The sequence below is a fragment of the Psittacula echo genome (assembly GCF_963264785.1).
Source record: "Psittacula echo genome assembly, chromosome: 14".
NCBI classification, from domain to species: Eukaryota; Metazoa; Chordata; class Aves; order Psittaciformes; family Psittacidae; genus Psittacula; species Psittacula echo.
Genome location: NC_137750.1, coordinates 10,360,839 through 10,424,671, shown reverse-complemented (window position 1 = coordinate 10,424,671; position 63,833 = coordinate 10,360,839). Strand labels below are relative to the sequence as shown.

At 59.1% G+C, this 63,833-nt stretch overlaps 3 protein-coding genes across 3 annotated transcripts; 1 reads left to right on the top strand and 2 right to left on the bottom strand.

Moving 5' to 3' along the window:
* Nucleotides 1–7,086: 7,086 nt before the first annotated feature.
* On the top strand, nucleotides 7,087–9,148 carry AANAT (aralkylamine N-acetyltransferase; the record flags this gene model as incomplete). The annotated part of the gene is made up of 3 exons (XM_080629103.1): nucleotides 7,087–7,243; nucleotides 8,018–8,172; nucleotides 8,843–9,148. The coding sequence occupies 3 exons, from the start codon at nucleotides 7,087–7,089 to the stop codon at nucleotides 9,146–9,148; spliced, it is 618 nt and encodes a 205-aa protein (XP_080485229.1).
* A 1,046-nt stretch (nucleotides 9,149–10,194) lies between these two features.
* RHBDF2 (rhomboid 5 homolog 2) lies at nucleotides 10,195–31,669 on the bottom strand. Its single transcript, XM_080629688.1, has 19 exons — nucleotides 31,579–31,669; nucleotides 21,906–22,041; nucleotides 20,376–20,525; nucleotides 20,144–20,268; nucleotides 19,103–19,295; nucleotides 18,818–19,030; nucleotides 18,233–18,358; nucleotides 17,742–17,875; nucleotides 16,875–17,081; nucleotides 16,434–16,545; nucleotides 15,899–15,973; nucleotides 15,328–15,489; nucleotides 15,085–15,185; nucleotides 14,586–14,649; nucleotides 14,357–14,451; nucleotides 14,099–14,174; nucleotides 13,522–13,622; nucleotides 12,824–12,977; nucleotides 10,195–11,921 (listed from the first exon to the last, which is right to left on the bottom strand). Exons 3-19 carry the CDS (start codon nucleotides 20,499–20,501, stop codon nucleotides 11,502–11,504), a joined length of 2,484 nt encoding a protein of 827 aa, XP_080485814.1. The 5' UTR covers nucleotides 20,502–20,525; nucleotides 21,906–22,041; nucleotides 31,579–31,669; the 3' UTR covers nucleotides 10,195–11,501.
* Nucleotides 31,670–44,567: 12,898 nt separating this feature from the next.
* CYGB (cytoglobin) lies at nucleotides 44,568–55,433 on the bottom strand (the record flags this gene model as incomplete). The annotated part of the gene is made up of 3 exons (XM_080629534.1): nucleotides 44,568–44,732; nucleotides 45,266–45,497; nucleotides 55,291–55,433. 3 exons carry the CDS (start codon nucleotides 55,431–55,433, stop codon nucleotides 44,568–44,570), a joined length of 540 nt encoding a protein of 179 aa, XP_080485660.1.
* Between the last annotated feature and the right edge of the window lie 8,400 nt (nucleotides 55,434–63,833).

Genomic DNA, 63,833 nt, shown 5'->3' with positions numbered 1-63,833 from the left:
CTGTGATCCCAGCTGGGGTTCTGCCTGCTTCCATAGGGAAGTAGCACTGCTCTGCAAAACACTATGGCAGACCCAAGAAGCATTTTGCAGCCATGTTTTTTTGGCAAATGAGATTGATTTAGCAGGAGGTCTGAACACACAGGAAGCGTGTGCAAGGGACACATGTCAACCAGCCCCCCACTGCCTCGTTTAGGGACAATTCCTGCTGTTAGGCTGATTGGGAAGTGATGGCTTTTGCTTTGCAGGAGAACATCCTCCCTGCAAGCAAGCTGCCCCTGAGATCCAGCCTCTTTATGGTTGTTGGATCACCAGCATCTCCCTGTCGAGGCACTGGTGAAAGGCAATCCCCTTCCCTCCTCCCTGGGACCTGGCTTGCTCTTGATGCATCTCTCATGGGATCACAAAGGCCTTGCATGGGTTAAAGGGCAGGTGCTGGGATGCCCACCGGGTGCTGGGATGTTCAGAGGGCACCAGGATGCCTGCAGGGTGCCAGGGATGTCCAGAGGGTGCTGGGTACCCACAAGATACTGGTAATGCCCACAAGGTGCCACTGATGCTCACAAGGTACCGGGATGCCCAGTGATGCTGGTGATGCCTGCAGGGTGCCGGTGATGCCTGGTGATGCCTGTGGGGTACTGGGATGCCCAGTGATGCCCAAGGGTGCGAGTGAAGCCCGGTGGTGCAGCTGATGTCTGCAGGTGTTGGGATGTCTAGTGATGCTGGGGTGCTTGGAAGACTCCAGTGCCTGGTGATTTCCGGTGATGCCCGGAGGGTCCCGGTGCCCGGTAGTGCTGGTGATGCTCGATGACCCCCGGAGGGTCCTGATGCCCGCGCTGCTGCGGGGCTCTGGTGCCACCTCGCGGGCTGCCGCCGCCCTCCGCCGCGCAGGGTCTGGCCCGTTCGCTCCCGGTGTGACGGGCGGGCGAGGACAGCACGGGTTCGAAGGGGCAGAGGAGCGGGAGCTTTGCTCGGGACCCCTGCCTGGTGCTGCTGGTGGAGCTCAGAGACGGGAGAGCGCCGTGAAACTGCCCCCGGACTGCTCGTGCTTTTTCCTCCAAGGCCCGTGTAGGGGAGGGGCAAGATTCACCAGCCCTGCGAAGGCACGTGTTGATGTGGTGCAGGACAAAGCCAGCGCTCAAAGCCTGACCAGCGCTGCGATCCCAGACATGATGTGAAGTAACATCCCTTCATCCCTGCATCCCTTCATCCCTTCCCCAGCTCCCTGTGCATGCTGCGGAGGGTATCAGCCCTGCACCCTTGCAGAAGGGCATCAGCTGCGCTATTGGGCCAAAAGGAATATGCCAGAGGAAAGCCACATACATGTATATTTGCATGGTTTATATCTCTATTATATATGTATATTAACATTTCAGAGCCCAGAGCAGAACCAGCCCCTCTAGGGTCTGTTTAGAGCCTGGGGCCTCTGGCCACCGTCCATGGGAGCCCTGAACCTCTATTCCAGCAGAACCCCAGCTCCCAGGCTCTTAACCTGCACTGAATGTCCCTCTCCAGCACAGAGACCTGGACGTGCTGATGAGTTTGACCTGCTCTTGGCAGCTCAGCACGGGAGCACTGAGGAATAAAGCAAAGGAGCCAGCCTGGCAAGTGCTGAAGATACTGAGTATGCCCAAAGAGCCACATCCTGCTGTGAAGGTACAGCAACAATGAGCACTCCATGCTGCTGGTCAGTGGCAGATGATGAAAAGGCAGGAGGCAGCAGAGAATGGAATCAGAGCCCGTGGCTGACCTTGCAGTGATGTCCCGCCGCCACCCCTCTTATGCCACTGCTAGGAGAAAAGTGTCACCCTCTTGGGTTCCCATGGCTCAGCCAGGGGAAGGTGTGAAACAGGGATGTAAGCAAAACATCCAGCTTGGAAATTACATGAGTAAATACATGAGTTTGGCAGGGAAACCTCCCCGATGGTGGCACTCAGGGGAGGACCCTGATGCCACCATTGTCCCTTGTGAGGGCAGAACCTGGGCTGTGCGTGTGTGTCGCTTCAACCCCAAGCCGTGGCAGAGCAGGGGATGAGTTGTGGTCGATCTGCGCTCTATGTGCCACCCCTCTCTGCACATCCTACCCAGAGACAATTGCCACCTTCCTGAGCAGGACCCCAGGGGAGGGACCAGCCTGGCTTCAGCAGCAGCTCAAGGCTCTTTGAAGATGCTAAATGTGTAAATCCCAGCACACTGCTGTGGCTCTCATTTAATGGAGCACTTGACCCTCTGCAGCTGTGTAGGAGCAGGAAGAGATGGACCCAGATGGAACCACCTAATGCAGCATCCCTGCTTAACTATTCCAGCCATGGACCAGGCTCTGCTCTGCTGGGCTCAGTCTGAATGGTGGGGAGTGGCTCTGAAATGGCAATTCTGAGGAGCAGAAAGCTGCTGGGTTGTATTTCTGTTTCAATTCCATGAGAAGAAACTTAAAAGAGGGAGATAAGGGAATCTCTCTCTCAAGGGGTCACCTTACCCATGGCTGGAAACGGAAGCAGGTCCTGAGCTCCCCTGGACATGTCTCCAGTGGAACAAAGCCAGCTCTGCCTCCTGCTCCGGGCTCCTTTCAGGGCTGCATCTGGTTCATGATGATAATGATGATTCCAACATCACGCTCATGCCTGGGATAATCCCCCTTTTATTACATACATCCTGACAAGGACAAATCTCGCTGGCTTTGCCTATCCAGTCTCTTATGCAATAGGAGGCTGTGCAAGGGAGATGCTTGGTCTTTGGAGTAAGCTCCTTGGGGCAGAAAGCTCAGGTCTGGCCTCTCATCCCACAAGGAACCAGCTGATTTCCCACCCCAGCTGCTCAAACTGAAGCAATGCTTATGCCTGGCATGATGAGCAGGCATGATCGTGACCTTCCTTGGGGTGAAGGGCATCCTAAGGAAGCTCATCCACTCTTGGCAGAGCTGTCGTCAGCATCTCCCGATGCCATCAGGGAGGCCTGGATCAGGCACACATTGCTTTCCCATCCTAGCTAAGTCCTGCGCTCTCCCTGCCGCAGGGACTCAGGGCAGAGCAATCAGCTAAATGCTTTATCCCCCTGTGGGCAGTCATGGGGGGGGGGGGGAATAGAAACCCGATGGGATCCTTTTGCTGGCCTGTCACGTTAAAGCCTCTCACCTCACCCTGTCTGTCACTGGAGACATAAACTCCTTAGAGGATGGCATCACGTGCTCCATAAATAACAAATATATAAGCTGGGGCAGTGGAGGGTGCAGCGGGCAGAGGAGGGGAGGCAGAACCCCGGCTCCTCCTCCGCTGTGGGACAGCGCCAGGGGAGCCAGGTGGACAGAGGATCGGCGCGGGGGCCCCATCCGGTAAGAACCCTGCGTCCCGGTGCCGCACCAGCCTTGGGGACACCGATGGTCCAGCCAGCCCAGTGACCTGCCAGCCCCAGGATCCCAGGCAGGGGGGGAATTGCTCTGGAGGGGAGGGAGGTTGGTGCACGGAGCTTAGCTTGTCTGAGAAGTGGCTTTGGTGGAGGTAAGAGCATGACTGAACCTCAGCCCATGTCCCATCCCTGCACTTCCAGCTCTATCAAAACCTGGGTGTAAGGACCCTTCCCACTGAAACCCTCCCTGTTCAGGGTGTTGGAAGATCTCAAGCTCTTTTGCAAAGAATATTCAGCTTCAGAACTGGGTGAATAACTCCTTGATATCAACTCGTTTAAACAGGCAAGCTCCAAAGCCAGGCAGATGCATCACATAATATCAGCAAGATGCTGTTATGGGGATAGTGCAGACCTGCCTCTTTATTTACATGTGAGGTCTTTGGACCACGCAGATGCTTTGATCTCTAGTGACAAACATGAGTGTATGGGGGGGGGGGAAATTTACAGAGAAAGCTTTTGGTAGCTGCTGTGTACACAGGGATGTATGGGGCTCATCTCAGGCAGGGCTGGAAGGAGTTACAGCACAAAACGTAGCCTAGGGTGTAAGTGACTTGAACAAGATACAGGAGGCTGTGCTGGAGCATTGCAAGACAGATGTCTCAAGCAAGGGATTGGGGATGCTCCTCCTCACTCTGGTTCTCACTCACTCTGTGAGCTGGGGTGAGGTTCCTTCACCTCTGCAGGTCGGATGCTCCCTGGGTGTAACAGCAGTGGTGGTACCCCCATGGCAGGGCTTGGGTCAGCTCCAGGGATGGGCTGGGATGATGGATGGCTCCTCTGTGCTCGCTCTGGGTCCCCAGCCCACCCCAGAACTTTGCATCTGCAGAGAGCAGAGAAGCAAAGCAAGGAGCTCATTTCCAGAGCACAGACACAAATAGAACAGCCCTGCAGCGGTGTAACCTGGGCTGCCAGGAATAAACTGCCAGAGGAGGGGGGAAATACAGGGAAAAGAAGCCAAGGAGCAGCCTTTCCCCGTCAGTGGTTTCGGCTCTGGGCTGTTGTTGTTTGGGGTCTCAGGAAGTTTCTAGAAGTAGCTGGAGGGATCTGAGCCCCCTTTCCCAGGTGTCTGTAATGGGAACGGAGCAGCCACTTGCGCAAGAGGTCTTGAATGTGCAGCTCTGGATGTCTTGGTAGAGACTTTCCACTATTCAGTTCCTTCCAGGCTTTATGTGATCTGGGATGAAGACTTGCTCTTGGGTACTGAACTGTTCAACAGTGGCTATCAGTGAGCAGACATCCCTGAGGAGCCTGGTCTAGTGGAAGGTGTCCCTGCTCATGATGGGGGGGGTAGGACCAGGTGACTTTTAATGATCCCTTCCAGCCCAAACTATCCTGCTCCAGAATCCCCACAGCAGCTGCAACATGAGTCCTGCCTGAGGCCGTACTGAGCTGGCTCTGCCCTGCCATCCTCAGGCACTCAGCACCACCCAGGGTCAAACCACCGCTGCATTTTCTAGGTGCCAGGGCCTGCCCTCCTGCCTCCTCTAGGATTTATCCAGGTGGATGAGCCCCTAATCCAGTTAGCAGGATGAGGAGTTCTAGAACAGTTGATATAAGCTCTGCAAACACTGCACCCCCAGCACCCTGCTGTCCCCTCTACCTCAGCCACCCCTTTACCTGCTTCCTACATGCTTCCCAGAGCATGAAGCACCCACTCCCAGCATCAAGTCAGTCCTTGGTGACCAGAAAAAGCATTGGGGTTGCCCAGTAATTGCCCCACCAAATAAACCCATTCTCCCTGATGGGTACGATCCCTTAGCTTACACATCCACTGCCAACCCAGCAATTCACTGAAGATCCATCACAGCACCCCGCTTTCATCTTGGGCTGGATAAACCAGGCATTCCAAGCACCCGGCCCTGGGCATTTTAGGGTGGAAAATTCCCAGCTTGCTCTGCCCAGTGCAATGTGTGTGCTGGTAATGCTTATGCTTCCATAAATCCTATTAGATAGAGGCAAGCCTATAATTAGCAGGAGAAAGCTGGCACCTCTCAAACAATCATCAAAAGTGACCTGGCTTCACAGTGGTTTGCTGCAGGGGGCTGGAATACTGGGCTGAGCAGGGATAGCTGCCTTCAGGAGCAATTCCTACTGTTTCTGCCTATGGAATGCGTGTGTTTAGTAAAGTTTTCCGCTCAGTTTATGGTTCTCTTTGGATTTATTAACCTGGACTGTTCAGACATGAAACCAGAGGCAGATTGAAGCTCCAGGCTTTGGTCCAGGTTGAGGGATTGGGCCCGGCTGTGCAGGATCGTGCTGATGGATGAGCACAGGCACTGGTGACCCTCCCGGGGAACTGAGGGATATGGGGTTCTGCCTCACAGGCAGCGTGCCCTAGGATGGGCTGTGTCTGGTGGGATCATGCTGCCCAAAGCTCCCTGGGCAGTGGCAGAGCCTGGGGCATCTCACTCAAGGAGGACACCAGTCCTTGCAGCTGCAGGCACCCACTCATCCTGCCATGAACCCATCTCAGCTCTATCTGTGAGCATGGATGTGACCCAAGAGCCCACCCGGCGCTGAGCTGTCACTTTACCTGCTGAGTGAGCTGGAGAAGGGAGTAAATCCTGGCAGCTGGGGCTGTCTCTGGGTGCCTGGTGCGTGTCCATGCTGGGACAGCTCAGTGCACGCATGCTGGCCCAGCACTGACCTCTCGCTCGCACACAGCCGTGCTGCACCGTGAAAGCAAGAGCATCACAAGGAGCTTTCACCTGGAAATGCTCACTTTGCATCCTCTTGGCATCCCGCAGGTGCAGCCCACCCTGCCTGTCCCAGGGCTCTGCTCCCTCTCCCCCTGCCTGGCTTTGCCATGGGCTGGGAGATGTTGGGCAGGATGCTCAGCCCCACGCCTGCTCCTCCTGCTCCAGCCGTCACCCCAGCCCTGCCCGTGCTCTGTCCCAGTGCCCAGACCTCCTAACTGGTTGCAGGGCTTTTGTCAGCCTGGTCCCTGGGTTTGCTACAGCCCATGGCTGGTGCCAGTCCCCTGGTCCCCCCAGGCACTGGCCCCAGCTCACAGTGATGGCAATGGGGGCACTGTGGGTGGGTGTTTGGTTGCATATAGCATAGAACCAGGGAATGGTTTGTATTGGAAGGGACCTTAAAGCTCATCCAGCTCCAACCCCTGCCACAGGCAGGGACACCTTCCACTGGAGCAGCTTGCTCCAAGCCCCTGTGTCCAACCTGGCCTTGAACACTGCCAGGGATGGGGCAGCCACAGCTTCTCTGGGCACCCTGTGCCAGCGCCTCAGCACCCTCACAGGGAAGAGCTTCTGCCTTACATCTAACCTGAGCTTCCCCTGTTCCAGTTTGAACCCATCACCCCTTGTCCTGTCGCTACAGTCCCTGATGAAGAGTTCACCTCCAGCATCCTATGTGTATCTATGATTCTATATATATATATATATCACTTCACATGTATAGGAGAAAGGTGCCAAGCAGCCTATCCCTGTGTGTTATCAACAGGTATTTCCAGCAGCTAAGAGCACTGGAGAAGTTTGGCTGAAAAAAGGACCAGTGGAGTTGCACCTGCGGAGAGCCGAGAAACAAAGCAGGGAGTCCATTTGCTCAAGGCTGCCCGAGCAGTGGAGCAGTGGGAAACCAGGCAGGAGCCGGAGCAGGAGCCGGAGCCGAAGCCGGAGCCGGAGCAGGAGCAGTAGCAGGAGCAGTAGCAGGAGCAGGAGCAGGAGCAGGATGTCGGTGCTCAGCGCGGTGCCTTTCCTGAAGCCGGTCCATGTGAGGCCCCGCCGTAGCTCTCCCGGCGGCCAGCGCCGTCACACGCTGCCTGCCAGTGAGTTCCGCTGCCTCAGCCCCGAGGATGCTGTCAGCGTGTTCGAGATCGAGAGGGAAGGTGAGGGGCTGCCGGGGGGGTCCTGCCCTTCCCTTCCTTCCCTTTCCTTCACCTTGTGTTCTCTGAGGGCACGTCCTGGTGGCAAAACCCTCCCTGTGTGCCCTCGTGAGTGACAAGAGAGGGATTCAGCGACTGTGTCTTGTGGCCAGGCCACCATGGGCTCCCTAATGAGGTGTGGAGGGCCTGTGGTTAACAAGGTGCAGAGCCATGGCCCTCAAGCTCACCTATCCCCTATAGGGTGGGGATGGTGGGAGGTGATGCCCTGTGCTGAGCAGCCTGCGGTGATCCTGGACCAGACCTCCCAGAACATCCCTGGGAGCCGGTGGGCAGCAGGAGAGGGGGAAGTGGGAGGAAGGACACCACGCTCAGCCTCCGGTCACACTGGGAGATGCACCCCAGCAACCTTCCCCCTCTCCTCCATCCCATGCACCCCCAGCTCCCCTCTCCCAGACTCACCCAGCCCATTTCTCCGTCCTCTCCAAAGGGAGATGCCGGGAGGGAGGGTTCATCTCAGCACCCACTGCGATAGCCTTGGCATCAGCAGCAGGAGCCTGAAGTCAGTCCCTGGGCCGTGGGTGGATGCTTTTGGGTGAGCAGAGCTGCTCCCTGGAGCCACTGGGGCCCCTCAGAGCTCCTTTAGACCAAGTAGGAAGCAGGACACAGGACTTCTCCCCGTCACATCCCGCTTCCATCACCTACATCGGTGCTGGGGGGTGTCCCAAAGGGTCTGGGTGCCCCTGGTGCCCCCCTCCACTCACTGCCATCCCCCTCCAGCCTTCATCTCCGTCTCCGGGGACTGTCCCCTCCACCTGGATGAGATCCGGCACTTCCTGAACCTGTGCCCGGAGCTGTCCCTTGGCTGGTTTGAGGAGGGGCGGCTCGTGGCGTTCGTCATCGGCTCCCTCTGGGACCAGGAGAGGCTCAGCCAGGTAAGAACCAGACCCTGTTACCCCAGCTCGTACCCTGGGGACCCGAAGCTCCCCGGGGCTACCCAGGAAGTGTTCTCCCAAGGCTGTGCTGGGGGAAATTAACTTCCTCAGTAATTAATTTTACTGATGCTGTTAAAAATACGCCAATTAATTCCCCTCAGCATTCATTTTATGATTAAAAAGCCTCCAAGGATGATGGGGGAGCTGAAGGAGGATGGCACTGGGGACCCTTGTCCTTATGGGGAGGATGTGGACCTTGAATCTGGGGTTGTTCAGTCTGGAGAAGGCTCGGGGGGGACCTGATGGCTCCCTACAAGTGCCTGAGAGGAGGATGGAGCCAGGAGGGGCTGGGCTCTGCTCCCAAGGAACAAGGGATGGGACAAGAGGAACCGGCCTCAAGCTGCACCAGGGCAGGTTTAGATGGAGCTGAGGAACAATTCCTGCCCCAGAGGGTGCTCAGGCATTGGAACAGGCTGCCCAGGGCAGGGCTGCAGGCACCGTCCCTGCAAGGGTTCACACACCGTGGAGACGAGGCCTCAGTGCCATGGGTTAGTGGTGGCTGGGTTGGACCAGATGAGCTTGAAGGGCTTTCCCAACCCCATTCCCGATCCCCCGGGGCTGGGAGCCAGGACCCGAGCAGGACCGGCCCTGACCCGCGCTCCTCCTGCAGGCAGCGCTGACCCTGCACCGGCCGCAGGGCTCGGCCGTGCACATCCACGTGCTGGCCGTGCACCGGGGCTGCCGGCAGCAGGGCAAGGGCTCCATCCTCATGTGGCGGTACCTGCAGTACCTGCGGGGCCTGCCCGCCGCCCGCCGCGCCCTGCTCATGTGCCAGCGCTTCCTCGTGCCCTTCTACCAGAAGTGCGGGTTCCGGGCGCTGGGGCCCTGCGCGGTGACGGTCGGGGACTTGGCCTTTGTGGAGATGGAGCACGCGGTGCGGGGGCACGCCTTCATGCGCAGGAACAGCGGCTGCTGAGCGCCCGCGGCTCCAGCGCTGCGCATGGGGACGGGGGCTGTGGCCCCTCTGCATCCTCCACCGCAGCTCCGCGTCCGCCCCGGACACAGCCACCCCTCTGCCTTCCAGCCACGGACGGCCTGGTCCCATCCCAGCGCTGACCCCATGGGCTCTGCTGTAGCCGTGGCTGTGCGGACAAGCCGGGGTGGGCTGCGGGGTTAAGGGCCCCCCGGGCATGGAAAGGTTGGGGGTCTCTGCTGATTTAAGGGTGCTCAGAGCCACGGTTTGCAGAGACACCCAGTAAAGCCTGTACATAACACGTGCCCCAGCCCTGCACCCTCTCCAGCCCCACCATGGCCAAGCCCACCCTTGAGCAGCCCCCAGACCAAGCAGGGGCCCTTGCAGATGCTCCCCTGCCTGCAAACATCCACCCAGAGCCCTTGGAGCACATCCCCAGCCCCACATTGTGGAGCCTCCCTTGGGGGCCACGCCAAACCAGTGCCCCCCAGACCCACGTCTGGCCCAGGGCAAGCCTTCTGCAAACACCTCAAGCTGTTGTCAAGCAGCAAATAAAGGCATGGTGATGGTTTTCTACACAGCCTGTGTGTGTTTGTGTCCTGCTCTGACACTCACCCGGTCACAACAGCCACAGCCAACAGCCCTCGGGGCATCTTGGCTTTGAGGGAGATGAGGCAGATCCAGCCCTGGGTCATTCAATGAAGGGGACACAGAGAGGGGGCTCTGTCCTTGGGCAAGGTGAAGGGGATCCATGGGTCTTTTTACTGCAGGTAATTGGCTTCCCCTTCTTGAGACCCTCAAAATCCTGTCCCCTGAGAGGAGGGGGGGAGAGCCCAGCCCTGCACTCCAGGGCATCAGCCCCAGGCTCATCCTCCCTCCCTGCCACACCAACCACCACCAAAGCCATCGCAACAGCCAAAAGCGCCGCATCCCCGTGCCCGAGAACAGAGAAGAGGCCTTTGTGTCTCATTAAATACAGGTAGAAATTTATTAAGGAAGGGAAAAACCCCACAGCTTTTAAAAAAGTATCAAAAAGAGACAAACGGGGTGAAGTGTCCGTCTTTGGCTGGAGCAGCAACGGGAGGGGTGGGGGTGAAAACTGGCCCATGGAGGGGGGAAGGATGCAGGGAAGGATGCAGGGAGGGATGGAGGTGCCACGTTGCTCCCAGGCTCACCCCGGGAGCAGCTGTGGACAGAGGGAGCTGAGCTCCCAGCCCTTGAATACTCATCCCAGGACACCCCAGCTGGGGGTTCCCACCTTCCCCCATTTAACAGTGCTGAGACCCACCAGCACCAAAGCAACATACACCAGGGAGAGACAGCCCGGGTCCAAAGCAGCCCAGAGGGGTCAGTGGCCCCAGGAAGGACCTGCCTTCACACTGCGGCCGGCGGCAGGGACGAGGGGATGCTGGGGAGCAGCAGCCAGGGCTGGGGCAGGCAGGGGAGGAGGACAGTGACTGTCCCATCCTGCACTTCTGTCTGCACCGTTCGAGGTGCGAGGGCTCCTGGGTCTCTGTGCTCTGAAGGAGGAAAGGGGTAACGATAGGGACTGGAGGCAGCAGCAGAAGGGGGGAGCACAGACAGGTTCCCGAGGGGTCTCTGGGCTTCAGGAGCAGCCATACAAGCACCCAGGGTGTTTTCCTCCATGCCTCCCTCCTGGCATGGCCCTATGACCACAGCACGTGCAGCCCCTCTGCTCCCAAAAGGGGAATTTCACTGAAGTGAGGGGAAAAGAAACGCCCCTGCTCCAAGTCCTGCCTCCCCATCCAGCCCCACGAGGAAGCACACATCTCCTTCCATTGCCTCAGGGGAACAGCAGATGTGAGAGCGGGACTGACAAACACCTTCAAAGCCCAGCTCTGAACACCTCAGAGCCGCAGCACAGACCCTGGGGAGCCCAAAGTGGGGAATCCCTGGGCACAAACAGCTGCAGGTAAATACCAGTGCCCCTGCAAAAAGGGGGTCGTGTTCACAGTATGAGCTGCAGCACCGGGGGCACCGAGGTGGGACGGGACCGGGACAGGCAGGGGCACCAGCAGGGCACCCCAGCAACATCCCCCCTCAAGGCTGGGAGGCCTGGATGCACTGAAATCCCACTTCCCTTGAGCCTTTCCCCACACAGGCAGCAGTCAGGGTCGGTCCCCAAACCAGTTATGGGCTTTTCAGCCCCAAAGGGGTGCAGGGCAGGTTCCAGCCCCACTTCCCACTGCACCCCCAGTGTTTAACAGGGGTGAGCCCAAGGATGAGCCATGCTCAGGGTCTGCCCCATCCTGGAGCATCTCCAGCAGGCTGGGGAGGAGCCCTCCATGGGCAGCATCACCAGTGGTGCCTCTCCCAGCGCCATCCCCAGCAGCGGTCAGTGCAGGACCTGCTCCAGCTCGTACTTCTCGCAGAACTTGCTGGTGAAGGGCAGGCAGGTCAGGTATTCCACCCAGCGCCAGTTCACCGGGTACACATAGAGCCACACCACCAGCGAGGCGAAGAGCCCCACGAACACCAGCAAGGAGACGATGATCATGGCTCGCTTGCGGTACTTGTCCACCGTGCCGAAGGTGATGTAAGGCAGGAAGGCAAAGGAGAGGAGGAGGCCGCTGAGGAAGCCGAAGAGATGGGCGATGTTATCGATCCAGGGCAAGAGGCCGCAGACAAAGAGGAAGAGGACGATGCCGAAGAGGTTGAGGAAGGCTTTCCAGGGTTTTTCCAGCACTTGCCAGCTCTGGAAGAGCTCCACAAAGAGGCAGGCCAGCAAGCCAAACTGGGAGCCAGCAGGGCCCACCTGCAGGGATGGGGAAGTCAGGACTGGCCCTGCCACATCACCCCAGACACATCCCTGTGTCCACAGGGACCATGGCATACCAGACTGGTTTGGGTTGGAGGGACAGCTCCAACCCCTGCCACAGGCAGGGACCCCTTCCACTGGAGCAGCTTGCTCCAAGCCCCTGTGTCCAACCTGGCCTTGAACACTGCCAGGGATGGGGCAGCCACAGCTTCTCTGGGCACCCTGGGCCAGCGCCTCAGCACCCTCACAGAGAAGAGCTTCTGCCTTAGATCTAACCTGAACTTCCCCTGTTCCAGTTTGAACCCATCACCCCTTGTCCTGTTGCTACAGTCCCTGATGAAAAGCCCTCTCTAGCATCCCTGTAGCCCCCTTCGGATGCTGGAAGGGTCATCTCTTTCCCTTGCAAAACACATTTGGCTCCTGCATCCCTTCTGGGGCTGCATTTACACCAGTGCAGGGCTCAGGGGAGGGAGCAGGGGAGGAATAGGAGGGAAGACGCTGGTGCTTTCCATGACTCAGCAGCCAGCAGCGTCACCCCCTCCCCGGGCATGGTTCCCCCCCAGCCCTGTCCCGATGCACCCCGGGGGATTAGGGTGCTTGGTGTGATCTCATTTAAAGCTGGCAGGGTTTGGTGCCAGCAGATTAGCCATCTGCCCGCCCGGGGACCCCGCACACACACCGACACGTGGCAACGTGTGACCCACACGTGCGAGCCACGCATGTGGGGCAGAGACCCCCCCCCTCCCCTTGCCATGGGGACAGCAAAACCTGTCAGGGCATGAGAGCTCGGTGTTGCAGCCCCCTCCACAACCCCCTGCCAGGACAGTCTGGGGATGGGTGCCCTGGGGAGCTGGCTGGTTTGGGGTGATGAGGGGCAAGCACCCCATCCCCAGCCTCACCTCCGCCCTGTATGGCAGGAAGATGGCACTGGCCAGGTTGCCCGTGATGCCGCTGAGGATGAAGATGATGGAGATGCGGTGCCAGCCTGCCAGCTTCTCCAGGTCCCTCAGCACCGTCATCTGGAAAGTCACCGACACCAGGCAGTGGATGATGCTGGGGGAGAGACCCTAAGTTAGAAACCTCCTGTCCTGCCATTGCCCCTGCCCAGCCCTCCCATCCATTGCCCCCGGCCATGAGAGCTGACAAAGCACCCTCCAACAGCACGTGTTGTAGTCTGGGCTGTTCTCTCCTCTTCTCTCCCAAGCCATTGGGGATCACAGACATAGAATCCCAGGCTGGTTTGGGTTGGAAGGGACCTTAAAGCTCATCCAGCTCCAACCCCTGCCACGGGCAGGGACACCTTCCACTGGAGCAGCTTGCTCCAAGCCCCTGTGTCCAACCTGGCCTTGAACACTGCCAGGGATGGGGCAGCCACAGCTTCTCTGGGCACCCTGGGCCAGCGCCTCAGCACCCTCACAGGGAAGAGCTTCTGCCTAAGAGCTCATCTCAGTCTCCCCTGTTCTCGCAGGTTCAAGCCATTCCCCTTGGCCTGTCCCTACAGGCCCTTGTCCCAAGCCCCTCTCCAGGTTTCCTGCAGCCCTTCTAGGTTTTCTGCCAATGGATACCCCGGTCCCCAGGACACAGGGGCTGCACTCACCCAGCGTGCAGGAACAGGGACAGCCACAGGCGGTAGAACTGATCGGGGACCTCGGGGTTGAGGAAGGGCAGGAGGCCGCAGACCTCATCCAGGCAGTGCACCTGCAGAGGCAGGACGGGTCAGGGGGTGATGGGGGCCCAGCCCCAGTGCAGCGCCGCAGGGAGCACTGGATGGGTCACAGGGAAGCCATGTGTCAGTTGTGGGGGGGACCCTGGCTGCTGTGGGGCACCCACACTGCTCAGGTGCTGGGAAGGGAGCAACCGAGCATCCCTGGTACTGCAGGAGATCCTGAAGGGACATTTTCCTGCCCGGAATGTGCCCTTCCCAAGGGCACCGGTGCTGCCCGGGTGAGGCTGGCTCAGGCACGCTGTTCCCTCCTACCCATACCCCAAAGTCAGGCACGCAGTGACCAGAGTCCAGCTTACAGCTGGGAAAGTCCCTGCACTTTGCATCCCACCCGCTCAAGCGCATTCTGCCCACATCCCATTCCATAGGATACTCTAAATCCCTTTGGCGTCAGCATGGCAATGTGTGACCCGCCTGCTCCCAGGTCCCACCGTGCCTCCCTGCCCCTCACCTGCGAGCAGAGCGTTGCCTCCTCATGGAAGTAGCCGTGCATGAACTCACAGTATTCCCGCGTCGTAATCTCACAGCTGGGCAGAGGCAGGAGCGGGATCACTTGGAGCTGGAATCGCTCCCATTCCCATAGCATCCCCCTCCGTTCCCAGCAGCCACCGCACTTCCCACCCCAGCGAGGATCCATAACCTCCCTCTTCCCCTGTCTCCAATGGGACAAGAGGCAGCAATGGTGGATGTCCCCATCGCTGTGACCCACCTGCCCTTGGTGCCGATGCAGCAGGGCCGGCCCTTGATCTGGCAGTCCATGTGGGTGAAGCCGCTGTGGTTGGTTTTGGTCTCATAGGTGCAGATCTGGAAGCAGGAGCCATGGATGGGGTCCAGCCCCAGGCTCTCCCCACAGCCCATGGCCAGCCCACGGCCAGCCGAGCCTCCCATGGAGGTGCCACCACGGTGCCACCCAGCTCATGGTGCCACCAGGCTCTTACCGGCCACTTGGTGATGTCATCTGGCCACACGTGGGGTGGGTTGGATGCTGGCTCCTCGCATGTCCTGGTGGGAAGAGAGAGGTGGGGGTCAGGATGGATCCCCCAGCACATCCCTCCCTACAGACTGGTACCCCCCCAGGCACAGACAGCCCTGGGTTGGGGGGGATCCTGCACATCGGTGTCCTACAACACCCCACAGCAGCACCTTCCATGGGTGAACCCCCCAGCCCCATCGATGCCCCCTCGCAGCATCACCCATCCCAGCAAGCAAGGACTAGCGCAAGACAACGGCATCTCCCACTGCTCCCTGCATTTAGGACAGGCCTCACCTCACTTTCCCCACTGATTCCCTCCTTATCATTGTCATGGTGTGTCAGACCTCCCAGCCCCTCGCACAAGAGCATTCAAGGTACCCAAGCTGCAAACACAGCACCTCCATGGTGCCCCACACAGAGCTGGGTGACCGTGCCACCTCTCCCTAGCCATTTGTCACCCCTACCTGGGGTCCTGGTGACACACAGCCCCTGACGTCCTCTTCTCCCCTGAGCCCAAGGCTGGTGCATTGGTACCCGGCCACTTGATGAACGTTGCCAGAGTCTCCTGTGGGGAGGATGGATGGAGAGACTGAGGATGCGGCAGTGAACGCCCCGCTCTGACCCCACAATCATCCTGCCCTGGTGCTGTGCAGGGCAGAGAGGGCTTCCCCCTTTGCTGCAGGGATCCCCGGTGTCCGAGCACGCACCGAGCAGTCCTGCGGCAGGGTTTGGATGCAGCCTGAGTTGTCATTCTGGACGCAGCATCCTGAGCCACGCTCCCGGTCCCGCTCGCGCTGGATGAGCCGCTCCACCTGCTGATCCTTCCGGATGCAGGGGGAGAACTTGGCTCCCAGGTGGATCAGGTCGATCTGGGAGGGAGATGCCAGTGCAGGGGATGCTCTGTGGCTCCCCCTGTACCCTCCCTTCACCCTCCAGCTGCCCCAGGGAGAGCCCAGGAGGGGCAGGGGTCCCCACAGGCCATATCCCTTGAGTTGCCGTTGCCCTGGTGCGGGGGGAAGGCAGGTGGGAAGGGGATTGGGTCCCTTCTGAGCATCCCACCATGATGCTGCAGCTCTGGGAAGCGCTGCTGAGCCTCCAGTTCAGGCTGGGAACAGGCAGCAGGTCCAGAGGGATGGGGGTACCAAGGGCTGGGATGAGGGATTGAGCTTCTTCCTGGGGCGAGGAGCATCCCAGGGCTCAGGGCAGGGGGAGCAGTGGCTGGCGGGGGGCAGAGCCTCGGGTGGGGGGCAAGGGGCAGTGGTCCAGCACAGCCCTTACCGAGCTGGGCCCGATCCAGAAGTTTTCCTGTTGGATGTACTTGACGCTCTCATAGACACCCTTGTTCCTCAGCACCTGCAGAGCCAGGCCAGGGTCAGCTCTCACTCCCTCTGCTTGTAGGGGGCTGAGCAGCCCCTTTGTCCCAGGGGAAGGGCTGCTGGGTCCCACAGCAAGGTGGGAAGGAGAGCAGCTCTGCTGGAGCACGTGTGCACCCCTGCCCTGGCTGTTTAACGGAGCCTCTCAAACAGCAGGAGCCAGCAGCAGCCCAAGATGCTCCCAGCCCCAGCAGGACAGCGTGGGGACACTGGTGGGCATGGTCCCCCCCCGGGAAGAGGGATCCCTGCTCTGCTCTCCAGCGGGGGTACCGGGGGAGCCCTGCAGCCAGCTGATGATGAACCCCAGCGGGAGGATGGCCTCTTTAACACCCACTGGGGTGTTAAAGGCACCCTTGGGCACTGGCCTTGCTTTCCTCAGCAGCCACACATCACCGCAGAGCTGGGAGGCGACCACCCCGGCCAGTAGCTCTTAAACTTACTAACTCTGTCTTCACGTGCTGGGTGAAGCCGATGGGAGCGATGCCGTAGGTGCCGATGACCAGCAAGGTGATGAGGATGTGGACAAAGGTGATCCAGTAGGTGAAATACGGCCTGTGGAGGAAAGAACCCAAAATTGGAGCCCAGCTCAAGGAAGGTTGGATCTAAGGCAGAAGCTCTTCCCTGTGAGGGTGCTGAGGCGCTGGCACAGGGTGCCCAGAGAAGCTGTGGCTGCCCCATCCCTGGCAGTGTTCAAGGCCAGGTTGGACACAGGGGCTTGGAGCAAGCTGCTCCAGTGGAAGGTGTCCCTGCCCGTGGCAGGGGTTGGAGCTGGATGAGCTTTAAGGTCCCTTCCAACCCAAACCAGGCTGGGATTCTATGGTGGGCAAAGGGATGTTGCAGTGCCCCAAGCCCTGATCCCCACCCCATGGGTGCCCCCTCACCGGTGGCTGTCGGTGATCTCCAGCTGTGACTGCACGATGCTGCTCAGGCTCCGCCGGTACGTCCGGTTGAGCCACTTGCCCACCACCCCCAGCCCGTAGTAGCGCTTCTTGCGGTCGAAGGCAAAGTGCTTCACCTTGGAAGCGATGCGCCGGCCTCGCCGCGGAGCTGGACCAGCACCGGCCGATGGGAGCCGGGCACCCTCCCGCCTGCAGAGAGAGGAGAGACCAGCACAGGCTGGAGCCAACGGGATGAGGGTCAAGAGGCAAAGTGCGGGTCCTGCACCTGGGCCACAACAACCCCTGCAACGCTCCCGGCTTGGGAAGAGCGGCTGGAAACTGCTCATGGGAAAGGACCCGGTGGTGCCGATTGATGGAGCTGAACAGGAGCAGCTCGTGCCCAGGCAGCCCCCAGCATCCTGGCCTGGATCAGCACCAGGGCGGCAGCAGGGCCAGGGCAGGGATTGTGCCCCTGTGCTGGGCACTGGGGAGGCTGCACCTGGAATCCTGTGCTCAGCTCTGGGCCCCTCACTGCAAGAGAGACATTGAGGGGCTGGAGCAGGGCCAGAGAAGGGAATGGAGCTGGTGCAGGGCCTGGAGCACAGTGTGATGGGAACGGCTGAGGGACCTGGGGGGTTCAGTCCGGAGAAGAGAAAGCTCAGGGGGGACCTGATGGCTCCCTACAAGTGCCTGAGAGGAGGATGGAGCCAGGAGGGGCTGGGCTCTGCTCCCAAGGAACAAGGGATGGGACAAGAGGAACCGGCCTCAAGCTGCACCAGGGCAGGTTTAGATGGAGCTGAGGAACAATTCCTGCCCCAGAGGGTGCTCAGGCACTGCACCATGGCAGGGAACTTGGGAGCTGGTACTCACAGGGGGGGCTGCTCCACCTCAGGGGACACCCTGGCATCTTCCCCCACTGGGTGCATCCGCAAATAGGTGGCTGATAGAGGCGGCGACTCAAAGACATCATCAGGCATGGAGTACGTCTCATCGTGCATGTCCATCTGGAAGCAGGATGCAGATGTGTTCTTGTATGTGTGAGAAACCTCTCCCTGACCAAGCATGCCCATCACCAGGCCAGGCTGGCTCCAGAGCCTGGGGAGGGGGTGATCTCCATTGACATCCCACTAACTGCACAACACAAGGCATGAAAAGTGCCCACGATGGTGGCATCATTCCCTGCCTCCCCCAGGGAGCATCGCCAAGACCTGGGCTCTGCAGTGCCAGGCATAGAAGCCACCAAGGCCCCTGTTCCCAGGGCTGGATGAAGCACATGGGGTGCCCATTAGAGCCCCACTCCACACCCAGCCCCTGTGCAGGGCACCAGGACCCTCCCTGCTGCAGCAGGGAACAGCACTCGCCTTACTGAAGAAGGATGAGTCCAGGGTATCAGCAGCATCCACCATGTCCTCATCCATGAAGCTGGGGTACATGAAGCTCCTCTTGTTCCTCTGCTTGGGAGCCAGTGGCTCCAGGACAGAGCGTCCCTTTGGCAGAGGAAGCAAACAGGGGTAAGCAACCAGAAGCGCCGCAGCTTTTGCAGCACTGAGGGCTTCTTGTATAGCTCCCCTTCCCAAAACCGAGAGGCAAGGATTAAACCCCAACAGGCCTCCATATCCCCCAGTGTGGAAGGGGCAGGCAGCAGGAGCTGCCTTTAGCTCCCCAAAGCCAGCGCCGGACCATGACCATGTCAGTCAACATGACAAGAGAACTCTGAATCCCACCTGGTCCCAGTGCCACAGACCTGCTCCAAGGGCTGCCCAGGGGCTAGAGAGCTGCAGGAGAAGCTTCCTGGCTCCTCAGTAGTGAAACCCAGAAGCCGCTTTCTCCAGGGATGCCCAGTTTCCACCAGAGCTTCCCTTTCTGAGCAGAGCCCAGGTTAAACCCCACCAATGGGATGGAGCTGAAACCCGGGTCAGGAAACGATGATACCCCCCGAGACTCACGCGGAGGAGGGCTGCGGCCGCCTTGAAGCTCATGTGGGCCACGGACTCTCTCTTCCTGCGCGGGAGGCGGCTGTAGCCCGAGCGGATGCTGTTGAAGGAGGCCAAGGAGACGACCCCGGGGGTAAGCGGGGGCAGGACGTGGTGGGGCGTGTGGGGCCGGTCGGTGTCATCGGGGTGGCGGAAGGGACGGCCCCTGGCCAGCGGGTCCACGATCTGGAGGAGGGCAGAGGCGTCAGCGGTGGGACAGGGAGGCCGGGAGCCGGACCCCGCGCCACGAGCATCTACCTTGGGCATCTTGGCGGGCTTGGGTGACTCGGTGGCTTGGAAGGAGGGCACCTCCTGGCTGGGCAGCTCCATGTCGCGGTAGGCAGGCTTCAGCTTGCCGTACCTCATGCTGCAGTGCTGCAAGCTCTTGCGTTGCCACTGCTGCCGCTTCCCCTCCCAGTCGCCGCTGACACCAAACCACTGTGCCGTGCCCCTGCGCACACCATGGGCACACTGCTCACATCGGTCCCCCCACCACGGGTACCACCATCCCACCCGGTCATCCTTCCTTGGGGCGGGTGATGTGTGTTGGGGTGACTCCGAAGGGTGGTTTTGACCCGGCTGTGGGTCTCAGTGAAGGGATGCTGCAGAGGTGTCACTGGCGCTTGGGTCTCTCTGGAGAGGTAACTCCATCGAGACTTGCACCCTGCACAGGACAGGATGGGCAGGGTAATGGGTTTTTATGGATTGGCAGGAAATGGGCTCAAACTTGAACAAGGCAGATTCAGGTTAGATCTAAGGCAGAAGCTCTTCCCTGTGAGGGTGCTGAGGCGCTGGCACAGGGTGCCCAGAGAAGCTGTGGCTGCCCCATCCCTGGCAGTGTTCAAGGCCAGGTTGGACACAGGGGCTTGGAGCAAGCTGCTCCAGTGGAAGGTGTCCCTGCCCGTGGCAGGGGTTGGAGTTGGATGAGCTTTAAGGTCCCTTCCAACCCAAACCAGTCTAGGATGCTATGATTCTATGGTGTCCAGAACGCATCAGCTCTGGTCGGCAGCAGACATCCAGCTCGAGGTGCTTGTGAGGGTTCTACACAAACAGGGCTCAGAAATGTCCCCAGTGTACAGACGAACAGTGTGCATGAACACTAAACAACTGCTGCAGGATTATGCCCAGGCAGACACCAGTGAGTCAAAGCAGAGCTGCACAAAACCCTCAGACACGTTCCCTTTGGAGACACAACTCTCATCCCATCCCAAGCTGGTACCCACAGTCACAGCACCCCAACAGGGACTGAGGGACCCCTCCGGTGACCCAGCTGCTGCCAGAACCCTTCCCAGCCCTCACTTTCGGATGCTCTGGGATAGGGAAGTCTGCCGGCGGAAGCCGGGCCGGCGCTCCAAGCCATCGGATCCCTTCGAGCGAGGCTCCTGCAGGCTCTTGCTCTTTCTGTAGATGGGGACCTTGGAGGGCTGGAAGGCAGAGCAGGGCGTTAGGGACAAGATGGCATAAGGGGGTCCCTTAGGGACAGCAGCTCCCCAAGCCCAGCGTGGGACAGATGCAGGTCCCCATCTCTCACCTCTTTGCGAGCACCATCCTCCTCCACCTCCCGGGGGGGGATGATGATGGAGAGGTTGGGGGGCTTCTTGCTCTGCAGGCGGCTGCTGCTGGAGCGGCTGCCCCCGTTCTTGTCCCCCGCTGACATCTCGGGCCGGCAGCAGTCAGCAGGCTGGGGATGCACAGAGTCAATGAGAGGGGAAGAAGCATCTCCACTGCATCCCAGCAGGAGGGGGGCCCTCACCAGTGAGATCCCACCAGCCTCAGCCCCTGTGCTGCTGAGACCTCGCCGTCATCAGCCCAGCTGCTGTGTCCCCAAGCCCCACATCCCCCTCCCTGGGTCTGGGTGGGCAGGAGGGCTTCCATCAGCACCACCAGCAGCACCCGTTCACCTGCCAGGAGCAGAGTGAGGGATGGCAGGAGTGATGGGTCAGAGCACCCCAGCACGTGCCTGTGGGACACCTGGGTTTGACATCCCGTCAGGATGCGCCTGATGGGATGCACATGGTCGCTGCAGGCCCATGGCACACGGCTGCAGCTCTCACACACAGGGACACCGGCCCCCCTGGTTTCACATGGCAAGGGAGTAAATGCAAAAGCCTGACAACTCCCAATTCACACCCCAGCCTGTCCCACAGCCCCATGTCTTGGATGGCTCCTGCTGCAGCGAGGGGCTGGGGCAGCCCGGGCCACCTGCAGCCATGGAGCCAGGACCTGCCATGTGCTGGGTGACCCACGGGAGAGGAGATGCAGGACATTCCCTCTGCACGTGCACACAGACGCCAGGCTGGGAGACTGAATCCTGCCCGGCACCACATGCCAAGAGGAAGAAGCTTAATGGCCAAGAGGTGGTTAATTCCTCAAGCAATCCCATCCCAAGGGTCCCTGCTGCCCAGCTCAACCTGGCAGGACCTCACAGGAAAGGTAATTCCATGTGAGCACGAGGAGGGAGCTCCAGATCCTATTAGGTGCTATTAGGAAGCATGACCACTCTGGCCTCCTCCTGTCCCCCCGGCCACGTGCCAGCACCCAGGGGACTTGCACAAGTCTTAGGAGCATCCCCTGTCCCCCTCCAGGCACAGCCATGGCACAGGGATGGTGCCACAAGCACCAGCATCCCCATGGGATCTGCTCCTAAGAGGAGACAGGAGATGGCCCCCTCCATCCAAGGGGGACAGCCCTGGGGGGCACAGGCATCCTGCTGGGGCTCCTCTGCTGCAGCCCAGCACCACTGAGCTGGGCTCAGAGCCCAGCAGTGCCACCGGCTGGAGCCAGGCTGAGAGAGCTGGGCTGGGGCAGCCTGGAGGAGAGAAGGCTCCTGAAGGGGAGACCTGAGAGCAGCTCCAGTGCCTAAAGGGGCTGCAGGGAGAGGGACTTCCCTGCCTCCCCTCCTCCCCAGAGGCACCAAAGCAGCACCCTTGGGTGCTGCCGGCACCTCAGCTGCTGCCTCACCCCTCGCTGCCACCGAGCACCAAAGCTGGGAGCACCCAGCTCCCCCCTTCCCCCTGGGGGCTCAGAGCCAGCGCTGGTCCCCACACCAGGGTCTCGCTACCTCATAAGAGTGGTGGGGATCCCACGGAGCGCGTCTCGATGGCAAACATCCGCGGCAGCCTTCCTCCTCCTCCTCCTCCTCCTCTGTCCTTCACGCACGGGAGCCCCGGAGCAGGGCCAAGCTCCTCCTGCTTCACCTGGTAGGGAGAGAGGCTGCAATGAGAACCCACGCATGGGAACACGGGAGAGGGCTGCAGGAGCAGTGGGGTGGGGGGAGAGCCGAGCTCGGCGCTCCCTGGGCTCTAGGGATGGAGCTGCCGGCAGCCAGACACCAGGAACATGGACCAGCCCCTGGCACAGGGCAGCAGGAGGAGGGGGAGCCACCGCTTGCAGTGATGCACTTTGCTCTGTGACAGGGGAGCTTCATGGGGCTGGGGGGGAGCTTTCACCCACCGCTGCCTCCCAGGCCCGGCTCTTGGGAAGCGGGACAGCCGGCAGGGAATGCCAGTGCCTGGCCGAGGTGTTCCATAGCTCTGAGCTGGGAGAACGCCAGCCCCACAAGCAAAACTTTCCATGCCACTGGTGAGCTGGAGACGCTGTTTGTTTGCCTCCCAGGGAACGAGCTCAAAGCGCCAGCTGCTCCGGAGAGCTGGGAATGGGAACACGCTGGGCTCAGAGCGAGCCCTGGGACACCCTCACCCGTGCTGGGGAATGGCTCTCAGGGGGTGAGCCAGCAGCACAGAAACTGGAGCCAAACTGTGCTGCTCAGAGGTGTGCAAGGACGTGATGCTCTCACATCCCTATCCCAAAATCCCATCCCCACCCACTCCCATCACACCCCAGGCAGCCCTTGGCTTTCTGGCCAAAGCAGGTTTAAACCCCGGGTTCATCCCCACCGGTGCCGGGAGCAGCGCGGGGCCTCCTTCGAGGTGACGCAGTTCCCGAGGGATCTGGCACATCCCGTCGGCACCTGCCATGCCGGTCACGTGGCAGAGCCGGAGCTGCTTCCATGGCTCTGTGCATTAACACAGGATTTGGCACTGGGAGAAAGCAGGGAGGAGGGGAGCAGCCCCCAGGGGCTGAAGTCCCCTTGGCCACATGGGTTGGGGACAGCAGCCGGCCCCAAGCACGGGTCCTGACCCATGGGAGGTTTTACCCCATGCCAGACAGGGAAATCCCTTGGGAATGGTGCTGGGAAGGTGTTTTCCCAGCTCCCATGTGTTTGGTGCTGGCACTCAGCCCCTCCAGAGCTGGCATCACTCTCACCCAGCATAAGAACAGGCAGCCAGTGCTTCCATCCACATCAACCCTGCCACCAGCTCAGCACCCCCTTGTCCCCATCACTCCCAGCCTCAGGATGGGGAGCATCCCATCAGGAGCACTGCTCTGCCCCACTGTCACTGGTGGCTGCTGGTCCCCAAGGAGCTCAGGGTGGCTCTGCCCTGGGGACAGGGAAGAGAGCTGAGAGGTGATGTGCAGAGCTGGCTGTGTGAACACCCTGCTGTGGGGACAAGGTGGGTGACAGCAGCAGGGGGGTGGTGGACATGGGACTCAGCACCCAAAAGCATGTCCTGAGCTTTTGGAGCTGTGCTTTGAGCTGGAAGAAGGGTTCACAATGTCACTTCAGGGAGGAAAAGATCTTCAGGGAGAGGGAAATGCAGTGGGAATGCTGCCATCACCCATGGGGGGTTAATAAATGGGCAGGGGATGGAGGGGGGTAACCTGGGCTGGTCCATAAGAGCTCCCCCACCATCATCACCTTCCCTCTCACAGCTCTCTTGTCCACTGCAGCCCGCCAGAGCCTGACATCCAGTGGCGAGGGATACAGCAGCAGGGAGTGAAGCCCCCATCCCCTCCCGAAAGAGCCTGGTGAGCAACTGGGACAAGGTTTTGGTCCTCAGCCAGGCAAAGCACACGGAGGGTGACCAGGGCTGGCTCCCAGCCCCGGGGTGAATGACGACAGACGCTGACCCAAGGAAACACACCCAAGGAAGAAAGCGATGGAAAAAGTGATGCAGCTCGCACATGGCGTCAGCACGGGACACACCGGGATGCTCCAAGCAACACAAAGGGACCATCAGCAAGGCCAAGGGGTGACCTGGGGACAACCAAGCACAGCCACTGTATGAGACACTGGAGACAAGCCTGCAGAGCAGCACTGGTGGGATGCGCAGGCACTTGAAGGAAGATCAGGATCCCTCTCCCTGAGCATTGGCATGGGGGGAGGCAGCATTAATGGCACTGGAACACCAGTGCATCAGGCTGGTGCAATTAAGCTGAGAGGGAAAAGTGGCTCTGAGCCACCCAAGGGTGCAGGGCCTGGAGCACCCATCACACCCATCACCCTTAATGGAGGCATCACAAGCCCCTGCTCTTCCCTCTTCATCTCCATAGGGGAGCAAGAAAGGGGTCAGCAATGCCATGGAGCCTCCAAAACACCCCCAGAGCCACCACAGCCACTCACACCCAAGAGACCATTAGAGCCTAATGGCTGTCCATGAATAATTCATGTGAAAGACCTCTCTCAAAGCTGAAGCATCCTTAAAAGCTGCTCCCGGTTATTAAGAGCCCTGGATAGGAAAGTTAATTGGCCCAATGGCTCTGAGCATCAAGCCCCTGTGGGCTCACACCATGGCCACGGGGATGCCATCAGCTATGGGCAGCCCTGCCATGAGCACCAGCATCCCCATGGGATCTGCTCCTAAGGGGAGACAGGGGCTGGCCCTCTCCATCAGCAGTGTGCCCTGGGGGACAGGCATCCTGCTGGGGCTCCTCTGCTGCAGCCCAGCACCACTGAGTGGAGCTCAGAGCCCAGCAGTGCCACCGGCTGGAGCCAGGCTGAGAGAGCTGGGCTGAGGCAGCCTGGAGAAGAGAAGGCTCCTGAAGGGGAGACCTGAGAGCAGCTCCAGTGCCTAAAGGGGCTGCAGGAAACCTGGAGAGGGGCTTGGGACAAGGGCCTGTAGGGACAGGCCAAGGGGAATGGCTTGAACCTGCCAGAGGGGAGACTGAGATGAGCTCTTAGGCAGAAGCTCTTCCCTGTGAGGGTGCTGAGGCGCTGGCACAGGGTGCCCAGAGAAGCTGTGGCTGCCCCATCCCTGGCAGTGTTCAAGGCCAGGTTGGACACAGGGGCTTGGAGCAAGCTGCTCCAGTGGAAGGGGTCCCTGCCCGTGGCAGGGGCTGGAGCTGGATGAGCTTTAAGGTCCCTTCCAATATAAACCAGTCTGGGATTCTGTGCTGTTTCAGGCTCTCCACTCCTGTCTCCCACATCCCTGAGCCACGCGGTTGGCACAGACACCCAAAGCAGGATCTTTAACCCCATCTCCAGCAGGGCTGGGGTAGCAAGATGGGGTACGTATGCCCAGTGGGTGGCAAGACCCCAGGGGCGTGCAGGCAGCAGCGCACACCTCACCCACGCTGCCATTAGGAAATCCTCTCCCATTTTCTACGCTGGGCAGGACATTGGGCAACCAGAGCGGGTTTGTTCAGCCTGGGCGAGCTCAGAGCACGCCCGGGAAGGAAGCGGAGTGAGTGGGGAGATAGAGCGGCTGGGGGAGCTATGCCGGGCGCTGTTGATAACGGGGCAGCGCAGACCCCTCACACCACTGCACAGCACAGCCCCGTGGGGGGTGTGATTCCCTGTGTGACCCTGCGGTATCCAGCATTCCTGGGTGACCCCGCTGGCAGCAGCGTGGAGAGGGAAGGATTTGCCTGCGACATCTGGGAATGGGTTGAGGGAGCCCCGCGGAGCACTTCCCGCATCCCAGGCACAGCCTGCTTCCCATCCCCATTAACATTTACCAGCACAGCAACGCCATCCCCAGCACAGCGAGTGCCAGCTCCCAAATGCTTCCTGACCTGCTGTGGTGGGCAGGGAGCACCAGGGAGCTGGGTCCCTCTGCGCGCTGCCCACCCACCCCACAGCTCCCCACTCGCCCTCCCCGTGGGGCTCCGGGTACCCTCACAGCAGCATCACCCCAAACAGGCAGCACTGCACGGCCCTGCTCTGCTTCCCGCAGTGGAGATGCACTGCTCAGGGTGATGGATGCTGCTGGAAGGGCCCTGGTTGTGCAAGGGGACCCCCGGCCCAAGAGCAGCCTAGGGAAAGCTCTTGGCTTTCTGGAGCCGGAGCCCAGGCCAAGCGGGGAACGTGCACGTGGAGGCTTTGAGTCACCCCAACGGCTTCGGGAAGAGCAAAGGGCAAAAGTCTCCAGCGGCAAACAGGCAGCACAGGCAGGGCTGCAGCACTCTCCAGGCCCAAGGAAAGCTCTTCTGCAGGCACCACACGGATTCCCCAGGCTACCAGGGTTGATTAAACTTGGTTTTATGGAAGAACCGAGTAAGTGCTTGGAGCTACTCCAATTCCTCATCAGCTTGGCTTAAACACAGGGTGCATGGGCACGATGGTGGGAGCGCTTCTGAGCTGGCTGTGACTTCTGGAAGGGCCTGAGGGGTCCCAGCTTGTTATTTACCCAAGGCAAGGGAGGGCAGCCCGCCTGCAATCCCCACACCAGAGGTCATTGCTGAGTTCATTCTCACTTCCCTCTTCCAAGCACAGTTCTTGGTGCGAGGAGACGATGGGGATGGAGGGGACGTTTCTTCCTCTAGCTCTGAAAAGCACCCATTTCGAGAGCTGGTCCTGGTGTGAGGGCTCAGGCCAGACTTCCCCAATGCCCCACTGCCTGTTTCAGAGAGCACGGAGCCACCCGGAGAGCACTGGGATGGGAGGAACACCCCGTATTGGCAGAGGGTCCCCTCGCTGTGAGCCATGAGCATCCACGTGGGATGCAGCAGTGGGGGGTTGTGCTCAGCCCCATGCATGAATTCAGCTCATCCCAGGCACAAGACAACCCCCGGACGAGCCCCCTCAGAACAAGCTCCCTATCTCTGGGAACAGGCTCCTTATCTCGGCTCAGCCAATTCAAGGCTGCACAATTCTGCTGCTTGCCTGTGCAGAGCGAGAGGCCCATGCAAAGGGATGCCAACAGCTTCCCTGATGTCCCTCTGGGGCCAGCAGCTCCCTGAGGAGAGGGCACAAGGACCTTGCTGCATCCCTTTGTGCTCTGGGTGAAGGTGGCACCTGGGGGCTGCCCTTCGGTCGCCCCATCAAGCCACAGTGTTCCCCTGGCCCCACAGTTCATCCCAGGGAAGCTGCTCCCTGCCCACCCCTCTCCTCCCAAGCAGCAGATGAACATGGGCCATGTCTGACCCTCATTGCCACAAGGGCAGATGCTCCCAGATCTACACCCTGCAGAGGAAAACCCAACCAGGAATGGCTCATCCCCATCCAACACAGCACAAACCCGGCACGGGGGAGCCTCCACTCACCAGTGCCTATGGAAACCGTGTGATGCTCTGCCCTCATCACAGCATCACCGTGGACCTGTGCCAGCAACACACTTTGCAGCCTCTCCGCTGCCGAGAGCTGCTGATGGCGTCTCCCCCACACCATTCTCATCTTCTTGCCTCCATTCCCTGTGCCCATAGGGAAGCCACAGAGCCCACCGCAGGGGCTGGAGATGCTGATTTTTAAGGACCCTCTCCACGTCTTCCCTAGGAGCACTTGGACTGGGTTAAGCCACCACGTGCATGAGCTGGTTATGGCATCACCCATGGAAAAGCCTTACGCCAACAGCGTGGTGCCGGTCCCGGCAAGACTTCCCTGCTCACACCACAGAGGAGCCAAGGAAAGGGCAGGACGTGCCAAGGATTCACCCCGCGAGCTCGGCGTGCAGCCTTTGGGCTTCCACGTCATGGGAGGTCACTCCCAGCCCTGCCCGGCGTTCCTACAGGATGGCCAATTACAGGGATAACCATGGCACATCCCCGGCGCAAGCTGCTGCACAATGGACAGGGAGCGGAGGCAGCGTGGAAAGGATGGAACCAGCCCCATGGGTCTGTCAGACCAGGGGCATACAGCTGGAATTGTGATTTTTAAGCAAAAGGCCATTAGAAGAAGACAACACAGACTGCGAGGAGCTCCCATTGCCCTGGGAGCTGCAGCAGCCCAGAAAGGAGTCTGTGGGTGGGATGTGGATGGGATGGTTGGGCATGTGGCAGCTCCCAGAATGGGAGTGGAGGGCAAGAGCATCACACCAGGGTGCTCACCTCAGGGCTGGACATCCAGCTCAGACCATGTGCCCCCTGCACTGGGAATTTCTCCCTCCCATCCAACAGCAGCAGGCTGGGAAAAGGCTGAGGAGCATCACTGGGTACCACACTGCTTCCTGACACAGCACCAGCGGCTTGCACCCACACTCCCTGCTCTCGGGGTACGGCTGCAGCAGCAGGTCCTGCACCCGTGGCTGCTGAGCGTGACCTCGAGAGGAGCTTGAGCAGGTTTCACAGGAGACCTTCACACTGACTCATTGGTGGCATTTCATAATGGGAAACTGAGCACTGCAATACAAGAGGACTCCCTGCTTTCTGCTTTCCCAGCCCTGGCTGCTCCAGCTGGGAGCAGCTTCCAAGGACTTTAGCAATGTCCATACAACTCCCCCAGATTTAAGTTTCTGAAGGAGCGAGGAGGGGGAAGTCTCCTATGGAAAACCTCTTAAATCCTTGATTTCCACAGGGCCGCAGGCTGCTCCCAAACCACATATTTGGGGGCTGCTCTAATATGACCAGCACCCTGCGAAGCTGGCCCTTGGGGTGCAGGTCCCTAAGGACAAGGGGGACACAGGAGTCCTGCCAAGCAGAGGGTAGGGTTGGTTCCGGGGCCACCCAAGGCATCCTCCCTGGGTCCATTCCCCACCCGTAATACCTCATGAAGAGCAGAACCACCACCAACTGCTTTTGGTTTTGGTATTTAAAGACATGGGGATTAAGTGAAAGAAGGGCACCACTGCCAAAGGTTCCATCCATGCTTGCAAGGACACGCACAGCTTGGAGGCTGGGAAACAGCCACAACCCAAAGCACCACATGCTCCCAAATGACAGCTCCTGGTTCCTTGTAATTAAAAGGGACCATGCCCATCTTCGCTAGGGGCTCATCATGGCACCAGATATCTCCCGGCCCAGCAGGACAGCAGGGACCAGTGATCATTAGATAAAGAGCTCTTCAAGAGGACAGAGTTTGTGATCCCATCACTTATGGGCTCATAGGGATTCAAGTTATCAGTCTGCAGCCCTTACCAATTGACTCCTTTGGTGCAAAGCCCCGGCCAGCACCAAGCCCAAGCTCACTCCTCTGCACTCAGATCCCTACGGGGCTCATGGTAAACATGGGAATCTCTCAGGAGCCCTGTACTGGCCTGGGCAGCTCCCAGCAGGGCTGCCACACAGGGAGAGTGAGAGAAGGACAAGCCCTCCTTGCAGAGACCAGGGCTCCCATCACCATCACTCCATTACAATCCCCCACTGGCCTGTTCTCCATCACCCACCCCACACTTTCTTTGGTGACAAGCGCTGCTTTGCCTCCAAGCTCATCCTGAGGGCTGTTGTCAGATTAAGACTTACAACCAGTTGGAAGAAGCTCTTCCCTGTGAGGGTGCTGAGGCGCTGGCCCAGGGTGCCCAGAGAAGCTGTGGCTGCTCCATTCCTGGCAGTGCTCAAGGCCAGGCTGGATGGTGCTTGCAGCAACCTGCTCTAGTGGAAGGTGTCTCTGGAACTGGATGAACTTAAGGTCCCTTCCAACACAAACCAGTCTATGATTCTAACCAAAGGGATGAAATAAGGATTTATTTGGGGGATCTCTCAGCTTCACTGTAAGAGTTAAACAGGAGCAGCACCAAATGACAGAACACAGACCCAGAATACACCATGTGCTCGACTTCCAGCCCAGTGCAGCCGAACACTGCCTGAATCTCAAAGGCATCCCGAAGAGCGCAGCCCCCAGCCAGACCCAGCCCAGCCAGCCTGCACCCCAGCCTCCGAGCTGCTCTCCCAGCACCCGCTGCTCCTGATGCACACATCCACGCTGCGGCAATGCCACCCTCACACATTGAGGGCTCACACGTGCACCGAGAGCACCACCAGGCTTGCAGAACTGGTACCGGGGCGCCTGTTTCAGCTTCAACCCCCGCTCCCCACGCTGTGGTTTGCCCTTTCTCACCCAGGCCTCACAGGCTGCAATGCAGCTGCATTAGTGCCAGAGGAACCCCTCGCCGGGGGAAGTGGGAAAGACATAGGGGCTTGCTTCAGGCACCTGCTTTCCAGCAAACAGGAGCAGAGCAGGCAGAAGCTGCCCTCCAAATGAGCAAGTGGCATTAAGTATTGATTGCCCCCTTCACTGCAAAGGGGTTTGGAAAAGCAAACCCAGGCGCAGCAGCTGGGGAGCCCGGGAAGCCACTTGTGAAGCCAGCAGTGCCTGGGGTTAGAGCAGGCAGAGGCGGCTCTGGTTTGTCCCAGGCACGGCCATGGTTGAACCCTCCAGATTGTTTCAGAGGTGGGATATTTCCAAGCTGGCTGTTTCCCACTTGGGAAACAGGCAGGAGCCAATGGATGCTGCTCCAAAGGACACAATGGAGTGAGCTGAGCCGGGTGGCATTTCCCCACTCAGGACATCCATGGGACTGTGGCTCCTGAACACTCCAGGCCAGGAAAGTCCGGGACGGCGTCAATAATGATGAGCTCACGCTGGAAATCCCCGGGAGCCACCGTCCCGCACTCGGGCACACAGAGGCAGGAAAGTGTCCCAGCTCCCCACGGCCTCATGGCGGGAAGGATGACGCCGCGCTGGGGAAGAGGGCAGGTACTTCCTCTTGTGCAGGGACCCAGCGGCGACAGCACAGCCTCCCGGGTCCCCTTCCCCCTGCACAGCACGGGCACGGGAGCCACAGCTGTGGGGTCTCAGATGCTGTGGGCACCACAACCCAGCTGCGGGCAAGAGGGACAGCCTCTGCCTGGTCCTGCTGTCCTGGCGGCAGGCCAGGACCGAGTAAAGCCCAGCCTCACTCCTCAGTCCCAAAGCCACTGAGACCCAACAACAACAAACCAACGGGCTAAAACATCCGTACGCAGCATCCCTCTGCTCCCTGCGGGATGCACTTACGGATGCAGGATGACCGGAGGAGCTGATCCCAGAGGGGCTGGTTTGTTTTGCAGAGGGCTGGCAGCAGCGCTCACCACTTCAGCAGCACGTGTGAGCGCGCCACAGCCTTTAAACCCAACCTCAAACCAGCACCGACAACAAAGACCCGGCTTCGGTGGATGGGAGGAGGGGCCGGCGCTCTGGGGCAGAGCGGGAGCGGGCAGGGACCCGGGCACCTGCCTGTGGCTGCAGGGCTGCTGCCGCTTCCCGAGGGCACTGAACACCCGCAGACCAGAAACAAACCCCCTGCAACACCCGCTTGTTCACCGGGCCCGGGAAGTGGGTTGGGGCTTCCCCCCCAGCCTGGGCAGGGGAGCGGGCAGAGACCCCCCCGCTGCTTCCCCACCGCCCGGGGCACACGGCCGGGCCACGCACCCGCTTCCCCCGCGATGAAAAGGAGGGAGAGGAGGGTCCCCCCGCTCCGCCCCGGCTGCCCGCCCCGGAGGGACACAGCGGCGGCAGAGGCACGGGGATCGGCGCCGCCCCCCGCCCGACCCCGCACAGGATCTCCGGGGGGACCGGGACAGGCGCTCACCCTCGGTGCCGCGGGGAGGGCCGGGCCGGGCGGCCGCAGGGCGGGAGGAGCGGGCGGAGGAGGAAGCTGGCGGGACGCGGCCGGGCACAAAGCAGCAACGAAACCGGACGGGCACAAAGCGAAGCGGCGGCACCGGGACCCCGCCCAGCTCCCACCCCCAGCCCCGCTCACCCCGGTGCGGTCCCGGTCCCCTCGCCCCGGTCCTGGTCCCGGTCCCGGCCGCACCGGCCGCCGCTCGCCACCGCCTCCACCTGGGCCGGGCGGGGCCACAGGGGGGCGGGAGAGCCAGAGGGGCGGGACCTAGGGCATAGGCCCCGCCCACCGCGTCACACGTGGGTGCTCCCGCGGGCCCCGCTCCGGGCATCGGGCACCGGGCACCGCGCTGGGAGCTGGGCACCGGCACCGGACCAGTTACCGGTAGGACTGGGCACTATCAGGACCGGGCAGTAGCAGGAATGTTCCCCATTCGGACTGGTCACCATTAGAACCAGCTCCTATTAGGAGCAGTCACTATGAGGACCAGACAGTATTAGGGCTGGTCACTTTCAGGACTTGTCATTATTAGGACCAGGCTCTGTTAGGACTGGTCACTATTGGGACCAGCTAAAACTAGCACCAGTCACTATTAGGACCGAGCACTTTTAGGACTGACCACTATTAGAACTGGCCCCCATTAGGACTGGTGGCTATTGGGATTGACCGCTATTAGAACTGGTCACCTCTAGCACCAGCAACTACTAGCACCGGTCACTATTAGCACCAGCCACTATTAGGACCGAATTGCTATAATAAACGGTCACTATAAGGACCATTCACTGTTAGGACTGGTCACTATCAGGTCTGGGCACTATTAGAACCAGCTGCTACTAGCACTGGTCACTATTAGGACTGACCACCACTAGGACCAGTCACTATTAGGACCCCAGGGCATGGCCCTGACTTTACTCCCAAGCAGCGGGCACCCCAGGGTGCTGGCAGTGTGCTGGGCATGATGTGGGCTGTCACATTCCAAGTGCACCACAGGTCCAGGCACATCCCGCCGGCCGGGTGAGGTGACAGGATGTCACAGGGCTGGGATGCTGGCGCAGGCCACCACGGCACTCCAGTGCCGTTCTGCTGCTGCTGGCTCGTCCAGGGCCTTGCAGAGCTGAGCCCTGGGGAGCTGCCCCTGCTCCAGCGCCCTCAGCACAGCACTACTCTTCTTCCCAACAGCCTCACACTCAGCTTCCTCCCATCCCTGCGGAGAAGAGTAGGTGCCGGCAGGATGTAGGGGGCTGAGAAGAAACCTTTCGAGGTTGGGTTTGGCATGGCTGAGGCTCTTACACAGGAAAATATGCACTGGGTTTTGCTATAAAATAAATCCTTGCTTCACGACTCACTGCAGGTCTCAGGCTGAATTTACAACTGGGACCAGGCAGGACCAGGAATCATCTTTGCTTTGCCATTCAAAACTGTATTTTCACTTTATTTTTACCTTACCAGCGCATGGGTGCTTCAAAAAAGCCCGCTGCACTAAGACTGTCCCTGGGGATGCTGCAGTGCAGGTCCAGCTTGGATTTGTTGATGTCTAGTAGGGTGTTGAGCTCGCAGTGGCCTCCACTTTCCACTTCCATGGGTTCTTGCTCAGCAAATCTGCTCCCAGTTCCTGGTAGATAAAAAAAAAGGGTGGAGAAAGCTTTTGTTTCCTCCCAGCTCCTTTGAAGTTGTGCTTTGAAGCGGGCGGAGAAGGGGAGAGCCCAGTGGGTGCTGGGGACGGACACCCCAACGCAAGGTGGGTGCTCCCTGTGACTCAGAGGTGATGGACGAGTGAGGTGAGGGTGTTCCCAGTGACAAGCTGGGGCAGGCAGCAAGCAGGGACCTGTGCTAAGATGCCAGGCACTGACTTCTCTGGGAGAGGACAGATCAAGCCTGTCTTTGGGACAAACAAGGGCTGACAGAAAACATCGCTACTGTGATCCTGCCTGCATCCCACTCCAAGGCTGGTGCCTGCAGGATGTGTCCATCTGCAAGGGAGCCAGGCAGAGCCCTGTGCCAGCCCACAGAGGGAAAGAGAGGACGGTGACTGCCACCTGTGCAAACCCCGTGGAGAGTTGGGCAATGAGGAAGTAAAAGAACTGACCAAAACCACCCCCAAGGCAGCAATGTCAGGGCATTGCATCAGCGCCGGGAGACGCTCTGCAGAGCACTTCCCACTGTGGTGCAAACCACTCCGCAGCCCAGCCCGGCCAGAAATGTCCCCAAAGGCAGGCAGGGAGGGGACAGAGCGCTGGAGTGCACAGTGCTGTGGGATACCCGTCCTGAGCAGGGCGCACCCTGCAGCAGGATGACCTGCCGGCAGCCCCCAGTGTGATGTGCCAAGCCTGGGACTGGGGTATCTCATCAGGAGCCATCCCTTCCTGTTCTGCCAGTTTATGCTCTAGGGTGGGATCAGTCTCAGCAGCCTGGGGCCTTGAAAGGTCCTGCTGCTCGCTGCCACCAAGGGCTGGGAGGTGGCGGCTGCCAGGGCAGGTCCCATCCATGGACACGGATGTGTTGTAAATCCCCCCCCCAGTCCCATCCTGGGGCTGCAGTCTGAGGTTTCTGTGTCTTTCTAACGCATCAACCACTTCCTAAAACCTCTGAGGCCACGTTCTCCAGCAGTTTTTTTGCCCATTGTTGCCTTTCCCTGAGCTCCCAATCTGGGCATGAGATCCCCCACGGTGCCTTGATTTGCTCCCGCACGCACGCAGATAGGTTTGTGTCCTTTTGGGAGCCTGCCAACTCCATCCCCTCATCCCCCTGTCTCCAGGGACACAATCCAGGGGAAAAGCCCTGCATGGAGGGGGCCCATCTTGCCCCAGCCCTGGCCACCGGTTGGACACCTCCATGTCCTGCTCTCCCTCCGGCTCGTCTCATTCAGGGTTGTCCCCGCTGCTACCATCACCTCTGTGCCCCGCAGAGCCAGCGGGGAGCTCCCGGCGCCGGAGCCTGCAGCGCTGCCGTTCCCGGGGCGAACGGCAGGGGCCAGCCCGCGCCCGCGCTCGGCGCCGCTGATGGAAGCCGTCCCCAGCAGCAGCAGAGGATGCTCAGCCTCTGCCATCGCCCAGCGCGCCCGTTCCTGTCCCCTCCAGCCAACACCGCCTCAAGGCACACGGGCCCCGCTGGGGCCGGCCGTCTGCGCGGCACATGGAGCTTGTCACCGCGTCCTCACCTGCACCTCCCCACTGCTCCCCATCTCCCATCGCAAGGCTGGGAGATGGGGAGCAGCACCCATGGCCCACCCGTGCTGTGCTGTGCGGCTGCCCCGTGCTCCATCACCTTTGGCAAACATGGGGACACTCCTGCTCACATCCACATCCTGGGCAGCTGGGGGACCCCAGCTCCCATCCTCAGAGGCACCGTCACCCCAGATCCTGGCAGAGCCACGCTAGACCCTTCCATATGGATATTAGTGGGCAGTTTGTCTTTTACCCCTTTCAAATGCTGTTTCCTCCCTCCTTGGCCAGCCCGTGGTGGGAAAGCATTAAGGAATAACCCAATGTCAAATGCAACCAAAGGCAGGCTGGTGGGAGTTTTTCTTTTGGGGTTTCCTTCTCTTTTATTGTTTTCCCAAAGAATTAACATTTGGGAGGGCTCTGGGGTTGATTCAGTGGAACAGGAAAGGGCAGGAGACAAAGGGCAGGGGGACGCCTGTTCCCTTCGGCAAATCCCATAGGATGATGGTCCAGCCTTGGGGATTTTCCTTCCAGTAGCAGTGGCTGCCCAGTCAGACAATAAGGCTGGGAATAGCCTGGCTTGATGGGCAGACTGCTTCACCCCCTGGCACTGGGGTCAGTGGGAGCAGAGGATGCTGATGTGGAGGATGGGACTGAAGTGGGTGAACTCACAGTGGTGCAGAGGAAGCGGTGACCTTTGGGAAGCAATCTCCTCACCCACTGCTATTTATCCAGCTTCCCCAGGGATTCCTTCTACTGAGCCCGACCCTGGATGCATGCACAGGACAGGCTGGGAGATGCTGGGCTGTGGCTGTCTCCTGCCCAGGGTGGCTCTGATTTGTGGAGCTGGACACCTTTACTGCTGGAACAACAGCTCTGCAAAAGACTGAACCCTCCCGTCTGCTGGGTGACCCCTGGGAACTGAGCTGAGAGGAGAAGCCATCCATTCCATTGAATCATGGAGTCCCAGACGGGTCTGGGTCGGAAGCGACCTTAAAGCTCATCCAGCTCCAACCCCTGCCACGGGCAGGGACCCCTTCCACTGGAGCAGCTTGCTCCAAGCCCCTGTGTCCAACCTGGCCTTGAACACTGCCAGGGATGGGGCAGCCACAGCTTCTCTGGGCACCCTGGGCCAGCGCCTCAGCACCCTCACAGGGAAGAGCTTCTGCCTAAGAGCTCATCTCAGTCTCCCCTCTGGCAGGTTCAAGCCATTCCCCTTGGCCTGTCCCTACAGGCCCTTGTCCCAAGCCCCTCTCCAGGTTTCTCGTAGCTCCTTTTTGGGCACTGGAGCTGCTCTAGGGTCTCCCCAGACCTTGGTTTGTCCCTCAGCATCCCTATTGCCCTGTGTGCCTCACAGCTGCCACTGCTTGGAGTGCAGGATGTGCTGTTCCTGGGCTCATGGATCCATGCATGGCTGAGCAGAGGCTGCAGTTACCTGCACAGCCGTCTGCAGTCACCTGCAGAAAGGTTACCCCAAGCCAAGCTGCACCCTCTTACTGACCATGCACCACAGCCCTCCTTCAGCCCCAGGGAAGGGCTGGGGCCAGGGAGGATTCAGCATCCCTCCATGCAGGAGCCCAGGGAAGAGGGGTGCTCAGTAGAGGGCAAGGCTGGACCACCAGCATCCCAGGTGCATCCTTGCTGGCACTCTGTTCCCCATAGGCACCCCAGTGTCTGTAGGCACTACATCTCTGTAGACACCCCAACCCTATAGGTGCCCCTCTCCGTCATCACCCCAACCTCTCTGCCAGCCTCTGGTCCAGCCTCTGGCAGGCAGGTGGAACTAGATGAGCTTTAAGGTCCCTTCCACCCCAAACCATTCTGTAATTCTATGATATCTCCTGAGGAGCACCAAGACCTCAATATACATCTTATGGGGCTACATTATATGTAGGCATATATAAAATATATGTTTAAATTGCCAGTATAATCATTTGCTGGTAGAAGAACCCTGAGTGATGCACAGCTCTTGGCAGACAGATGAGACATGGGCTTTCCTAAGTTTAAAGGAAATCAGTTTACTGAAGGGCTTTTTGTTCAGCCAATTTTGACTGTACCAAGAAAAGTCAGTATCTAAAGAAATCACACCATTGCCAGAGAAGTATCCTCCAAACTACTCACGCTGCTATACCAATATAAACCCACACTGCAGCAGAGCCCGATGGCTATTTTATTTCAGGAGCCATTTGGAACATCAGCCTCTGAACTGATCCCACATATAAACAGCAGCACTCGCAGGGTGGCTTTCGAAAGCCTTCCCTTAAAGCAGACACACCGGTCCATAAACAGGGCTTGTATTGAAGAGCAGTGAATGTCCCAGCTGCGTGGGGCTGGGAATCCTCCCTGCAGCAAAGCTGTTTGGTTCGGGGTCCAATGCACTGAGCAATGGGGATGCCTTTGTGCTGGTTTGCCCACAGAGAGTGGAGCTGGATGGAGCTGCCCCCAGGCTGGGAGCAAGGAGCAGAGGAGGCTCCCCTCTCTAGGGCACGCTGCTGGTTCAGGTGGCAGGGAGCACCTTGGTGCCTTCAGCGCTGCTTCCTCCACCGGCTCCCGGCGCATCCTGCAAAACCAGAGGGTGATCGGGACGGGTCCCCACCACCGCGGGTCCATGGCAGGGGGGCAAAGCGCTCTTAGGCACCATGGGGCCAGCTCCTGCACGTGGGGCAAGTGTGGTTTCCCCATCATCCCCACTCCCTTGGTCCCAGCGTGGCCCTTGGGGCTATCCTCCTCCTCCTGGTCCTCTCCTCATCCTCCCTCTGCCCTCTCTTTGCTCTTTGCCTGGCTGTAAGGTATCCAGGAGGATCTTCAGCCTGAGCTCCGCGCTTCCCCCAGCCCAGCGCTGTTATTGCGTCTCTTGGCTGCCAAAGTCCCAGGAATTCCTCCCGGCCGGCGCTGACAGCGTTTACATTCAGCGCCGCTCAGATAAACCAGGCCGGCTGCAGAGGAGCCGGGTGCGGAAGGAAGGGCCGGCTCCTGCTCAGTGTCAGCCCCACCACGCGGGGATGACTTTTTCCTGCCGTTTTTTATCCCTCCAGGAGCTTTGTTCTGAGCAAGGAGCCACCAAACCCCCCGTGCTGGTGAGGGTGGCCACAGGGAGGTTTGTACAACAAAGCCTGGAGCTCCTGGCTCTTATCTTGGTGCAGATAATGAAGAAGAAGAGACGTCCTTCAAGCTGGTGGGAGCCTGCAAGCTTCATCTCCAGAGGCTTCTTGCCCTGCGCCATCCAGCACAACACGGGAGGACTTCTCCTCACCACCACATCCCACAGACTGGGTTTCAGTGGGTTTTGTGCAGCACAGTTACTTCACATTCTCTTTTTTAATCTCCCCCTTGCAGATGTATTTCTGTCTGTGACTTCCCGGCTCTCCCTTTGGCTGTCACTGGCACTGGTGGGTTATGGACACAGGCTGGAGATGTGCCACCTCTGAGCCAGCATCTGCACCGGGGCCATGGAGCCGTAACTCACAAAATCACAGAGGGGCTTGCGTTGGAAGGGACCTTAAAGCTCATCCAGCTCCAACCCCTGCCACGGGCAGGGACCCCTTCCACTGGAGCAGCTTGCTCCAAGCCCCTGTGTCCAACCTGGCCTTGAACACTGCCAGGGATGGGGCAGCCACAGCTTCTCTGGGCAGCCAAGGTGGTTTCTGGAAGCTGGGTCTCCGCCATCTCCCTTAGATGAGGGCTGCTTCCTGGAAAGCAGCATCCCCAGGATGGGACACTTGGGAACCGAGTGGTTTTAGCCCACCACAGGCACAGGGCAGCCAGAGAGTTTGGTCACAGCCAGCCCAAAGTGATGGAAGTGGGGGTAAATACCAGTACTAAGTGAAGGGCTATGTCCATATTTTCTCCCTGCAAGGTAATGCTGAAATTCCCAGCTCCTTTTCAAAAGCCATTGGCAAACCAGCTCGTCAGCTCCTCCAGCCACTGCTGGTTCTGGGTATTCTCAGCCCAGTGTGTAAAGGTCTGAGAGCTCCAGGCCACCACTGCAACCTCCCCACTCCTGAAATGGCCACTCCTATTGCTCCTGATTTCCCAGGCAGTGTTTTCCATGGGGAGCACAGCAACGTGCAGGATTTGCTGGCTGCTTGCTTCCACCTGGAAGAGTGCACAGGATGTGAAGAGACTCCGAGAACTTGGTGCTTTAATAGCACCAAGTAGGTCCCCCCCAAAAAAAGACATCAGGAGAGAACAGATGGAAGCAGGCAGATATTCCCCCTCCCCTTCTCCATGGCCACGGCAGGTTGGGTTTGGCTAAACTGTAGGGGAAGAAATAGGCTCCCCTATAGCTTGGGGGCTCCAGACTAGTCCAAGTACCTGCCCATGCAAGAGCTATTCCATCACATGCAGGACTGGAGAACACAGTCGTTGCCTTCAGCCCAACAGGAGACAAGCCAGCATCAGGCTCCTCAAGACCATGGGCAGCCCCCAACGCACCAATCTCTGCCCTTCTCCCTCTCAGACCCCACTGAGCCCTCCCCAGCCTCAGACCGGGGTCCTAAACTGGGATTGTTCCACTTCAGATCGCTCGTGGCCAGATGCTGGTGGTTTCCCCCACCCTGGTGGGATGAGCTTCCCCTTCCCTTGCGCTGATGTAACTTGGCATCAGTGGAGAAAAGCACAATAAAAAGGCTTGCTTGGGTTTCTTTTCCAAGCCTTGCATCCCACAGAAATGGGGCTTACGGGACCACAACATGCGCCTGCCAGTCTGTCCGTCCATAAGTCCTCTGCCAACAACTTTGGAAAGGTTGGCCAGCGTCAAGCAAATCTGACAGAGGTCTCAAGTACATCATGGGCCCGTTTTACAAAGGAGGGAGCTGGAAAGATCCATGGAAGGAAACCACAACATGACCCAACTGTGCTGGGACCCATCCCACTGCAACGTGACCCAGCCGCAGCGAGAGGAACAGGGGGAGCCGCGTGGGACAGATCCATGGAAAACTTGGCTCCCGCTGCTCAGGGAGCTGCCTGCTATTTTTAAAGACTGGGAACTGTCTCACGTCCTTGGTGGTCGCAGTTGCTGCATCCTGAGGCCATCACCACTGCAGGTTTCATGTCCAGAGGAGCTTTCATCTTGGTGCCTGCTTGGATTCACGTGCCATGGAGGCTGCAAACCAGCCTTAGGACATCAGTGAGGGAGAGCTGCTGGCCAGTCCCATGTAGTTCATTCTCTGTACCTGCATTTGGGGCTGGGCTGGCAAAGGCACGGGAACAGCTCCCGATCCAGGGAGAGCCCTCAGAGGTTTGCACAGCCTACCTGGAAGCCAAGCAAAGACTTTCCTCTTCTCACTTAAGCCCATCAGTAAGATGCCTCCGGGCACCTCTACCACCACCCTTGGTGCAGAAGAGAGGTGAGGAGCACATCAGGGCACATCTCCTCCCTTTGCTGCTGCTTTCCAGCCACAAAGCCCCCTCCCCAGCATCCCCCAGTGCGACCCACAGACCCACACAGCCGTGTGGCAGCCCCCACATCTCCCCCAGCATCCCCCCCCGACCCCGCCAGAAAGAAGCCAAGCAGAGCTGGAGGAGGTTGGTTGGTTCATCCACTGAAGATACAAGTTTCAGTTTAATAACGCCATTCTGTCGGGTTACAAACATACTAAAAACCTACAAAAAGAAGAACAAGTTACACCCATCGTACACGAAACCAGCACGGAAGCGCCGAGGAACACGCACACGAACAGTACCCGCAGCGGTCACAGAAAGACACGGAGTTACACGGGACCACGCCGGGCTCACGTCTGTGGGTCACGGTGGGACTGGTTAAGACGTACCAACAGTTAGAGACAACTTCAGCTATGGGAAGCAGTTAGTGGCTGCCCAAGAGGGCAGGCCCAGCGGGCGGGTTTACCCCTCCCTGTGTGTGAGTCGGTCCGAGGTTAGCTCATGGGGTTCCCTTCTACCCAGCACTGCACCAGGGCAGCATCCCTACGGCAAGGGGCAGGGAAGGCTGAGCTCTGGCACCAGAGTCCAGCCACACAAAGTCTGGTCCCCACTGAAGTCGCTGGGCACCTCCCCACAGATGCTGGGATCCCCGTTACTGGGGCAAACTGGAGCAAACTGGCAGAGATGCAGGAGGATTCCCCCGGGAGAGCCTGGGGCTCTGGGGTTTGTCTCACCATAAGAGGGGATGGAGGGTGGTGGCACAAGGTCTTTTAGGGTTCCTTGTCCAAGTGGCTCTGGTGGCACTGGGGTGTCCCTCTAGCTGGCTGGGTGTACATGGAGCTATACCTGCCATGAGTGCTGGCCATAGGGAGGGGGCATGTAGTGGATGGGATCAATGTCTCATCCTAGTTCAATGATTCCTGTTCCCTCCAGCACTGAACTCCCTCTGACCAGACACAGTGGTGACCGCAGGGTGAGGGGACACAAGCTGGTTGATGTGGTGTCCCCAGAGAGAGCCAGGATGAGGTGCTCGGGGGGGACCCTGCCCCAAAGATCCCAAATCCCCCCCCAGCATTCTTCTGCTGCAGGGGCCACAGAGACTTTCCCACCCAGGCCCTGGGTCCCAGCCCAGCACTGATGCTAATGCAGAGGCATCAGAGCCAGGGGCCGGATCCTGCCACCACCAAGGAGAGCAAAGCTGAGCCTGAGCACACCGGGAGGTGAAGTGCTGAGCCCCAGTGAATAGGAGCTGGGGTTAGGGGGTCCCCAGCCGGCTGCAGTGGGTGCAGAGGGTGACAGGACAGGCAGTAACAGGGAGCAGCTCTACAGGCATGTGCACGCGTGTGCACCAGAGAGCCAGGACCCGGCCCCCCTTTCTGCTCCTCAGCACGGCGTTCCTCAGCCCTGTCACTCTGGAATGGTGTTTCTTCCTTTTTCTGCTCATTTTCATCTCTCCCAGATGAGTTCCCTCTGATTTAAGCAACGCCTCCTCCACATGGGCAGCAACAGGGGCAGTTTGCTTTATCTCCATCTCCTCCCTCCCGAGCTCTGCCCTGGCTGCCCTCCCTGCTCCATCCCATTTCCTCCAGAGCTGGTAAAAATAAACATGTTTTTGTTTGCATGTATTTGCCTGGCTGCAGTGTGGCTGCTGCTGGGGGGGGCTCCTCGAGGGACAGCAGCTGCACACATCTGGAGTTACTTGTGCAAGATGTGCCTGCGAGAAACAACCCCAAGCCCAGCACACGCGGACGCGGCTGCACCAGGTCACGGCCTGGTTTGTTCTAAGGGGTGCAAAGGAACAGGTTGGAAACACAAGAAGAGACCAAGCCCCATTCCGAGGTGAGGCGGGGGGGACCTCACTGCTGCTCCCCCAAAGCCAAGGCACTCGGGTAGATGGGGCATGAGCATGGGAACTTCACAGCCACCCCAAAATCACCTCTACCGATGGCGACCGAGCCCAGTTTTGGTTGTGGGAAGGGAGAGGAAGGGTTTGCACTGCAAAAACAAGATTCCCACCTGGAGAATATTAACCTCAAAGGTCAAGATGGGAGCTTGGTCTGAGGGGAGACACCCCTGTACAGAAACATTCCTGGCCCAGCATCCACGGAGCAGGAACTCGTTGAAAATATGCACTGCTGGACCAGAGGTGTTGGCAGGGATCAATGCAGCTCGTGATGCACCCCAAAGCCATCAAACCCAACAGTCCTGCTCCAGGCAGTCGCTCTCCAGCCCTGCACTGGAGCAAGGTCAGTGACCTAACAGGTCTTTTCACATCCTCATAGGCCTAATCCTGACTCCAGCAGCAGCTGCTGTTTGAGGGATGCCTCTGCCAACCATGCTCAGACATGAGCCAGAGGCATCAGCTCTGGCACCATCACTGGTTCAGGCTGCTGGGCTCAGTTTTGGGGGTGCTGACTCTAAACGACAGCAGCAGAGCGGCATCACTTGCACCCTGTGCCTGTCCCTTTGCTAAACCCCTGGACCTTGCCAAGGACAATGGTGCTCTGAGCCGTTATTTCACCCAACCCTCTACGCTCCATCGCTCCTCTCCACCTGTTCTGTTGTGGGACATCAGGAGGAAAGAACAGCAAGGCCAGAGAGGGGTTGTTGTGACATTAGTGGGATCCTGGGGCTGTTCTGGGACTAACCCTGATCCCAGGGCCCTGGGGAATGCAGCCAAGAGGTTTAGAGCCCTCCCCAAACCCCTCTTTGCCCAGCTGGGGCACTGGGCAATGGCACAAGCTCCTGGCTGTATCTGAGTGAGCCCACAGGAACAGGAGGTGACGTTTCCCCCCCCCAGGCACACCTCTTCTGCTGCCTTGAGCAGCGGCCCTGGGCTGCCACAGCATCTGGGCATGAGTGACGGAAGGGGCAGGGTGAGGTCCAGCAGGGATGCTGAGCAGGAACCTGCTGTTACAGCCGGTGGAACAAAGCGGAAAACCCCATCAAGAGCTTTCTGGGAGCGGGGACCCCCCCCCCCCCCCAGCAGTGCCAGGGGGCAGAGGAGCCCCTTGGTTTGGAAGCAAAATACCAGGGCAGTGGTGGTGAGGCCAGAGCCAACCTCAGAAGGGAGCCCCCCCCTCCCACTTCAATAGGGAAGAATGCCCTTAATGCTGGCGCTTCAGAAACAGAGACCTTTGGGGCAGTGCTGGGTGATGAGGATGCCAAAGCTTCCCAGCACATCCGATGCCTCATCCCCAACCCTTTGCCAGGCATCCTATTAATCCAAGTACATGTGCAAGAGGCACCGGGCCTCCTCCTCCTCCTCCTTTTTGTAACTGAAGGGGAAACTGAGGCAGAAACCAAGAGAGCTCACCCAGAGCCCCAGGGACAGCCGGTGCTGGAGCAGAATGAGCACCGCAAGCCCTGCAGCCACAGCTTGAATTTGGGGGGACGGAAAGAGGCCTTTGCCAGGCACTGGAGCCCTGAGGAGGGACACGGCTCCTGCAAGGGCTGGTTCCTACCAGGCACTTTATTTGAAGGAACCCAGTTTCACCAAGAGGGCAGGAGCACGCTCTAAGCAACAAGTTCTTGACTGATTTAACAGAGCAGGGACCTCCCCTCACATCCAGGAACCCCTCCTGCCGCGTCCACTTCATAGGACACACGGATCACATCCTGAGCCCACTTTGTCACCGTGCAGGGCAGAGCTGCCCCAGCCCTTCATCCCTGCACCACCCTCCTGCTGGCTGCTGGCCAGACCTACAGACCCCAGCTCCCAGGGCAATGGCGCAGTGTGTGCCTCACAAGCCCATCAAGGCTGGGTTGGATGGGGCTTGGAGCAAGCTGCTCTAGTGGAAGGTGTCCCTGCCCATGGCAGGGGTTGGAAATGGATGAGCTTTAAGGTCCCTTCCAACACAAACCATTCCATGATTCTTCCTTCTTCACTCTCTAACGACAGAGGAGCACATCCTGCCTACCCCCTTCCTCCATCCAGCCCCGGGAGGGTTTGCAGCAGCCAAGCAAGGAGAGGGACTATGGATGAAGGGAGAGGAGAGGGCTGCTGCCAGTCCATGGTGCAGGTGATGGGACACCGGGGGCGGCTCTGGCCACAGCCATCAGCCCTGTCACCCTGCCAGCTGAGCAGAGAAAGTGCAAAGCAAAGTGTTTTCAGTGCCAGCCGGTGCTCCCCATAAGCATCACACCCCCAAAAGCAAGGAGCCAGGTTTCCCTGGGGGCTGTGCATGGAAAACGAGGATCGTGTTGTCCATCAGCAATGGGGCCGCACAGCACTGCTGCTTGGGCAAAGGGCTCTGAGGTGGAGCAAGCGAGGTGCAGGATGTGGGAGGTGGTGATGGACAGGCCAGGACAGTGAGATGGAGGCAGCAACCAAACGCTCTCCCTTTGTGCTCTGCATCCCCTGCCACCGCTTCACCCTGACCCCCCGTCACCCTTCGTGGTTCTGGTTTATTTTGGCTTATTGAGATTGGTTTTAACCCCCCTGGAGATCCAATTGTGAGTTGGCAGCTAACGGAGCCGGCCCTCGCGGGCTCCCCAGCCCGAGCACAGACCTTGAGCAGAGACCAGAGTGAAGTCCTGGGGTGAGTGAAGCCCTCCCTGCCCCTCGCCTGGCCCGGGGGCCGCTCACAGGGTGGCGGTGGGGTACTGCGCCCAGCCCACCTCCTTGTACGCCGCCGTCACGTGCGTGTAGATGAGGGTCTTCATCTTGGTCCAGGCACCGTGCGCCTCCGGGGTGAAGTCGTTGGCGTACTCCTCAGCAATGACCTCCAGCATGACGCCGGTCAGTTTCTGGAAGGCACCAAAGGGTTAACGGCTCGCCAGGGAGCGGCTAACAGCGGGTCTCATCCTGTCGCTGAGCTCTGGGTATAGCGATGCCCTGGGGTTGATGTCTGGGAGGTCTCCTGACACTCCAGGTAACCAGCCTGCCGGGGCAGGGGGCAGGCTGAGCCCCAGCACCATGGGGTGCTGCTGCAGGCTCCAGCGTCTCCTTAGTTTAGGCACCTCCAATTATTTAGTCCCTTCTACCATGCACTTCTAGCAGAAGGGGCCATACAGCCATAGCCATGCTGGAGGGGCTGCAGGCAGGACACAGGCAGGCAGGCTTCCATGAGCAGGAGATATTGATGCTCCAGCTTGGCTGCACTTAGGAATGACGATCTGCATGGGACAGCATTGCAGTGGGACACCTCAGCCGCATGGGGAGCAACCCCCAGGACCAGCCAACCCCCTCCAGGCTAGGACAGGCAGCACCACAGCTCCCTCTCTCCTGCCCTCTTCCTAATTCCTAAAGCATCCCAGAGATATGCTTTTGCTCCTTTTACCTTAAAGTAGATGGGCTCCACTTTGTGCTTGAGGGCATGGGCCTTGCCCACCAGGGCCAGAACAGAGGAGACCTTTTCGGAGTCATTGAGGTTCTCCACCACAGTGTTAATGGCACCCATGACCCGCCGAGCATGCTTCCGCAGTTGCAAGCTCCTCTCCATCTCCAAGGGGTCCTCCATGTGCTTGAACTGGCTGAAGTACTGCTTGGCCGAGGGGAAGTTGACAAAAAACCTGCAAGAAAGAACAGACATCAAATTCCATCAGGAGGGTGAGAGCAGGCAGAGAGGTTAAAGCAGAGCATGGAGTGGTGGAGATGCTGGAAACCTCCCCCTTGCATCTAACACAGCCAGGGCTGCTTTTCCTCTCTGAATTCCTCTGGAGCTGTGGTATTCAGCTGCCTAAACCCAGCAGGTTAATGCCTTTCTCCCCAGCCTTCTTTATCTGCTGCAAAAGCATCACAGCTGGATATTCATCTACAAACCAGACTGAGCTCTTGGTACCCAGAGACTCCACCCAGGAGCGCAGATGCTGTATTCATACCCACATACATCAAAACACCATGTCCTGCCTCAGAGAGCTGGAGGGAGCGTGATCACCTCTCTTTACCCCAGCCACCCTCTCCCAGCCCCTATTCCCCAGTCCCATGGGCTTTATCCCCACATTGCCACTCAAAACAACCCCCCTTGCCCAGGGTGCCCCCACCTTTCACACATCAGCCCCACCAGTGGCTCATGTCACTATTCACCTATGCCAGGAGCTGATGTCCCACAGCACCCAGCAGCCCCTCTGAGGGGCTGAGCACCCCTTTTGCTGCAGGATTACACCAACCCCAATGAAATGCAGCTGGAGCAGGTGAAGCTGTGGCTGCAGCTGAGCTCCCTGGGCCAGAAGGTGACAGGGTGCAGGGCTGGGGCCACTGATGGCAGCAGCCCAGCAGTGCAGCCGGTCACTCTCTGCAGCCAGGGCTGATGCTGGTCTCACATTAACCACCCATTTCCACCCCGATTGCACAGGAGAGAACCACGTCAGTGTTTGCTTCCCCTTTCACCCAGGTCCCTCCCTGCAGGGGTCTCCTTGCCTCCTCCATCACCTGGACCAGGGAAGGATGCTCAGGAGGTGGCAGACATCTCCCAGGGCTGTCCCCATCATCCAGATGGATGCCCTCATCCCCTCTCCCAAGCCATAACTCCTGCCACAAGCACCATCCCAAACCACGTGAATCCATCCCACCTCTATTCTCAACCATCACTACCACCCTCCAGGACCAGGTGGGACTCTTTTCCCCACTCCACAAATCATCTCACTGTTGAGGACCAGCCTCATTTACCACTGTGTTATCCTCCTTTTCCCTTCCTTCCTCCCTTCCTTCCCCCGCTCCCTTGGCTTGTGAAAGCTTGGGGGCATTGCCAAGGAAGCGGCGTGAAGCAGCGCCTGGAGTGCACCACGGCTCCTGCTGCTTCCCCGAGGCATCTGGGATTCATCAGATGGCCCAAAATAGGTTTTGGAGGTGTGAAGGCAGCGAACAGGGTGGGGGAGGAAGGCAGGAAGGTGGAAGAGGGAGACAAGGTGTTGCTTTTAAAACCAGGAGGGGACCCATGACAAAACTCCTGTTATTGCCCAGCCTTCCCTCGGCAAAGCTCCTTCTGTCACATCTGGTCCCTGTTGGGAGAGATCCCCCCCAGGCCGGACTGCGCCCGGCTCCTGTCACCAGAGATGCTCAGTCTGTCCCCTTCAGCCCAGGGCTGCCAGGGGGGTGGCTGGGGACGGATATGGGTCTCCCAGCCCAGCCATGCAGGTAGCGCCATTCCCAGGATTCATGGCTTCTGCCCTGAGCGGTTCCCAAGAGAAGGACAAATGTTCCTGTTTTAATGGCACCATCTTTTCTATCCAGCCACAGCATCCTTCTCCCCTGTCCCATCCCTCCCACCTCTGCTGCAGCCCCGATCCTGCAGCTCCAGCCAGCCCTTGACATCAGCGTCCTCCAGCTACAGACATCCAACACCCCACCAAGGTCAGAGCTAAGGCTTTGCCATCCCTGATACTGGATCTTTTCCCATTACCCTCCGGCTCTGGCTGGCATCCCCTGGGCACTGGGAGCAGGGGGTGCTGCTGGAAGGGGGACCTGCTACCCACAGACCACCCCAAGCAGGGGATGGAGGCTGCCAGCGGTCAACGCATCCCAAATCCCAAACCATCAGAAGCTCCCTGGAAAGCCCTGTTTGATCTCAGCTCAGGGACATGATATTGTGAAGAGCCAGGGAATGAGCTGAGGAAAAACTGCTGGTTCTTTCAGCAGAAGGGGTACAGCAAGCAGGAACCAAGCACAGCATCCCCAGGGATCACAGCATCATCCCACCAAGAGAAGGACCAAAAGAAGCCACTAGGGCTGATGCCCTCTGGGAGCAGGAGATGAGGCTTCATGCCTCCCCCCTGGCATCACCTCCACCTCTATGCCCCTTCCATCCAGCTCCACTAGCATTAAACCACCAAAAACCCCCAACCTGGGTGAAGCCAGTGAAGGATCCAAATATTTGGTTTCCAACCTTTCCCCACTTCACAGACCCTGGAGATGATGTTCCCATGGGAGCTGAGCACAAACAGCTTTCCTAAGGGACCTGAAAGAGTGGACGGACGCACACCCAGCAACTCCCTGCTCCTGTGCTCAATCCTCCTCTTCAGTGATGGAGAACTGAAACAGAGGAGCCCAAAGCATCTCTGCTTTGAGCTGAAAAGTGAATCTGTGGCTGGCTGGAGACCTGCACCTTCTCCTTCTGCAGGGGTGGAGAGAGGAAAACTCCTGCAGGAAGAGCTGGCCTGGAGCAAATGCTTGAGTTGTGGAACCAAAAGGGAAGGAGGCTGGCTCAGTGCTCCGTGTTAATAAACAGAGAAGATTAATTTAACACAAAGATTAAATATAGCCAGAGGAAAGGAGAGGGAAAGGAAAAAGAGGGGGAAGAAATAAAACAAGGCAAACAATAGTGAGCTGGGAGAGGTGTCAGTTGGGGTTTTTCCATCTACAGAACATTTCTGAGAGTTCAAACATCCCAGGCTCTGGAATTTTGTTGGGTCATGAAGTGCGTGTGTGTGTTTGGGGCTCTTTTTCTTCATCAGAGTCATTAAACAGATGACATTTCCCATTTCATATCACACCAGATGATGATTGATAGGAAGCAGATGCCTGCATACCAATCTCATTAAGTTTCTTTTCAAGCGCTTCCATTCCGCGCCCGCTCATTTGTGCTCTGTGAGCTGCATCTGGAGCCCATGGACAGGATGTCAGCTTTGCTTTTCCTCTCCCTTTTGCCCTTTTAACAACTTTAAGGACACAACAGCAGAGCCAAAGGAAATAATTAAAGTGCAAACCCACTGCAGTCACTGGGAACCTGGTTTCTACCCAGGAGAGGCACCACTTCTGCATCTCCTCATCTTCCTCCCTCTCCCATAACACACAGAGGAAACCTTGATGCCCTTTGCCTCCTTCTTTCCCAGCTGGAAGGATGAAACCTGGGTGCTGCTCCCTTGGCCCCTCTGGAGCCCCTAAACCCTTGATGCTTCACTTAACCCTGTTTGCAAACTGCAGGGGAAAGTACCAGTGAGCCCTCAAGGTGCTGGGAGGCTGCAGCTGAGCCTCAGCCACCACTCGTGCACTTGTTTTTGCTAGATTTCCCTGCCCATGCGTTCATGTTTTCTCTCACCTCATCCCTTGATGTGGGAGAAACTCTCTCTGATGCAGCCTGGAGTCTCTCTGTGTCCCTTTTCCAACCTCTCCTTCAACTCCTCTCTGCTCGGGTGCCTACAAAGCAGCTGATAATGGGTAGGCAGGTGCTGTGTGATGCTGCTATTTATTATGCTGAGGGCTGTCACTCGCTTCCCCCTGCTCCTCCCAGCCACCTGTAGTGCAGCATCCCAGTTCCAGGGGTGCTGGGTGCTGCCTGTGCCCACAGCCCCCAGCCCAACGTGGGAAAGGTCTCAGCCACGTCACTGCCACTGCCCAGCAAGACAGGGAAAGGCAAATCTGAGTGGAGGAAGAGGATGGCGCCTGCTTGTGTCCTCTCCATGAGGGCTCCTGAGGGTGGAGGTGGTGCTGGGCAGCAGCTCCAGAGTGAGAGGGCTGGAGGCAAAAGGGCCAAGCTCCTGGTCCACGCAGTGGTGCTGAATTCAACCGGTAAAGCTGAGGAGAAGAGGTGTTGCTCTCCTCTTCCCATGGCCTTCCTCCAGGGGAAGCCTACGTCCCGCTGCAGAGCCTTGGGAGCAGATTCCAGCACATCTCTAACACCCCGGGCCACTGCAGAGCCCCAGGGACCAGGACACCCCAGTGAGGGTGGGGAAGGTCCCAGCAGCAAAGATGCAGCTAAATACATCTGGGTACGAGCAAGCAACCCCTGGGTTCACGTCCTGCTCACACCCCCAAGTCCTCATCGCTGTTGTCTTCCCCTCCCACATGTGTAGATTCAGCCCGAAGCCCCTTGGCTTTGATGAACCTTTAGGCTGGGGTTAGGACAGCTTTCACCAGATAAATGAATTAACAGCACCAAAGTGGCTTTCCCTCCCACCTCCAGTTTCCTATGGCCCTTCACTCAGTGCCTTCCTCTACAGCATCATCCTCAGCCCCTCCACATTGGTGACCTTGTCCCTCTCTGCTGCCAAACCACTGTCCCTGCCTGCATCCCTGCCTACTGGGTGCAAGCAGCAGGCAGGGACATCACATCAGCCCCCTCCACCTTGACACCAGCATCTCCCCTCCCACCAGATGATGGGGATTAGGAAATGATGCTAAAAGGTGACTCTCGCCTCCAAGGCATGACGAGGATGGAGCTTGCTGGAGCCCCACTCTATGCTTCCCATCCCCAGGGACAGGGCAGGGGTTTTGGAGTGGAAGACAACCCCTGGCTGGCTGGAGAAGGGGTGACCCAGCTCCACAAGGACGTGGTCCCTGCGCTGGGATCTGTCCCCCCTCCAGCAGAATTCCGGTGAAACCGGGAACACGACGTCCGCCACCTCCTCTCCCACCCAGCGATGTCCCTGCAGCTCTCGGGGTGTGGAGCGGGATCTTTTCAGCCTTTGCAAGAGGTGCAAGAGCAGCCCTGGGACAGGTGACAGGGGAAAAGCTCTTCTGGGGTCACCCCAAGAGTTGCTGCAGCCCCGCGGCTGTGCCGGGTGTGGGTTGTGCCGCAGGGATCCCCACGCAGCCCCTCGGCCATGAAAGGGCTGGCTCCAGGTCCTGCAGTCAGAGAGACCCCAGCGCAGGGAAAGGGGCTGCTCCTGCACAGAGCTCATTGAATCCCCCTCAGCCCTTCACTGCCCATGGAGGAGGGCTGCTGCTTTGGAAAGGGCTCCTGCTGCGTGTCCTGCTCAGCAGGGCAGAGCCCCGCTGCTCTCGGTCGCTCCTTGTCTCCGGAGGAACATCTCTGCAGCTTGACCCCAATGATTCCAAGTGTGTGACAAGCCCCGGGACAGGGACATTGAACACAGGAGGCTTTCACTGAGCCCTTTTCACAGCGAGGTACTGCAGCAGGGGCACCTCCCTGAGCCGCTCTGCTCTGGAATTGGCCCGCTAGCATCCACAAACGGACCCTTCCCTATGGACACATCCCCAGAGCACTTTGGCTTTGGGGCAAGCTGCAAATCATTGCTTTAAATGCCAGTTTTGGGTGGATTGAACCTATGGGTTTAGGTTCAGCTGGGGAAACCCAGGGTTTCCTGCACGGCCAGACTCATTGCTCAGGCTCTTTGCTATTCTCACCTGAGCCTTACAATAACGTCTGGTGTTCAAGGAGTGCTTTTATATTGCAAAGCTCTCTGCAAGCTGTCTGGATCCAGGTGCATCAGCTCCGACTGAGCGGCCGTTGAAATCCAGGGCTTAATTCTGCCCTGGCAACCTTTCCACTTCCCCTCCTACACCTCCTCAGAGGGAAGGAGAAGGTAACAACGTGGGGAGTTTGGAAACTGATGGGTCTGGAGCGGAGATGGAGGGAACAGTGATGGAGAAGCCCTGCAGAGGTGGCCCAGCCCGCAGCGGCAGGTTGCATTGCCTGTCCTTGGCACGGCGTTCATACTTGGTGTGGATTTGCTTAGGAGCGAACAGAAACCATCCCTCTGCTTTATCCCCTGATGGGATCAGTGGAGTTTTGTGGTCCCACATCTGTGCCTGTGGTACGTGTGTGTGGGTGTGGGAGAGGATGTGTGTGATGGGACATGGGACAGGCTGCGGCTTCAGGCCTGGAGGCCCGGGTTGAGTGGGGTCTGGAATGGAGCGAGGATCCCGAGCTGATGCTTCCCCTGCCTGGGTGCTCTCTTGGAGCACGGGGTGCTGGCAATCACAGAACCAACCAGGCTGGAAGAGACCTTTAAGCTCATCAAGTCCTACCCTGACCCCAGCACTGCCAAGGCCGCCGCTGAACCATGCAATAAATCATGTTAAAGCAAGGGGGATGCTTGGGGAGTGATGAAGGGCTCCTTTGCTGCACAACGAGCACCAGTGCAGATGCCAGAGGTGCTGAAAGCTCCTCTCACACCCCTGGGCTCCCCAGCTGCGAGCTCTCGTGAGGGGTCCTATAAAAAGGACAGATCCCTAAATTCCAACTGGGGAAACTGAGGCACAGCAACGAGCCAGCATGCACAGAGACCTGTGTGAGGAGCCACCCAGCCCATACACACAGCTCCAGATGTGCAGCTCCAGCTTCTGCTCCAGCCCCACAAGGGTTAAGGCAGTGGCTGTGAGATGGAGCACGCAGAGGCCCCATAGCCCCGGAGGAGGAGGAGGATGAGTGTGGAGAGGAGCCTGCGCTTCCTCCGCCGTGAAGCTCCCCCACCGAGGAAATTGTCAATTAGAGGCAGTTGGAAGCACGCAGCAGATTCCCATGATCCGGTGGCTGCTCAGCCAGCAGTGCCCATTACGGGTGTGTATGTCCCCTGGGCCCCCAAAGGCTCTGTGAGACCAGGACCCTGCCGTGCTGCTGGCAGGACCACAGGGGTTTGCTGTGGCTCCAGGCACTGCCATGAGGGCTGAGAACACAATGCCCAAACCTGTGCCTCAGTTTCCCCATCTGCAAAGCATGGGAAGGCTGGGGTGGAGGAGGAGCTCCTGGGCAGGGGCTGGAGGAGGAGCAGAGGGAGCTGGATGGGCACTGCAGCCCTCCCCATCACTGCCTTTGGGTGGGCATCACTGCCTTCACCCTCAGGGCAATGGATCAGGCCCCAGGTTCATTTTGACCCTTTAAATCCAGAGGTGTTGCCCTTCCCACATGGGAAAAAGTCATTCCCTGCCCTCAGCAGCTCTGGATGGATAGAGAAGGGACAGAGCAGGAAAGCACGGAGGGACCCTCTGCCACCAGACACAGGCAACTCCCCAGTCACAACCCCAACAACAGAAATGCGGGTGCTAACTGGTGTGCCTCACTCTGCAGATGGGGGTAGCACCAAACAGGTCCCACCGCCGTGCACCCCTCTTCCCTCTCCTTGGCCACCCATGTGCACCTCCCTTTCTGCCTCAGTTTCCCCAGCAAGCTGCTGAGCAGCTCCAGCCCTGTGCCAGTAAAGTGTGAAGGCTGGCTGGGGTGGCTCTGAGCTCCTGGCACCTTGCGAAGGTGCACCCAAAAGGGTGCTGGGTCAGCTCACACTGATCACATCGATCACATCCATCGAACCCATCACATCCATCGCATCCCTCACATCCTCCACGTCCATTGCACCCATCGCATCCCTCGCACGGCACCAGCAGCCTCCCACCACCCGCTCCTCAGCCCCGACCTCTGGAGCTGCTGAATCATGTCTTGGGAAGCGGCTGCATCCCTCCCGCACCGCCTGGGGCAGCCTCCACGCATGACCCACTTCTCCCGGCGGCTGATGCCAGCTGGGAAACGCAGCCGATGGTGCTCCCAGCCCCGGCCACGGCGGCTTTATCCAGGCACACGCTTCCCAGGGGAGCGCAGGTTGAGCTGTCGGAGCTGACGGGGGGAGCAGGGCTCGGGCAGCAGCATGAGGCTCTCTTTGGGAATGGGGTTTGCTGCCAGAGGGAGCCGTGGCACAGGGATGCAGGCAGATGTGCTGCTCCAGCCGGGGATGCTGGAGGGGATGGGAGCTCTCCCACACTCCATCACTATCCCTGGGGATGTGCACTGAAAGTCCAGACCTTACTTGAAGCATCCCAGGGAGGCTCTGGCTGAGGGAGTGGGTGATGGGCTTAGCTGGGATGTGCCAGGGCACATCTCATGGACAAGCATGGGAAAGTTCCCAAGGAGCCGGGTTTCACCCTAGGAGCCAGCTCAGTCGTGTCCTGGTGGCACAGCAATGGGGGAACCCCTCAGCACAGTGCTGCATCCCACCCAGGGGGAAAACCTCGAGGAGAAACTTCCATGGGTAAAGTTTGAGTTGGGACCAGAGCTCGGCCACGTGGTCCCCACGGGCCCATGGCTCCACCTGGGTGCTGGGCAGGAGATGCTGGCCAGGCCTGTGCTGAAGCTCATGGGGAAGCTGGGGCTGCCCCATCCCTGGCAGTGCTCAAGGCCAGGTTGGACACAGGGGCTTGGAGCAAGCTGCTCCAGTGGAAGGGGTCCCTGCCCGTGGCAGGGGTTGGAGCTGGAGGAGCTTTAAGGTCCCTTCCAACCCAAACCAGGCTGGGATTCTATGATGGGGAAAAGAGGAATTTCTCATCCCCCAGCCCTCTGCCAACTGCAGCTTCAAACCCAGCCCAGGTGGGTTTGGTGTTGCAGCTCCTGACCAGCCCGGTTGGCTACATGGAGCAGGAGCCATGGGGACCACTGTGAACCAGCTCTGAGACAAGGAATGCCCGAGGAGAGGCAGAGAGGGGACTCAGTGTCATTTTGGATTCTCTGCAGAGGGGTCTTGTCCCATTGCAGTGCTGGCAGCGAGCCTGGAGGGGAACCAGCCCCTGCTCTCTGCAGATCCCATGGGCTCGGGGATCCCATTTGCTCTCAGCCTCCTGGAAAACTTTCGGATGGTGATTAACAAACAGCGCATCCATCCAAGGGGTTCTCCCAGCGCCCTCAGCCCGTGCTGCAGGAGTGAAATGGGAAGGACACAACCCAGGCTCCTGGATCCTGATCCAGGAGGGATCCCCGCTTTCTGGTCCCTGGGATGGGTGGTGGGAGCTTTGTCTCTGCAGAGCATCTTTGCTGTTTGCCAACAGGTCAGTGTGGGCGTCCCGCCTGCCCCTCTCCTCACCCTCACCATCCTCCTCTCCCCACTTAAATAAGGGAAACGGCCTCTGGGTGCTGCACCCCACTGATACACCAAACTCCCGGCATCCGCAGCACCCCATGGGATTCCCCCTCGGCGCTTTCCCGGGGTACCTGGACAAGGGTCGCACCCCCAGACAACACAAGAAACCTGCCTCTGCTCCCCACCTCCAGAGCATCTCCCCTGCTTGGTTTCATGAGCTGCCCCAGCCCCACGCCGCCGGGTGATGCTCAGCATCCCGCTCCCGGGGTCCTGTGCCCCCCTTTCTTTCCTGTGCCCCCCACATTCCCCCTTCCATCACCAACTCCAGCGCTCTCCTTCCCTCCAACGCTGCCGCCGGAGGCACAGATGGTGCCCTGGGAGTCACACCTGCTTTGGGTTTGATCTTGGCTCCCAACTCGCATTATTTCACCCGCCAGGCTGCTACGTACCGATGCCATCCATCCGCACGCAGCTAACGGGGGGGGGGACACCACAACCTGCCCCCAGCCCACCCCAGCACCGCTCTCCTCCCCACCCCGCTCCTCCACCCCCCCCAGCTCCATCCTCGGGCTAAGGTGACCTTTGTGATGGCAGCAGCTTCCCCCAAAGTCCCCGCCAAGGCTCCCCCCGCAGCCACCACCCGGCTCGAAGGTGTGGAAATCAGAGGAGTGCTGTGAAACCCTCCCTGCTCCCAGGCAGCAAATACACCCAGCCAGCTCCCCACTCGCTGTCATTCATTCCAGTCCGGTTCTATATATTGTTCTGCCTCTTCCTGAGCTATAAAGAGATGCAGTTGGATTTGCTGCTTCCCTTTTTTTGCCTGGTTGGCTTGGATTTTAAATACCTGATGAGTATGGAGACCCCCACGTCCTCGCAGTTTGCATAGACTCTGCTCCATGTCTCTTGAATCACCTTTTTCTCTGCGTCTGAAATCTCTTCACTTCTTTCCCATCTCTCGATCTCCATTTCTCCCTGGACTTTCTCCATGGAGAACAGCCGGCAGGATCCTGCGGGAAGCCAGGAGGAGATCAAGGGAGATGTGTGCGAGCGGGTATATCCTGGGGAGGAGAGACAAGGTGTTTGCTCAGCGGCTCTGCCGACGCGGGGATGTGTAAATGTGTGTGTGTGTGTGCGAGCGCGGCTGCTGCCGCCGGGTTTGGAGATGGAATTGAGCCGAAGAGCCCGGGGTTTGCTGCGTGCGATCAGATCTCAGCCCTCCTGGTGCTGCCCATGGCTGGAGTTGGCTTCAGCTCGGCTCGGATGCGTGAGCCTGACTGATGGGGAACTGCCTAAAAGTGCAATATTCAAAGGCATCGCAAGACCAGCCTCTTTACCAACGTGTGAACGTGAGCTCACTTTCTCCCTTTCTCCTCCTCTCTCCCACTCCTCCCTCCTTCCCTGGTTTTTTTTCCCTTCCCAAAAGGGAGGGATGAGGGGGATGTTCTGGGCAACATCAGCTCCGTGCTGGGGGGGTGGGAGGTTTTTATTCAGCCCTTGTAAACAGCTCCGAGGAAATTCAGAGCCCAAAGTGCGAGCTGAAGTTATCCCAAGCGCTGCCTGCGCCCAGCTCTCCCTGTGCTCCCGTGTTCTGTGTTTTGAAGGACAGATCCTCACTTGCTTCTTATTCTTGGGCTGCACAAAGAGCCGGGTGAGACCCCAAAGCACACCCCCCCCCCCCCAGCTTCTCTCTGCCACCCCAAAGAGATCAAGGTCTGTCCTACAGGGACTTATTCATTGACAAGAATTTGCTCCCCTTCCCGTGGCAGGACCCAGCTGTGAAGGGATCCAGAGTTAAAGCACTTGGGAAAGGAGCAGATTCTTGCTCTGGAGTGCCTGGGCAGGGATGGGGAGCGCGGGAACACCTCCACGCCAGGCTCCCCGCTGCCTTCCTGTGCGTCCTTTTGGGCTGCTCTTTACCCAGATGCCATGCCCTGCTCCCTGACGAGCCGCATGTAACACCCGCAGCACAGCGGGACCTGTAATAACCGGCAATCCCCCAGAGGGGGATCAGACACAAGGGAAGCAGCCGGGTGCGCTCAGCATTCCACGGACAGACAGGCTGAGGTGCAGGCAGGGGCTGGGGGTCTGAGCCCCTTTGGGGGCTGGAGCTTTGTCATTGCAGATCTGTCACTGCTTTTTGCTGTGTTTCTCCTCCAGACCAGCCAGATCAGCAGTGTCAGCGCATCGGCTCCTGCAGATCTGGAGAGAGATGGAGGAGACGTTGCCCACCGGTCCCTCACTGTGGGTGTCCCACTGGATTCATACAGGTGCAGACTGGGAGCCCTCGGCTCAGGGACACAAAGCTCAGCTCACCTGGGAGCTGCCAAACCCATGGTGTGAAAGCACATCAGCCACCCCTACCTGGCTGGAGGTTGGACATCATTCAGGTCCTCAGTGACAGCACCACCAGCTTCCAGAGCATCAGATTTGCAGTGGCCAGCTTGAAGTTTGGCTTTGTCTTCTGTCCATTGGCCATGAGCCTGAGCTCAGGCATTAGCTACGATGTCCTCAGGTGGCCAGCACGCACTGGACACAGGGTGGCACGGCCAAGCTTAAAATGCAGGGGAAAAGCAGCTGCTCTTAGTTAGACCCAGCTTAAAACCAGAGCAACACTGCAGTGCAGCGCTGGTGCTTCCAAAAGGGGAAAACCTCAAACTATAGCAAATCTGACGGCTCAGGTGATAACGCAGCTGGAGCATTGGTGAAGTTATTCCTTGCTGTGTAATGAAAAGGACTCTTTGAAGCTTCCGCACTTGGTGTTTTAGTCAATTCTGGTGCCTTCGCCTTGCTCCTCAGCACTGGCAGTCGAAGGGTCTTGGCCCAAGGCTCTGTTTAGAAATCTGAGAACATCAGAAAACGCTGGAAAAGCGAGAGATCCCCCGGCCTTTTCCAGGTTTTGCCTCCCTCTTGGGTGTCCCCTCTTTGGGGACTCCACACCTGGCCCTGTGACAGCAGGAGCCCAGCCCCATCCCCACGTACCACAAACAGGGGATGTGAGTGATGTAGCAGCGATGTTCCGCTGCCCCAAAATCCCAAACGAACCCCAACAGCCCTGAACTTCAGCATCTTACCACAGACATGGGACATAAACCAGGGCCCAGGGTGCAGGCACATGCTGTCACATGCCAGCCACCCGTTTCCATGGTTTCCCATGACTATGGCTCTCCAGGGCTCAGGGTGAGGATGCGACTTGCTCCAGAAGGAGAAAGATGCTGCGTTGACACCATTGCTCGGAAATCCTGGCTGGGAATTGCACTGGCAGGCCCTGTACAGCCCTATGGAGAATCTGGTGACCCTTTGGTGCAAGGTGCTGTGCCGAGGGAGGTGGCAGCCTTCATGGCTGGGGTGGCATTTGCTCTCCCTGCCCAGCCCAAGCTGCCCTTGGTCGCTATCCCAGAGGGTGGCCCAGGGATGGGGACAGAGGATGTGGTCCCCACAGCCAGTGGGAAGGCTGAGCCTGGGTAATCCATATGGGAGAAATCAGCCCTTCTCTCTCTGATCCTTCACCGCTCTCCACTGGAGCATCACATCCCTCCTACTTTCCACCTCCTCCCCACAGACCTGTCCCTACAACAGGGGACACTGTGGAGTCTGAGCTGCTCCTCTCATAGCTTCTGTATGATAGGAAGAGGTGAAGCTCCTGCTCAAGCCGTTCTCCACTCGCGCGGCTGCAGGGGTGAAGACGGGCTCCCGGGATGTGCCGTGCTCCTGCGGGATCTGCTCCCGCCTGCCGACGGCTTTTCCCGCTCCCACTGTGCCCTCCCACATCGCCTCTCCTCCTCCCTTGCGCTGGGTGCAATGAGAAATGTACTTGGCTCCCGATGCTCGAGTGGGAGGTGAAGGCAAAAAATCCCGAGCCTTCAGCTCCCCGGCGCGTGGGATGCGGATGATGGCAAATCCCCCCCTTGACTCCCCCACTGTCTCCGGGGCGAAGGCGGAAACCCCACATCCAAACCCTCGGGGCTGAGCCCACCTTCCCTGGTGCATGGAGACTTCACGTGTCCCCTGCAAAGTCAGCTCCTTCTGACAAACACCATTTGCTGGGGTGGTCCCGGGAAAAGACCCCAGGAGCTCCCTCTGGGAGTGCTTTGGGAAGGAGCTGCCCCAAGCCCTTGGTGCTGGTGTGATGCCAGGACCCTTCTTCAAACCCTCAAGACACCAACCTGGCCAGGTCCGGAGCAGTCCCGGCATTTTGAGTGAAATAAGGCTGAAGATGCCAGTGTGGTAAAGCCAAGGCACCCAGAAGAGCAGCCCTGGCTCTGTTCCTCCTCCGTCAGAGCTGGTGGAAGATGACGATAGGGATCTGCCACTTTTGCTCCCACCGATGTGGCCATGGGCTATTGTGTGCCTCTGGGCGTTCCTCCTCCATCCTCCTCCCAGAGCCCCTCCAGGCTGCTGCATTATCTCACCCAGGGATGCTGGACTTGTCACCCTGACCATCGCTGGAATGAAGCCCTGGGTTGCCACTCAGCTCACCCAGCATTGCCCCAGCAATGATTCCTTTCTCCCCTCCCCTAATCCAGCCCTGCTGCTAACTGCGAAGTCCTGGCCAGAGCAGGAATAACAAGACTTTAGGAAATGGCTTTGCAGTGCCTGTTACCCTAGAGGGAAGGATTTAGCCTAAAGCCTGGATAAATGCTCTGCACTTATTGCAGGTTTCCTTCCCCGGCTTCTCTGATCCCAGGAGATCCGTGCGCAATCCTGATGCTCCAGCTCTGTGCTGGCAGTGCCCGCGGCCTCTGAGCCATCGCTGCAGGAAGGGGCTGGAGGACATGTCCGGGAGGTAAAAGGGGGTACAGCCAACAGGACCGCCCCAGAGTCAGCTGGGATGGCATCAGTGCCGGTATCTCCATCACCGGGGATGCTGTGGGATCCCAGGGTAATCACGCAGCTGCTGTCCACGCTGCTGGCGTTCTCTGTCACTCATTGTAAAGGGCAGTAGTATTGAGAGACTGGGATCCCCCAGCTCCGTGTCCTCCTCTCTGGGAAGAGCAGGGCCAGGGAAGTGACAGTGCAGGAGCTGCTGTCCTGTCCCAGCCATGGGCAGCCCCAGGAAGCAGAACGGGACAAAGCTGGAGCAGACATTCCTCCTCTGATTGAAACCAGACCTCAGGCCGTGCTGCCGACTGGAGCTGGTGGGGAATGTGTTTAAACCAAACCAGCCTTCCCTCTCCTTCCTGCATGGAAATAGGGCTCTGCTCTGGGGCTGAAGTGCAACAGATGCGGCTTTGTGCGGAGACCGAGGTGCCACCGAAGCAAATCCCACAGTGGGACCCTGCCCTGAGCCCCCAGCTCCCAGAGGGGACCTCAAGCCCTGGAGCCACCTTGACCTCAACCTCACCACCCACACATGGGAACAGGATGCTCTGTGGATGCTCTGGGGTCCGGGACAGCAGCGGCGCTGGGGTGATGCCCGGGAAGGGAGCACAGGATGGGGACACACAGGCAGGACCCGCGGCAGCAGCGGGCAGAGGTGGGTGAGCCGGGACAGCACAGCCCCCCTGTGACCTTCCCAAACCTCGTGTCAGCTTCCTGCTTCCCTCCCCAGAGCCCTCCCAACCCACAGGATCCCAAGGATCGGGCAATGCCGGGGAACAGGAGGAAGCAGAGAGGGGCTCTGGGAGCAGGGCCGGGTGCTGCCCGGTGCTCACAGGCAGGGCACGGCAGGGTAAGAAGCTGCCAAGGCAGCCCTGGAGAGCGCTTCCCACCCAGACCAGCCTGGTCCCAGGCTGGGAACTGCTCAACCCCCCCCCAGTCCCACACTGGGATTTGAGGAAACCGAGACCTCGTGATGCAGCCGGGAGGGATGAAGCAAGAGGCTCAGGTGCCAGATCCAGCATCCCGGGGCTGCATGGGCAAGGCCCCAGCCAGCTCCTGCGCTTCCTCAGACCCTGGTGGTGTCACCACCTTCCCCTCCGTGTCCCCCCCCCCCATGCTGAGCTCTCCCCACGGCAGGAACCAGCCACCCCCGGGAGCATGGCCCCTGTCAGAGCCGGACCCATCAGTGGTAAGCGAGGATGACAGGGTCCTTGGGAAACAAGTCAGTGCTTCCAAACAGATTCTCTTTGCTGCTCTTTTCCTTCCTGAAGCTGGTGTGAGCATGGCAGGGGTTGCTCAGGAAAGCCAGGAAGCTAATATATTCATGTCATCTTGCATTTGGTGCCAGGACATGAAGTAAACACCGTCAGGGACCTCGCTCCGGTTCAAAGACAAGCCCTGTTTCTTATTCCGATCACATTATCCATGCTCCTCGTACAGCTTCATTGATTCATATCTTAAAAAGAAAAGCCTTCAAAACCCATTAAGGCTGCCTCGCCATTCCAGCCCTGCTCTCAAGGGCTAGGGCAAGAAGCATTAACTAATCTGCTCACATTACCTTGCCTTTGAACCGAGCAGCTCTCGGCGTCAATCAAGAGTGTTTGCAAGCGATACGCACCCATGCGGGGCGAGCCTGGGCTGCTGAGGTCACCCAATGTCAACCGAGTGGCATTGATGGCTCCTTTCACACCCAGGGAGCACCCAGGGCTTGTGCCTATGGTGGAGCAGCCCAAGTTATGGTCCTCTCTTTGGCCATGGAGGACCATACGGTTATAAACAAGCCCATGGAGGAGCAAGAGCGGGGCCCTTGCTGGTGTCGGCGCGGCTGGGGCTCGGCGAGCAGCGATGTCCTCGCAGGGATTGCGAAAGCCGCGGTGCTATTGCCAGGCAATGGCAGGTCCCTGCAGCCCCCTGGGCTCCAGCTCGGCAGCAGCCGCTGTTTATGGGGCTTCAACGGCTTCAGAGCACACTGAAACAAGCTCCCGGGAGCCCAGCGTGCTCCAGCCAGGACACAGGGCTCGGCCGCCCTGCACCTCCCAGTGCCTTGTGCAAGGCAGCTCCGTGCCCTCCGGCCTGACTTCCACTGGGGAAGGGATCGTTCACTCCCGTTTCCAGCTGGCTGCAGGACACACTCGGGCTGCTTCTTCCATCGCTCTCCCCAAGGCTTCCCATGACGCTGGTGCCAGGAGCGAGGCTGATCCATCCCCTCTGCCCCTGGCTGACCCCCACGTTCAGGGACGGGGACTGCTCACTGGATGGGCTTAGAGGGATTTGGCTTTACTGAGGTTTCAAATGCTGCTCGTGCCTTGGTTTTAGGGTTTGGAGCACTTGGAGAGGACATGCCCACATGGCTGGATCTGGGGGGCATCTCTGGCCCTGGCTGGGTGAGGATGGAAAGCCAGGCTTCTTGGGAAGCTCAGCTTTGCTCTCTCTTTCAGACCCAGCCGGTCACTGAACCTGGACTGACGTAGGTTGCTTGGATTCAGTTCTGGTTTCAAAATCCTTTTTCAGGAAGGAGCTGTTTTCCAGCTGGGTTACGGGAATGCCCAGCTTGGGGCTTTTCCTTCTGCTGCGGCCAGCATCAGTCCCATGTCAGCCCCTGCCTGACCCATGGATGCCCAGGAAGCCGCTGCCCATGTCTTGTGCCTGCTCTGGGCTTCTTCTCCAAGTCAGGACCTCCATGCACCATTAAACCCCTCTGTGCTCGTGTGCATGTGTCTTCCCCTCGCCCTCTCACAGTGGGTGCTTTCCCAGTTGTTCTCTTCAATCTAAACCCACCAAGTCACTCCATTCCAGATGCGTTTTGCATTGCAAAGGACTGACCAGGGACAAAGTGTGTGAAGACACTTCACTGCCTGCGGGCAGGGACATCTAAGGAGCTTATAGGGAAGGGGAAGTCTTCCCTGGGAAGACAATGGGCACAGAGGTCCTGCAGGAGACCGTGGGGCCAGAGCCGTGTCCTGGAGGGAGGTGTGTGACAGCGGCTCCTGAGAGATGGGAGAGTGGGGAGGAGGAGGCAAACCCAGCCTGGGTGAAGGAAGGATGCAGACAAGGTCTTGGATCAGCTGCCTGAGAGGCGTCCATGGGGAATTGCAGGCAGGTCTGAGCCTGTCAGATCAGCGGAGCCAGGGAGCGGGTTGAGGCAGGTCTGGCAGGAGGAGGAACACAGGAGCTGGAGGGAAAGGGAGGAGGAGGAATGTGGTGAAAGAGGGGAAAGGGAGGCACATGGGAAAGGTGGGAGCAGAGGGGAGCACCCAGCCCTGGGGCAGGAGTGGGGTGGTGGGGGTGGGAATGGGCTTGGTTCATCCCAAGTCACCTGGGGACCAGCTGGGGCAGGAGCACCTTGTGCCAAAACCCATTAAGTGCTCAAGGGGTCACGGAGCAGCCACTTGGCTCCCTCCCGCCCACAGGTCAGAGGAGAGCGTCCTTGCGTGTCACCTCCTAATTCCATCGGATCCTGCCCTAATCCCTCTTAAAACCAGCCCTGGGAGCCTTCAGCTGGGTGCTGGGGAGAGCCGCCGGGGCGAGGGGCCAGGGGGCACGGTGACAGCCTGCGGGAGCGGCGCGGCGTGGGGATGGAGGCAGCGCCATGTGCACCACAGCCCTGCTCCTCGGCACGCTGGTCATGATCCTGCGGCGCCGCTTCTCCAACAGAGTCGAACCGTATGTGCTCTGTCATCCCCTTCCCATCCCCTTCCTGTCCCCTTCCCATTCCTTTCCTGTCCCCTTGGCTCCCTGGGGCTGGGATAAGTGGGTGAGGGGAGGCTCTGGGGTGGAGGATCTCACTACTCAGCCTAAGAGACGTCTTTGGAGGTATTTAGTTTTCTTGTAGCTTCAGTCCTCTGAGTGACACCAGGAGACATAGGATCATAGAATCATGGAATGGTTTGGGTTGGAAGGGACCTTAAAGCTCATCCAGCTCCAACCCCTGCCACGGGCAGGGACACCTTCCACTGGAGCAGGTTGCTCCAAGCCCCTGTGTCCAACCTGGCCTTGAACACTGCCAGGGATGGGGCAGCCACAGCTTCTTTGTGCTGGGCACAAAGGAGTCACCTCCTCCCCGTTGCACCAGCACAAACAAGGAGGAAATGCAGGATTGCTCCCCTGCCTCTCTGGCGTGAAGGGTCAGGGCTGAACTCCTGGGATGCTTTCAACCCCACCAATCAAGGTGTTTCCCAAACAGAGCGATCCAGCATCCCGCTGCCCATCCAAGCAAGCAGCCTGGCTGCCTGTGTGTCCTTATGCCTCAGCTGCGAAGGAGACTGAGCAGTGCTCTCAGTGTGGGGACATCACCAGGCTGCCAATGACACCCAGCAGCCAAACCCTCATCTGGTGTGAAACAGCGCCGGGGAGGTCCCTGGGATGCAGGGGGGGTTGATGAGCATCTGGGTGCAGAGGATGCTTGAGAGAGACCATCAGCGACGCATTGGCTCTCAGAAGAGCCAGCAGCCACCCCGCTGCAGCCGTGGCCCTGTTGCGCTGCGCTCTGTGCCCACACACACATCCTGGCTCCGAGGCAGTGGCAGGCAGCAGATGGGAAGGGACTTGCTGCAGTCCCGCATCGCGGCA

Bases quoted from the DNA above. Each gene is read 5' to 3' on its own strand.
- RHBDF2 (XM_080629688.1), bottom strand. From the start codon at position 20,501: ATGTCAGCGGGGGACAAGAACGGGGGCAGCCGCTCCAGCAGCAGCCGC. The intron at 17,876-18,232 runs GCGAGTGCTGTT...TCCTGCTTCCAG, and splicing joins ACTCATCCTTCTTCAGTAAG to ATGGACATGCACGATGAGAC. The intron at 15,186-15,327 runs GTGCGTGCTCGG...TCCTCCCCACAG, and splicing joins CCCTGCCGCAGGACTGCTCG to GAGACTCTGGCAACGTTCAT.